Source organism: Dasypus novemcinctus, chromosome 10 (assembly GCF_030445035.2).
Source record: "Dasypus novemcinctus isolate mDasNov1 chromosome 10, mDasNov1.1.hap2, whole genome shotgun sequence".
In the NCBI taxonomy this organism is placed as follows: Eukaryota; Metazoa; Chordata; class Mammalia; order Cingulata; family Dasypodidae; genus Dasypus; species Dasypus novemcinctus.
This window is the reverse complement of record NC_080682.1, coordinates 1967281-2034191: the sequence shown is the minus strand read 5'-3', so window position 1 is coordinate 2034191 and position 66911 is coordinate 1967281. Positions and strand designations below refer to the sequence as shown.

General features: G+C 67.3%; 3 protein-coding genes across 8 annotated transcripts; all 3 read left to right on the top strand.

Moving 5' to 3' along the window:
* Window positions 1-12924: 12924 nt before the first annotated feature.
* On the top strand, window positions 12925-19591 carry TH (tyrosine hydroxylase). Its single transcript, XM_058304953.2, is given in 15 exon segments — window positions 12925-12987; window positions 12989-13039; window positions 15009-15081; window positions 15084-15217; window positions 16155-16329; window positions 16512-16600; window positions 16731-16809; window positions 17104-17143; window positions 17258-17403; window positions 17476-17611; window positions 17799-17868; window positions 18271-18327; window positions 18432-18527; window positions 18704-18837; window positions 19303-19591. Coding segments are annotated over 15 exon segments (1488 nt in total). The 5' UTR covers window positions 12925-12939; the 3' UTR covers window positions 19463-19591.
* A 1786-nt stretch (window positions 19592-21377) lies between these two features.
* INS (insulin) lies at window positions 21378-22162 on the top strand. The gene is made up of 3 exons (XM_071217896.1): window positions 21378-21669; window positions 21880-21902; window positions 22040-22162. The coding sequence occupies exons 1-3, from the start codon at window positions 21483-21485 to the stop codon at window positions 22160-22162; spliced, it is 333 nt and encodes a 110-aa protein (XP_071073997.1). The 5' UTR covers window positions 21378-21482.
* A 7922-nt stretch (window positions 22163-30084) lies between these two features.
* IGF2 (insulin like growth factor 2) lies at window positions 30085-48153 on the top strand. 6 transcript variants are annotated; one of them, XM_058304950.1, is made up of 5 exons: window positions 41731-41839; window positions 43338-43500; window positions 44334-44485; window positions 44774-44829; window positions 44946-48153. In XM_058304950.1, exons 2-5 carry the CDS (start codon window positions 43356-43358, stop codon window positions 45112-45114), a joined length of 522 nt encoding a protein of 173 aa, XP_058160933.1. In that variant the 5' UTR covers window positions 41731-41839; window positions 43338-43355; the 3' UTR covers window positions 45115-48153. The 6 variants fall into 6 exon arrangements, with proteins under 6 accessions (XP_071073995.1, XP_058160931.1, XP_071073996.1 ...); XM_058304948.2 differs by lacking the exons at window positions 41731-41839; window positions 44774-44829 and adding an exon at window positions 30588-30728; XM_071217895.1 differs by lacking the exons at window positions 41731-41839; window positions 44774-44829 and adding an exon at window positions 31974-32113.
* The last annotated feature ends 18758 nt before the right edge of the window (window positions 48154-66911 follow it).

Sequence of the window (66911 nt, the reverse complement as noted above, 5' to 3'; positions counted from 1 at the left end):
CCCCACTCAGCTGACATGGAGGTGAAGAAGGTCAACCACCACACCAGGGAGCCAAGAGTGCCTACAACTGAAAGCAGGAGGATTGCATCCAGCATCCATGTGGAATCTGAGCCCCTCTTGACATAGATGTGGAGTGGACACAACCAATTCAAGGTCCACAGGATGGAGGAATAGAGTATGGATTAGAGTGGACTTACTGATATTCTATTCATGAACTCTTGTTATTAGCAATCAAAGAAAACGTAGCATTGGTGTGGAGAAAGTAGCCATGGTGGCTGCTGGGGGCAGGGAATGGGAGGAAGAGATGTGATGTGGGGGCATTTTCAGGACTTGGAGTTGTCCTGGGTGGTGCTGCAGGGACAATTACCAGACGTTGTATGTCCTCCCATGGCCCACTGGGTGGACTGTGGGAGAGTGTGGGCTATGATGTGGGCCATTGACCATGAGGTGCAGCAGTGCTCAGAGATGTATTTACCAAATGCAACGAATGTCTCATGATGATGGAGGAGGTTGTTGTTATGGGGGGAGGAGTGGGGTGAGGGGGGTGGGGGTATATGGGGACCTCATATTTTTTGAACGTAATATTTAAAAAATGAATAAAGACAAAAAATTAAAAAATTAAAAAATAAAAATAAATAAAACGTGGCAGCCACCGTCCGGCTCTTCCTTAGCCAGGGGACACGTGGACGTGGGACCGCTGGGTCTGTGGGGCGGGGCGTCTATAACCCGGATAAATATTGCCAACTGGCTCTGGCCGCACGGTCGGTTCTCCTCCCAGCCGCATCCGCGGGGGCTGTCCGGCTGGAATCTTGTCCACGCTCGTGTCCCTGCTGCATTCGAGGCAGGTTGGAGCCAACGTGCAAACCCGATGAGGGACAAAAACGTTTGGCAGTTTGCAGCTGAGGCCGGTCCCCCTGGGGCCCCCCGGTCGGGGTGGAGGAGCGAGGGCAGGGGGCGGGGCCAGTGTGGGGAAGGGGACACTGGGCCGGCCTGGAGCTGCCACATCGGCAGGCGGTGGGAGCCACGGAGAATTCTTGAGTCAGGGAGTGACTGAGGACAGACATTTGGAGAAACTGCTGAAGCACTGGTATCGGAAGGTGCCGGCCGGGGCGGCTGGGGGGAGCCCGAGGGACCCCGTGGGGGCTGTGCCTGCCGTCCGGGTCTTGGGGAGCTACTGTGTGTGCTCCGGCCCCTGGGGTTCGCCCTGGCCCCTAAGCCGTGGGCACGTGGAGAAGGAGGGGCCCGTGGGAGATCCTGGCCCCTGGAATCAGGCGGTGATGCGGAGGTCAGAGGGGCATGGGTGGGCCCGAGCCCACCCCGCAGGGGTCCCAGTGGTGGGGGACAGAGGAGGAGAGACCAGGATGTGGCTGGGCCCAGGCGGACAGCGGGAGGGTGGGGGTGCCTGCACTCGGGGGCCGGGGGGGCCCCGCAGCCTGAGCCTGCACCCCCCCGCGTGCCGTGCCCCGCCCCCGCTCCAGGCCCTAAGCCCCCGGCCTCCTCTGGCGACTGCAGGGGGGCCGAGTCTCTGCAGCTCCTTCCCCGGAGCCGGAGCCAGCGGGTGCTGCCCTCGCCGGCAGGGCGGTCATCGCGGCGGCCTCGAGTCCCGGGCCCCCGCCCCGCGACGGGACACCCCGCTGCCCGGGACGGGAAGCCGCGCGGGGAGACGCGGCGTGAGGCTCGGGGGGCCTGGCAGGGGCGGGCGGCCCTCGTTCCCCGCCCGCCCGGGAGGGCCGCCCGCGCCCCAGGAGGGCGAGCAGGCCCCGCCTCCGCGCCACCCGGACAGGGCCTCCGCGTCTCAGCTCTGGGCGCCCGACTGCGGCCCCGTCTCCTCTAACTCTTGACCCTCTCGATGAGCATCGAGACCCCCCACAGACCCACTTGCGTGCACCCACCCCCCACCCTTCCACCCTCTGAAAAAGAAAAACGGCGGCTTTGGCCTGTGCAGCCAAGCGCAGCACGGCTTCCCGGGAGGAAGCGGCTTTTCGGGGCACACGCGGCCCCCAGGTGAGCGCGGGGTGGGGGGACTGGCGGGGCGGCTCTGTTTGGGGAGGGGTTTCCTGGGCGGGACCCCGACTGCAGAGCCAGAGGTGGGCGGCCTGGCTCCTTGAGGTCACCTCCCAGCTGGCCGCCGTGGCCACAAGGGCTCCGTGGAAATGGGTGGTGGGGCCGGGGCTGGTGGGAGGCTCGTGTCTGGAACACGTGGGGAGCTCTCCCAGCTCACTGACACCCCAAAGTGGGACCCCGCTGCTCGCCCACTACGACGACAACAGCACGAAAGTCTGAAGCTTTCAAATGTTGGCGGAGATGGAGCGCGGCCACGCCAGGGTGAGCAGTGGGCGAGCGGCGCGGGGCGGCCCGTGGGGGCCGGCCTGTCCCTAACGAAAGCCCCAGCTGACCCCCGAGGCGCCCACCTTCCAGACTGAGGCTGCGGGGGCCGGGAGCACGGGCACCCCTGGCTTTGTGTGCGAGTGCGAGTGTGTGCTTGTGTGAGTGCACACCGTGTGCAAGTGTACACGTGTGCGCATGTGTCGTTTGTGTACATGTGAGTGTCTATGTGTGTTTGTGTCTCTGGGTGTGGATGTGTCTATATGTGTGTGCGTGTGGGCACAGGTGTGCACGTGTATGAATCTGTGACTGTGTGCGCACGTGTCATTTGTGTGCATGTGTCTGTGTGCACATGTGTGTGAATCTGTGACTGCATGTGCGTGTGTGTGCACCTGTTGTTTGTGTACATGTGTCTATGTGTAGATGTGTCTATATGTGTGCGTGCACGGGCAAAGGTGTGCGTATCGGTGTGAGTGAGTCTGTGAATGTGTGTGCATGTGTGTGCTCACGTGTGTCTGCATGTGTGTGTGGTTGTGTCTGTACACGTGTGCATATGTGCATGAGTGTGCCAGTTTGAGTCTTTTTTAAGCAGTTTTATTGAGATATATGCAGATACCACACATTCTACCTAAGGTGTATACTCAATGGCCTTTGGTATAATCACAATGTTGTGCACACATCACCCCAAAAACTTCCAGTACAAGTTCATCACTCCCAAAAGAACGCCTCTGCACCCCTGGGCGGTCGCGCCTCAATCCCGCTATCCTTCCCCAGCCTGCCTAACCGCGGCTCTAATTCCATCTTTATTAACTGACTTTCATCATCTACATTTTACATACGTAGAGTCACACAGTCAGTAGCGCTTTGCGTCTGGTTTATTTTACTTAGCATAACGTGGTGGAGGTGTTTTCTTGCCCATCATCCCATCCTGTCACATTAACGTGCATCCGCTCAGTTTCAGATAAATCGGTCTTAGATTAGTGCGTGTCATGCTCCCTGCACTCAGTTTCCCACGAGGTGTCACTAAACCGTGTGACGCGGTCCCGTGTGACTTTGTGGACCCAGGAGAGTGTTCTGAAGCCGACTGTAGCTGCCCCGGAAGCGGAGTGCGCGGGCCTTCGGGTCGGGGCCAGGCGAGGGCCTCGGGTCCCGGCGCCTGTGGCTGGTCCCTTCCGTCTGGGGCTTTGATGAGAAGGAGGGCCCGGGGCGGGTCTCGAGCCCCTGCTGGAGCAGACACGGGAGAAGCAGACCCGAAGCTCGTCCCTCCACGTGCGGGAGGGTGCCAGGGTGGCCCGCAGCCGCGGGGAGACGGAGAAACCCCCAGAGGCCGAGAGAGAGGCGGGAGGCTGGATGGCGGAGCAGCGGACGCTGAAGGCCCGAGGCAGGGGAGAGGCGAGCCGGAGGGGGAGCGGGGCCGCTGCAGTCGAGCCTGGCCACGGGGGCAGTCGCGGTGGCCAGTGGCCGGCCTTCGGGGACTCGCCACCTTGGATGTGCCTGGGTGTGGGCGTTTTCACAGCCTCCACCCTGACGACGGCCTTTTAGGAAAGCCGCCCCGTTTCTGGTGTTTTGCTTCGAGCAGCTTTAGCAAACTAAGACAATGCACAAGTGCGCCTGCCCGTGTGTGCCCTTGTGGGCAAGTGTGTACGTGCGCAGGCATGCGCGTGCATTTAAAGGAAAAGCTGTTGTTCACACAGTTAAAATAAAAAGCGATTCTTCATAGCGCCAGCTGGCAGGCGTGAGTGGGGGTGGCACCCGGGAGGAGGTGGGTAGTGGAGATTTTGGGGGGGGCCACTTCAGACGTGGTGGGGGATCGTCGGAGCCTCCTGCCCAGGAGGAGTGGGTGGTGGGAAGGGGTCTGAAGCTGGGGGCAGGGCCAGAGGGCAGCTGCCCTGACTTCGGACCCCAGGGCCAAGTGTGGGCAATGAAGGCTGCAGAGCTCTGCCAGCCCGTAGAGGGCATCCTGGCTTGGCCGCTGGGAGAAGAGCTGGACTGGGTGGTGTTGCCCTGTGGGGACCCCCACCCCAGCCTGCCACCTCCGAGCCCACCTGCCCCTTGAACTTTAGCAGGGACAGAGGCCCCTGTACAGGGGCTGGGAGCCGAGGGGAGCAGCAGGCAGGAGCCTCTGGCCCATCACAAAGGGGCAGCTGCAGGGTGGGGTGAGAGCCGGGCGCTTGGGGGCATTTGGCAGAAGGGGCCCCCTGGTCAGGCCACTGGGACAGCCAGGCCGAGGGGACCGCCTGGGCCACCCACCGTCCCCCCCCTCCTGGTGGCGTCGCCCAGGTCTCTGCACAGGGCCTGCCCCACCGGGGGTCCCCCCGCCCCCTCCGGCCCCATCCGCAGACCCCGGTGGCTACCCATCCTGGCTCTCATCTCCCCAGCTGGAAAGGCAGCTGGATGGGGGCCCCCTCCCCAGCACGGGACCCGGGCCCAGCCCAGGCGCCACCCCCGTCACACGTGGAGAGAAGGCTGGGGGCGAGGAGGGGCCTGGACGGCTGGGCACGTGCAGACCCCGGTCCCAGCCGCCCGCGCACGCCCCGCTGCCACCCCCTCGGGGGCCGTGTCCCCGAGGTCCCCGAGGACCCTAGCCTAACATCCTGGAGACGGCTGCCCCCCAGGAGGCCACCCTGGCTGGACCCTGCCTCCCCGAGGCCCCACCCGAGACCAGCCTGTGGCCTCCAAGGTGTGGAAACCCAGGGAACCTTCCAGAAGGCAAAGGCTCTCCAGGAGCCCTGGGACTGGGGGAGGCGGGCCCCGGCCCGGCCCTTCTCCCTCTGGCCTCCCTGAGCCCTGGCCGCTCCCTGCCTGGGTCCCCAAGGGCGATGTTGGGCTGGGGGCAGGGTGGGTGGGGGTCTCCTCCGGCTCCCCTCCAGTGGCTCTAGCGACCTTCCCAGGCTCTCTCCTGTACTGTAAGCACCTGTTTGGGTCTGCGCCCCTCCAAGCCCCGAGTACCTGTGCCCAAGAGGTGCCTGGTGGGCGGGCGAGCAGCAAAAGGCACGTGCAGGCGGGGGCAGCGGGCTCCCTGGGGGGCCGGCCGGACTCCCGGAACCCCGGCCGCGGGACCAGCGGAAGGAAGTGGAGGCGCCGTTCCTCTCCAGGAGAGCCCGGGCTTCCTTCCTGCCCAGCCGGGTGGGCCCAGCCCTAGGCAGGGGGGCCCCCGAGCCCTCGGCAGGGGCGCTGGCTTAGCGGGCGACGAGTTTATTAAAAACGAGGCGCGGATCAGCCTGAGCCGCGGTGTCCGGGAGCCTTAGCGCGGGCGCGCAGGTAATCCCGCGGCAGATAAGCCTTGTCTAAATGTCACGGCACCGCTGGGTCAGCTGGCGGGGGCTGGAAATGTCAGCTGGGGGCGGGGGGGCTCCCCTGAGCCGCCCCGGAACTCGCCTCCGCCCCCGACAAGACGGTGCCCACGTCGGCCCCCTGCCCAAGCTGGGGCCGGTGAGCATGAGGCTCGGGGACCGCGGGCCGGGGGCTCCGCTTCCCGCGGGAGGCGCACAGGTGCAGGGTTGGGGGCAGGTGCAGGGGCGGGGGCGAGCTGCCTCCCCAGACTCCACCCGGGCTGCCCCCCACTTCGCCGCGTGACCGTGCCCCCTCGGTTTTCTCTCCAAGCCTCAGTTTTCCCACATGCGCCTGCCTCGCTCAGCCTGTGGTGCTTTGGGTCGACCCTGGGCAGGCGGCCGCTGCAGGCTCCTGGGCGAGGCACGTCCAGGGCCCCGGGCTCCACGGCACCCACCACGACTGCCAGGCAGGTTGCCCCCCGGTGCCCCCACAGCTCCAGCAGGAGGCCTGCTCTGGCTCCCAGGGGCGGGACCAGAACGACTGAGGCGGCCAGGGCGCTGTGGGGCGTCCCGGAAACGCCCACGGCGGGGCCGCTCACCTGGCCGGGGGTGGGCATCGGCCCCTGTCCCAGAAGCCAGGAGGGGCCAAGGCGGGTTCTGAGGCTGCTTCCTGCCCCTCCCTCTCCCCCTGGTGGAAAGACAGAGGAGGGGGAGGGGAGCGCCCTGGGCGCCCCGACGGCAGGGCCGGGAGGGGCCAGGACTTGGGTGGCCTGGGCTGCCCTCGCACCCGGAGGCTCCAGCCGGTCCCTGGGATTGCTGGAAAAAATTACTTCCCAAACAGTCTGGCTGGTGTGGGCATGGTGGGGGCAGGATGCCAGGGGCAGGGGTGCTGGGGGCAGGGGTGCTGGGGGCAGGGTGCTGGGGGCAGGGGTGCTGGGGGCAGGGGTGCCGGGGGGCAGAGCTGGGGCGAGGGTGCCTGGAGCCCGGCGGGACCCCAGGCTGGCTGCCGGGGGTGCCCAGGGTAGATGCCACGTCCCCTCTGCTCTCCCCAGCGACCACCACACCCTGCCGCGCCAGCCCCCGTCCCCAGCTCCCTGGGGCCTCCTCCGCCAGACTCCAGGGCGGGCAGCTCCTTCCTCCCTCTGACACCTGCTGGACGGCACCGCCTGCGCCCACCCCGCCCCCACCGAGGCATCGCGCCTCCGGGCAGACGCCCCCCCGGCTTTTGCCAGCCCCTGGCCCACGGGCCTGGGAGAGGGGTCCGCAGACACGGCCGGTCCACTCAGCACTGCCAGCGCTATCCTCGTCAGGCAGCCGAGGGCCGCTTGGTCCCAAGGCGAGGGGGCGGGGTGGGCGGCTCTGCGGGGGGGGGGCACCTCAGCCTTCCCCGGAGACGCGAAGGAGCCCGGGCTCTGCGCTGAGGGCAGCGGGCGGGACAAGGCCAGGGACAGGCAGCCCCCGGCTGCCACGCGCTCTGAGCACGGCTCTTGCCCCTGCAGGGGGGCCACGTCTGCGCCCCGCCGCGTGCTGGGGAAACGGGGTGGGAGGGCCGTGGTCCTGCAATTAGCCGTGATTGCTGTCACAGCGCAGCTGCTGTCACCTGCCCGGGGTGACTAACGAGAGTGAGCGCTTATTGCCTTTCGCCTGGTCAATTTGACAAGAGACCTGTCGGGAGCCACAGGGAGGGGGCGGCGGGTGGGGGCAAGTCAGAGTGAATCACCGGCGGGGGCGCTGGGGCCTGGGGAGGGACTGCAGAGGGACCGAGAGCAGCCTGGCAGGTACCTGGACCGGCTGGGACCTCGGCCGTGACCTTGGGTAAAGGTGGAGGGGTGCAGGAGCCAGGGGTTCCCTCTTCCTCCCGGATCCAAAGCGGGTCAGGCTGCGAAGCCCCTGCACAAGTGTGCACACTGCGTGTGCATAAGACACGCACACCTGTGCAAGCGTGCAGCTCAGGCACGCGTGCAAGCACACATGTGCCAGCGTGCACACCCATGTATGTGTGCAGACACACCTAAACATGTTGCACACATGCACACACGTGTCGGCGTGCACATCCATACATGCGTGCAGACACACACGAAACGCATTGCACACGTGCTGGCATGCACATCCATGTATGTGTGCAGTCACACCTAAACATGATGCACGCATGCACACACGTGCCAGCATGCACATCCACGTATGCAGGCATGCTAAACGTGTGCACACACATGCACACACGTGTGCCAGCATGCACATTCATGTGTGCGTGCCGGCATATGTGTGCACGCAGATGCACCAGTGTGCACACCCGTGCATGCCTGCCTGCTCACGTTCCTGTGCACACTCACACTTGCACAAGCATGCACAAAAGTGTGGGTGCACACGAGTGCACTCGGGGTGTTTCTGGCAGTTCCAGGCCCTGGCTCCCCGTGGCAGGTGGGCTGCCCGGTCATGCTGGGTGAGCCAGGTACAGGAGCACCTGCAGAGGCCGGCCTGGTGCTCCCAAAGGCGTGGGGGTGACGGAGACCCGGCACAGGGGCCAGCGCCGGGGGGGACCCGTGATCGAGACCCTCTGCTGCGCCCCCGTGCCTCTACCCCGCAGGTGGATGGCGCGGGATGTCGGGGTGACGGGGCCGCTCACCGGCCCTCCAGCCCCTCTCTGCCCTCCCTGCCTGCGTCCACCAGGGCCCTCTGGCCCCCTGCCTGCCCTCGCCGGGAAGGAAAGGCCCAGCACCGCCTTCGGCCTTGTGAATCCCACAAGGGCCTGGGCCCCCTCCTCTGAGAAGCCCCCATGCCCCGGCCCCACTCCATGGGGCTGTGCCCCTGCGGCCCGCCCCACTCTCCCCTGCGTCTGAAGCACAGCAGCCCCTGGCCTGGGCCACCGGTCCAGCTCCCGCAGACGCCAAAGACGCTCGGGACGGGGCGCCCAGGGCCGGACCGGGAGCTGTGACCGGGGCCTGTTTTGTGGAATTGGCTGGACGAGCCTCCACCTGCCGGGGAGGGGGTGAGAGCCCGGCGGCAGCTGGACGGGGCTTCTGGGGGTGCAGTGGGGGCCTCCGGGCAGCCCCCGCTCGCCCTGACCACGGCCCTCCCCCGCCGGGGCCGTGGCCTGCAGCCCCAGCCTGGGGACTCCCGTGTTCTCAGAAGGAGCGGGGACAGAGAAGGGGTGTCCCCCGTCGATGCCCCCGGGGCGCAGGGGAGCCCCTGGCCGGGGCTTTCAGCAAGGTGCCCTGACGGGGCCCGCCTCCTATGAAGGGTGAGACCCCATAGCTGTCAGCCCCGGGGGGCCGGAGCACAGGGAGAGCAGTGGGGAGCACTGCCTGGAGGAGGCGGCAGCAGCTGGAGGCCTGGTGGGGTTTGTCGGGGGAGGGAGCAGGAGTGGGGGCGGGAGGCGGGGGCGGAGGCGTGGGGGGCGGGGGGTGCCCGCAGGGCGGAGGAGCTGAGCGCAGGCCCCCAGGCAGGCCCATCCGCGCCCGCCCGCCGTCCCCACCTCTCGCCGGCTTCCAGATGCCCAATTATGTCTAAGTGCATCCGATCGACCCGGCGGGGGCGGCCCGCTCAGCGCGCCCGGGCCCGCGTCCTCGCCGGCCGCTCCGCTCCATCCGATGGCCTCGTTAGGGCTAATTGTCCTGACATTTCAGCCGTGACAGGGACGGGCTCGTCCTGCTGTTTGCCACCGTGTGTGTGGGTTTTCCTTCCAGCTCGCGGGGAAGGGAGGCTGGCGGCCCCCCCCACTGCCCGTTCCCTGGTGTGGGGGCCGCCTCCGGGGGCACTTGGGCCTGTGGGTGAAGCCGGGGGCAGCCGGGCCGTGCCCCTGGTCCCCGCTTGCCACCGTCCCCCAAGTCTGCTGGTGTGTGCTCTGCAGAGGGTCCCTGGTGGCTGCTCCAGACCACCCGGCAGGGTGGGTGGGGGCGTGGGCTCCCCGCCTGGGGCTTCCACGGAGGCCCCCCAGGGCCCACAGCCGGCAGCACCCAGAGGGGTGGGGTCAGTGGCCACGCAGGCCCCTCCTGGGAGGGGTCCCTGGCCCCCTGCTGGACCCTGAGAGGCTCAGCGGAGCGCCTTGGGGGCAGTCGGGCGCAGGGTGCACGGGCACGCGTGAGGGCGCCCCAGCAGCACCATGCCCCGCCCGGCCCCACCAGGGCTCCCCTGCCGTTTACAGACAGTTTTCAAAGGTGGTGCCTGGTGCCCAGGACTGGGCCAGTCGGCGGGAGGCTGGGAAGAGGGGGCTGCCCGTTGCCCGGCAGCCAGGGCTGGGGGAAGGGGGCAGCCTGGGATGGCGCCCGCCGGGCGAGGGGCCCAGGTGCCAAAGGTGCGTCCCCGCCCAGGGCCCCTCGCCCTCCTCCGACTCCCCACCTCTTCATCTAGCCTCGGGGACCCCGGGGGAGCTGGAGGTGGGGGCGAGGTTCCTGGAGCTGGCGAGGCGGGGAGTCTGGGCGTCGCGGCTGCCGAGGGCCGTGGACCCTTCGGGGGCTCCGGCACTGGGGGGTCATGGATGGAGCCGTCAGCAGGCGTCTGCTGTCGCCCCGTGTGATGATGAGGGCAAGGGGTGGGGGATGGGGGGAGGGGAGCAGGCACAGCGGGCAGGGGGCGTGAACCAGAGGTGGGGCCCCATCTGCACCTGGAGGAGGCGAGGTGGTGGCGGGGGCTCCTTGGGCAGCGCGACCCTGGTCCTGTTACCCCCCCGGCCCCTCTGAAGCCCCCTGGCGTGCGGCCCCTCCTCTGCTGCCTGCAGCCTCTGCGCCGGCCTGGGGGCTCCCTTGTGGCCTGGTAGCCCCTCCTCACTCGGCACCTGCCCCTGGCCTCCTGATGCCCCCTGAGGCCTGGGCACTGGGTTCACATGGGTGGCCCACCGTGTACCCCAGGGGGGCTGCCTCTGACCTTGCCCTCTATGGGGGAGGGGTCGCCCCAGAGCATGCTGGGAGTCCTGGTGGGGCAGAGACACGGCCATCGGGGGGGGGGGTGTGCCCGAGGCCAGAGGCAGCAATGGGGAGATGCTGGGCAGGGTGGGTGTGGGGGTCCTGCCGCCCCCCTCACCAGCAGGTGGAGGAGGGGCCCCAGCACCCAGTGTGGGGGGGGCGGGGGTGCCAAGGGCCCCTGGTCAGAAGTGAGATCGGGGCTGGAGCCGGCCCAGCACCCGGGGTGGCACCCGCAGAGGGGGTCCAGCGGCGACCTGCCCTGGTCCCTGGACCAGGGACCCTGCCTGGGGGGCCGACTCCCCAGGAATTAGGAAGAACTGGAGGGCGCAGCTGCCCCCGCAGGCTCCGCCGGCCGGCGCGGCTCAGGAAGGAGAGCGAATTAAAGAGCAGCGCTGTAGCCGCCGCAGGCGTTTCCCGAAAGGTTAAGTCCACAGGCGCGGGGCCGCCGCGTGGCATTTAGCAGGCAGTGCGCCCTCCCGCCCCTGGCTCCCTGAGCAGACGGCGGCGCATGGGCGGGCCTGGCTGCCGCCACCAAGAACCCCCCACAGCCCACCCTGGAGGCGGACATCGGGGTCCTCCAGGAGCCCTGGAGTGGGGGCAGGAGGGCCAGGGCGTCCACAGCCTCGGCAGGTCTGCACACCCCGGGCCGGCGGGGCTGGGCGGGACCCTGCAGGCTGGGCGGTGGGAGCCCCCGGCCCCCAGGGTCTGCAGATGGGGCTCGTGCCAGGTCCCCTCGAGGCCGCTCCGGGCACCCATCCTTGCTGAAGGCCTGCTCTGGGCCAGTCCTACCCCAGGCCTGGACGTTGAGGCCACGCGCCCAGAAGGGCTCAGGGAGGCCCGGGGTCCAGGGGGGGGAGGCAGTGGGCACAGGAGGTGGCGAGTTTCCTGGCCCAGGCGAGAGAAGTCATGGGCAAGGGAGGGTGGGTGCCTGGAGCGGAAGTGAGTGAGCTATAGGGTTTTGTGGGATGCACAGGAGCTCTCCAGGAGAAGAGGGTGGGGCTTGAATCCTCCTGGAGCAGCAGGAGGGACCGTGGGGGGGGGGGGGCGAACGAGGAGCCCTGCTGGGCTGTGGGACTCCCCTGGCACCGACCAAGCAGCCAGCTGCTGAGGGCAGGGAGCCGGGGAGCAGTGGGGCGGCGGTGTGCTTGGGACCCCAAAGAGGGATGCCAGGGCCAGTGCTGGGAGTCAGGGTGCAGCTCTGGGGTCGGAGAGATGCCGGGGGTGGGGGCGGGGCAATGCGGTGACCGGCGGGTGGCAGCCGGGGGACTGGCCCCGCTGTGCCCGGCATGTCACCATGGACTTCCGGACCCCAGAGAGCCCAGTCCCCAAGGCCCACAGGTCAGGGCCACAGGTCAGGGCAAGTCAGAGCCACAGGTTGGGGTCGCAGGTCTCCCCGCTGGCAGGTGCCACCGGGGCAGGTCAGCTCTGGGGCACCGAGCCCAGTGCCCTTGGCCTTGATGCCGGCCACCATCGTCGGTGGAGAGCTGGGGCCCTGGGCTGGCCCTACTGACCCCGCGGCACTTGGAGGGTGGAGGGCAGCCCCCTGCGCCCTCCCCGGCCCTGACCGGCCGCCGGCGCCTGGCAAGCCCTGCGCTGCCTAGCGGGGCGCTCACCGTCCGTCTCCCCGGGGCTGGCGGGACCCCAGCCCAAAGTCGGGGAGGGGCCGCTGGGGGGCGGGCCACACCTCCAAGGGCCAGGGTGTGGCCAAAAGGTTAAGTATACACGGGGCGCGGGGGCCCCCCCGAGGGTTCTGGGAGGTCCTGGGTGGCCCGAGGCCCCCGGAGCGTGTCCAGGAGAGGGGCGAGGCCGCCGTGGGGGGCCCTCGAGCTGGGGCCGGCCGTGGTCCCCGGAGGAGCCGCCGGGGCCTTGGGGGACGCCCAGGCCTCCCGGAGCGGCTGCGGCGGGACGCACGGGGACGTGCTGGAGACCTGTCCCCGGGCGTCCTGGCGGCACCGATCCCTTCGGCCTCCTGCCCCAGGCCACGCCGCGGCCGCGCCGGCAGGGGAATCCTGGGGCCGGGCACACGGCGGCTCGGGCCGTCGTCGGGGCTGGGTCTCTCCCCCGGGCTCCGTGCCCCGTGGCCCGTCTGCCGCCACCCGGTGGTGCTGGCAGCACCCGGGGCGGGGTCCCGGAACGGCGTGTCCCGCGCACCCACCATCGCCGCCCCACCTGGGCGTGCTCAGGGGACCCCAGTGCCCCAGCCCCCTTCCCCGCCGCGCCCGCGGCGCTGAGGATGAATCAGGGGACAGGGCCGTGCCTGGCATCTGCGACGAGGAGGAAATTGGATTTAATGGGCTCGGGCCGCCACCCCCAGCCCCGGCGGGCCGCAGGCAGGGGAGGCTGCAGAGGGTCGGCGGGAGGGGGCGTGGGGCCGGCTGACGTCACCCGGCCTATAAGAGGCCGCCCAGCCGAGGGCTGCGAGACTGAGCCGCGCCGGCGCCGCCATGCCCACCTCCGGCGCCGCGGCCCCGCAGGCCAAGGGCTTCCGCAGGGGCCGTCTCGGAGCTGGACGCCAAGCAGGCCGAGGCCATCATGGGTGAGCGGGCGGGCGGGAGCGGGGGGACAGGAGGGCGTCGGTCCCGTCCCTGCTCCTCCTGCGCCTCCTTCACGGGGGCTTCTGGGGGGGGGTCTCGGGCTGATCTCCGGGGTTCAGGTTCATTCTGAGTCACGAAGACGGGAGCAAATGGCGCCCCGTTGGGGGCGGCCCGTCCCCACCCGTCACCGTCACCCCCCTGGGCAGCGGCCGGGAGGAGTCCGACCCGCTGGTACACCTCATTCGCCCATTCATTCATTCGCTCACTCATTCATTCCTCCTCCGTGTACCTGGGCTCCCACCGCGGAGGCCCCAGGAGGTAAGGGCTCTCCCTCCGCTTGAGCTCCCCCACCCGGGCCAGCGCCCCAAGTCTCGCTGACCCCCAGGGGAAGGCCCCCGTGTCCAGGACCTGAGCTCTGCAGACGAGAGAGCGGGGGCCTTCTCGGCCTGGCAGGGCCAGCGTGTCCTCAGGGCCTTGGGCCGGCAGGTGTCCAAAGGGCGCGGGGCTTCGGGGCCTTGGAGGAAATCGTCGTCACCTGTCTCAGCAGCCCGGCTGGGGGCAGAGCAAATCTCCCCGTGGCTCCCCCCTGCCCCGGGGTTCCCAGAGGGACGCTCCTGCCAGCCTGGCCTCTGCCCCACCCGCAGGCTGCTCCCCAGCCTGGGGTGGGGCCTCACTGGGTCCTCGACACCCCCAGACTTGGGGGGGGCTCCAGGAGGGGCCGGCAAGCCAGCCCGTTCAGCCCCCTCCCCACGGGACCCAGAGCCTTCCTGGAAAATCAGCGCCAAGCCGGGACCCCAGGTGCACCCCAAGCAGACACCCGGCCTGGGGGGTCGGGGTTGGACGCCCTGGCTTGAGGACCCTCGGCCCCTGGAGACGCGGCCCCCCCAGCAATGGCTGCCCGTCCCTGCCAGGAGACTGATGGGAGCTCTGAAGGGGAAGCAGAGGGGTGACACGCACCCAGGCGTGTGGGGGCGGGCAGGACGACTTTGAGGGGGGGCAGAGAAGGAGAACAGGGCCCCGATGGGGTGCAGCACCCCCAAGGTGGCCTGGAGTCCCCAGGCCGCGTCCAGAGGTGGTGGTGGGGAAGTGGGGGGGTTGGGGGGGGTGGGAGGGGGAGCTCGTCCTCCTCTCTCCTGCCCCCTCGCAGTAAGGTCCCCGCCCCCGTCTTGGCTGAGGAAGGGCAGGGCAGGGGCAGCAGAAAGGGGGTCAAAGTGCGAGCACCGGCCACCAGGCACCCTGCCAGCCGACCCCCACCAGGGCTCTGGCCGCGCGCCGCCTTGGAGGCTGGAGGGGCAGGAGAATCAGCCCCCGAGTGTCCCTCCCCCCTGCACCTAATCCAGCGAGGGCCAGGGCTGGGGACGGAGAGACCCCCGCTACTCACAGGAACCCAGAGCAACTCCCACCCCACCCCCCGCGCCAGGGGCCGTCCAGCACCTTCCGGCCCCGCCCCCACCGCTTCCAGCACCGTCCTGGCCCCGCCCCCTCGAGGCCGCGCCCCCACGGCCTTGGCCTCCAGCGCCTTCCCGGCCCCGCCCCCGCAGCTTACAGCACCGTCCTGGCCCCGCCCCTGTGCCCTCCCAGCCCCGCCCCTATGGCCCTCCCGGCCCCCGCCTCCACGGCTTCCAGGCGCCGCCTGGCCCCGCCCCCACGGCCTCGCGGCCCCGCCCACCACAACGTCCAGCGCCGCCTGGCCCCGCCCCCACGGGCCTCGCGCGGCCCCGCCCCCGCAGCTTCCAGCACCTTCCAGCTCCCTGTCTCCCCCCCCGGTCGGGTGGGGTGCGCAAGGCCGGGAGACCCTGATGGTGGACCCTGCCCCAGCGGGCGAGGCCTGGCCGGCCCTCTGACCACACAGTAGGCGCTCAGCAGCGCGAGAGCCGGGAGCGCTCGGCCCGGGCAGGCCCACCTCCGGGCCCCCGAGGCGGCGGGGCGGGGGGAGCGGGGGGCAGGTGGGCAGGCCGCTGCGCCCCTCTCCCCCGCAGTCCCCCCGCTTCATCGGGCGGCGGCAGAGCCTCATCGAGGACGCGCGGAAGGAGCGCGAGGCGGCGGCGGGCGGCGGGCGGCGGCGGAGCCGGGGGACCCCCTGGAGGCGGCGGCCGGGGCGCAGGACGGGCGGGCCGCGCTCAGCCTGCTCTTCGGCCTGGGGGGCGCCAGGCCCGCCGCGCTCTCCCGCGCCGTGAAGGTCTTCGAGGTGAGGCCGCGCGGGCCCGGGCTCCGCGTGCGCCTCCGTGCCACGTGCGCGGGCACGCGTGGGGAGGGGGCTTGTGGCGCGCGTGGGAGGAGCCCCAGCGCCCCCCGGCAGGCCTCGGGACCCCCTCCCGCCGGCCCCCGGCTTCCAGCGCAGCCTGGAAGGGCCCCCACCTGCCCGGGGCACTTGGCGTCCCCAGGAGGGGCGTTAGCCGCTGGGGCCAGCGGGGCCAGGTGTGCTGCGGGGGGCGGGGGGCGTGAGGGCGGGGGTCCCTGCGGGCTCCACCTGTGTGCCCGACTCGCCTGGTGCTGGGGTACCCCGGGGGCACCATCAGGAAAGAGGGTCAAGGACACTGGGACAGCCAGACAAACCAGACAAGACCCTTCCCCTGCCGCAAAGCGGGCCCCCCGCCCCCGCTCTGCCTCTAAGAGGCCTCCCTGCCCCCCTGATTTTCCCTTTGTCCCCCTTTTCTCTCTCTTTTCCTTTCTTTCTCTCTCTCTTTTCTTTCTCCTTCCCTCTCCCCTTCCCTTTTCCTCTTCTCTCCCTCCCTTTCCCCATCTCTTCCTTTTTCCCATCGCTCTTTCTTCTTCTCTTTTTTTCTTTCTTTCCCTCTTTATTTCTCTTTCTCTCATTCCTTTCTCTTCCCCATTTCTCTCCTTTTCCTTTCTCCCTTCCTCCCCCTCCCTCTTTTTCCACTCCCTATCCTCTCTTCCTCCTCCTGCCTCTTCTGCTATTCTCCTCCTTCTCTTCCTCCTTCTCTCTCTCTTTTCTCTCTATCTCTCTTCTTTTCCTTCCCTTCTCTTCTCCTTGTTTCTCTCCTCTTTTCTCCTTTTCTCTTTCCCCCTCCCCCTCTCTCTCTCCCTCCCTCCTCCTGCTCTCTCCTTCCTCCCCACTCTATCTCTCCCCCTTCCCTCCCCCCCACCTCCCCTTCCCCCCCAAGACCTTCGAGGCCCGCATCCAGCACCTGGAGACGCGGCCTGCCCAGCGGCAGCCGGCCGGGAGCACCCACCTGGAGTACCTTGTCCGCTGCGAGGTGCCGGCACCGGCCCGGGCTGCGCTGCTCAGCGCCCTGCGCCGCGTGACCGAGGACCTGCGCTGCGCCAGGGAGGACAAGGGTGAGGCCGGGCCTTGCGCCCTCGGGACAGGGGAGCCCCTCGCGGCGGGCCCAGTGCACCCTCCCTGCCGGCCCCCGGCCCCGCCCTGCTGCCTCCCCCAAAGCCCGGGGGGGGGGGCGTCCTTCCGGGGACGAGGGGGCCCGCTCTCTGACGCCCACTGGGGCTCCTTCCGTCCTCCAAAGTGCCCTGGTTCCCGAGGAAGGTGTCTGAGCTGGACAAGTGCCACCACCTGGTCACCAAGTTCGACCCTGACCTCGACCTGGAGCACCCGGTGAGCCGGCACTGCCCCTGCCTGGGGGGGGCGTGTCCCCCGAGTTCCCGCACACCCTCTCGCGGGCGGTGGGGCCAGGTGGGACAGGGGCAGGACGGCCTCGAGCTGGCAGTGGTGGCCCTCCCTGCAGGGCTACGCGGACCCAGCCTACCGCCAGCGGAGGAAGCAGATTGCCGAGATCGCCTTCCAGTACAAGCAGTAAGACCCCGCCGCCCCGTAGGGGCCCAGCTCGCAGCACCCACACGCTGCCGGCCTGGGGGGGAGAGCTGGCAGGCGGGGAGGGCGCATGGGGGTGCTCGTCTCCTTCGCCAGCGCCGTCACCTTCGGCGTCCCTTGGCCGCTGCCGGCCCTGCTCGAGCCAGGCGCGGTGGCTGGAGAGGCGGTGACTGGCCAGACGCGGCTCATAGAGGGGCGCCGACGTTGCCCACGGTGCCGCTGGGGAAACTGAGGCAGAGAGAGGTCCAGGAACGCCACCGGGGCAGGGTGTGCCGCGCGCGCCGCCCTCCCCCGCGTGGAATACACGGCCGAAGAGATCGCCACCTGGTGAGGCCGGTGCCCGCCCAGCCCGGGGACCCCCTCCCAGGGAGCGGGGCTGCAGGGCTCGGGGGGCAGGGGTCTGAGCGGGAGGGGCGAGGAGGGCCCTGACCCGTCCTGCAGGCAGGAGGTGTACCGGACGCTCAAGAGCCTGTACGCCACGCACGCCTGCCGGGAGCACCTGGACGGGCTGGAGCAGCTGGAGCGCGGCAGCGGCTACGCGGAGGACAGCATCCCGCAGCTGGAGGACGTGTCCCGCTTCCTCAAGGGTGTGCGGCGCGGCGGGCGGCGGGCGGCCGGGACCCCCGCCCCCGGCCGCCGCTGACCCCCGCCCCCCGCAGAGCGCACGGGCTTCCAGCTGCGCCCGGTGGCCGGGCTGCTGTCCGCCCGCGACTTCCTGGCCAGCCTCGCCTTCCGCGTGTTCCAGTGCACGCAGTACATCCGCCACCCGTCCTCGCCCATGCACTCCCCCGAGCCGTGAGTGATGGGCCCGCTGGGTTGTGGGGTGCCGCCGCCGCAGTGAGAGCGGGACCAGGCGCCCAGGCGCCCGAGCCGCCTCCCTCTGCCGGCCTCACCCCTGAGCGGCCTCGTGGGGGGGGGGGGTGGAGGGCGGGTGTGGATCGGGGCGGCCCCGGCCCCCAGCCTCGCCCCCTGCCCCCCGCAGGGACTGCTGCCACGAGCTGCTGGGCCATGTGCCCATGCTGGCCGACCGCACCTTTGCCCAGTTCTCCCAGGTGAGCCCCCCGACTCGGGCCAGAGCAGGGGGTCAGCCCAGGGGTGCTTGGACGCACCAACGGGGCAAGCCGCCTGCCTCCCCAAGCACCTCTGGGCCTGAGCCCTTTGGAGCTGGAGACCCCAGGATGAGCCCCGGGTATTTAAGGGGGGGCCACAGCCTGCAGCAGAGGCCCACATGGGTCAAAGGGTGAGGAGTCACCGTTTTTGCGGAGTTTTGCTGTGGACGGACCCGGTCACCTAGGCTGGGATCCCGCTGCCGGAGCTGCCGCCTGCTGGAGGCCCGGGGAGCTCCCGAGACCCCTGGGCAGGCTGCGAGCGCCCCCAGCACCGCCCCCTGCCCTGGCCCCGGGCGACAGCGACCGAGCCCCCCCACCCGTGTCAGCCCTGTCCTCCCTCCTCAGGACATCGGCCTGGCGTCCCTGGGGGCTTCGGATGAGGAAATCGAGAAGCTTTCCACGGTGGGTGCCCCCCCCTCCGTGACACCCGCTGACCCTGGGGATGGGGCCCGGGCCCCCCGCGCCTGTCCTGGGTACTGACCCTGGCCTGGGGCCTGTGTCCCCAGCTGTACTGGTTCACGGTGGAGTTCGGGCTGTGCAAACAGAACGGCGAGCTCAAGGCCTACGGCGCGGGGCTGCTGTCCTCCTACGGGGAGCTGCTGGTGCGCCCAGGCCAGGGGGCGGGGGTGGGCGGGGGCACCCGGGAGGAGCCCTGGCCGCGGACGGGCCCCTGCGTTGCAGGGGTTTGGGGGAGCGAGGAGTGCCCATGCCGGAGCCCGGGGTCCCCATCGCTCCAAGCGAGCGCCCCGGGGTCCCTGGTGACTGTAGCCCCCACCAGCACGCGCTGTCGTCGGAGCCGGAGGTCCGGCCGTTCGACCCCGACGTGGCGGCCGTGCAGCCGTACCAGGACCAGACCTACCAGCCCGTGTACTTCGTGTCCGACAGCTTCAGCGAGGCCAAAGACAAGCTCAGGTGGGGGCGCCCGCGGGCAGGGCCGGGGAGGGGGCTACGGGGGCCGGGGAGGGGCCACAGGGGCGGGGGCCGGGAAGGGGGCCACAGGGGCTGGGGCCCGAGGGCGGCCAGGCTGGCCGGGCTGGGGGTGGGGGGGCATGATGTGGAACGGGAGGCGGGGCAGCTCCCCGGGCGGGGAGCAGGGGGTCGTGAGCAGTGGGTCTGGGGGAGCAGAGCTGCCCTGCCCCAGGGAGGGCCCTGTCCTCGTGGCCCCGTGTGCGGCCCGGGGGCTGTGAGCCCTGTGCGGGGGTCCCACTCCCACGTGGGGGTCCCGGCCTGGGACGTCGGGGCAGCCGGCGACCCGTCTGCCAGCCGCCGGGCCGGAGCGCGTCCGTGGGTGCCGGGCGCTGGGTTCCAGGGACCCGAGAGCGGCGGGACGCCCGGCTTGGCTGCCCCCACCGGACGCCCCGCCCTCGCCCGCCCCAGGAGCTACGCCGCGCGCATCCAGCGCCCCTTCTCCGTGAAGTTCGACCCGTACACGCTGGCCGTGGAGACGCTGGACAGCCCCCGGGCCGTCCGCCGCTCGCTGGAGGCGCTGCAGGACGAGCTGCAGGGCCTGGCGCATGCGCTGAGCGCCCTCGGCTAGGACCCCCGGCCCTGCGCCCATGCCCTCCGCACCCTGCCCGCCTCTCAGCTCTGCCCCCGGGTGTGCGTCACCCGGGACACCGCCCGCGCAGCGGCCGCGTTCACTCAATAAAAGCAAGACGTGCTCTGAGCGCCCCGGCCTCCGCGTGTCTGTGTGTCTGTCCGCTGCTCGGGGCCCCTCCCGCGCCCGTCCCCTGCCTGCCCGCTGGCCGCCACCAGGCCTCCTGGAGGGGCCCCCACCCCAGCCGGCCCGGCCCGAGATCGTGGCCTGCCCCAGGCCTCCAGCAGCCCCTGGCTGAGCCGCCTGTCCTTGTCCTCCGACCGGCCGGAGGGAGGCGGTGGGGACGGGGTCCAGCTCGCCGGCCCCTCGGGGAGCAGGTGGAGGCACAGCCGCCCCGACCTCCACACCAGCCCCCCAGGACTTGGAGGCCAAGAGGGGCCCGCGTGTGCTCTCCGAGATGCGCCTGAAGGGGGATGTTCTGGGGGCCCTGGCGAGGCAGTGGGGACCGGCCAGCGGGCTGGGCCAGCAGCCCCTCAGCTCACCAGGCAGGCCCCGCCCTAACCCTGGCCTCCTCTGGGCCCCTGTCCTGGGGGAGCAGCTTCCTGCTGCGGAGGCGCCCAGTCCCCCTTTGCCTGCAGGGGTGCATGCACCCGCGTCAAGGCCCTGCCCTAAGCCCTTGGGTGGCTGTCTCGGCACACTCCTACACACGCGTCAAAATCCCGTTCTCACAAGCATTCCCTGGCAGTCTGTCTTTCCAACCACTGTCCCCCTATCAGTGCCCTGTTTTCCAAGGCCCATGTTCTCTCAGGCTCCACGAACTGAGCCGGGGCCTCTTCTGAAGAGCTGTAAGCCCCCGTCGAGACCCCGGGGACGGCCCCCAGTGCTCTGGCCTGTCGCCGTCCTGCCCCACGTGCCCCCTGGCTCCTGCCGTCCCTCCTGGGGGTCCCCGTGCCCACCTGGCTCCGGAAGGCACTGAATCCAGGGGGCAGGGGCGCCCACCACCGGCTGGGGAGGGCATCAGGGGAGGCGCCTGCTGCCCCCAAAGCCCCTCTGGCCCCGGGGTCCCGGGTGAGAGCAGGGGCGCTGGACGCAGCCCCCCTCAGCCAGGGCTCCCGAGGCTCGGGCCGGCCACGACCTGCGGGTCCCGACTGCCGCGCAAGCCCAGCGGCCCTCGCCGGGGCAGCTCACCTGCGCATGCTGGGGGCGGGGGCGCGAGGCTCAGCCCGTCACCCCGGAGGGGACCGGCTCGGGGGGGCAGGGGCGGGGGTGACCTGCTGGGGTCGGCCACGCAGAGGGGTGAGGAGCTGGGGTTCACCCGCCTGGAGCCCGGGAGGGCTTGGCCCCCAGAGCTGCCCCCCACCTCCCAGCGGGGCAGGGACCAGAAGCGGGGAGGAAGGGAGCACCCCAAGTCTCCGCGCCCCGGTGTGTGGGGCCTTGAAGGCAGAGTGGGGCCTGAGGGGGTCCCGGGGCAGGGGAGCGCCCCAGCTGCCCCGGCTCCCCACCTCCTGCCCGCTCTTCGGGGACTAATGTGGAAAACGGCTCGGGCGGGGCCGGGCAGGGGCTTGGCTCTCGTGGCAACGGGGACCCCCAGCTGGGCGCGGGGGCATCTCCCCCCCGTCACCCGGCCCCGCGTTAGGGCCTAATGACCCCGCTGTGGCCTGAGAGGTGCTGACCACCAGGGAGACGCGGGAAATGGTCCAGAAACTGCAGCCTCAGCGCCCGGCCATCTGCCCACCCCCGCAGGCCCCCACGAGCGGCCGCGGGCGGGGGCCCGGGCCAGGGCGCTATAAAGCCGGCGGGGTCCGGTGGCTCCCAGCCATCAGGACCAGCTGCCTCCGAGGTGGTCAGCAAGCAGGTGGGTCCTCCGCCGGGGCGGGGGGGGGGGGCGGGCGCCCGTCCCGGGACAGGTGGGTCCTCCGCCGGGGCGGGGGGGGGCGGGCGCCCGTCCCGGGGCCCTGGGGGGCGGGGGCTCCCGGGCAGGCCGCCTCAGCCCCGCCGTCCGTCCCCAGGCCCCTCCGCCATGGCCCTGTGGACGCGCCTCCTGCCCCTGCTGGGGCTGCTGGCCCTCGTGGCGCCCGGGCCCGCCGGCGCCTTCGTCAACCAGCACCTGTGCGGCTCGCACCTGGTGGAGGCCCTGTACCTGGTGTGCGGCGAGCGCGGCTTCTTCTACACCCCGAAGGCCCGCCGGGGAGCCGAGGACGCGCCCGGTGAGCGGGAGCGGGGCCCCCAGCCCCCCCCTCCCCCGGAGCCCGCTCCCGCCTGCCCGGCCTCGTCCTGCTCGAAGCCCACCCCCCACGAGAACGGAAGGGGTGTGTCGAGGAAACCGAGCCCCAGGTGGGCTGCCGGTCTCAGGGAGACGCGGGGGGTGACGGGGCGCCCCAGCCCCCCCCACACAGACACCCTGGCTCGCCCCGGAGGGCAAACGGAAGCCGGGGGGCCGGTGGGGGCCGGGGCCCCTGGGCCGGAGGGCGCCCGCGGGCTCTGACTCTGGGGGCGGCGGGTGCGGGCGGGTTTGGGGGTCCAGCCCGGGCGGGCCCCTGACCGCCGCCGCCTGCGTGGCCATCGGCAGGGCCCGAGGCGGCGGGCGCGGGCAGCCTGCAGGCCCTGCTGCGGGAGGCGCCGGCGCAGAAGCGTGGCATCGTGGACCAGTGCTGCACCAGCATCTGCTCCCTCTACCAGCTGGAGAACTACTGCAACTAGCGGCTGCGCCCCCAATAAAGCCCCGAACGAGCCCCCCCGTGTCGTCTGTGTGTCCTGCGCGCCCGGCAGCCGGGGCGGGGGGGCCCGGCCCGAGACCCCTCCGAGCGGCCCCCGCCCGTCGAGCCCACCCACAGCGTTCGCTGCCTGGGCACAGGGTCCGCCGGGGTGTCTGGGCGGCCGGGGTGGGGGCTCGGCTGGCGGCGGGCACTGGCGTCTCTGCTGAGGGTCCGGACACCCCAGAGCTTTACAAGGAAAGAGAAATGAGGACGTTCCAGAACTTTCCCCCACCCCCAGCCTTGCCAGGCTGTTTTGAGAGCTGTTTGGGAGGGTCGAGGGCTGGGGGAGGGTGGGCCCGTGCTGGGGGGTGGAGAAGGGGCTGCCCGGTGCCTAATGAGACCCTGGTCCCTGGAGGACACAGGAGAGGCCAGTGGCCCCCTGAGGGGGGCAAGCTGACCCTCATCACACCCCTGAGCAGGGGCCGTCCCGGCTGAGAGAACCCAGAGAGTCGGGTTAGAGTTAGGGTCACCCAGGGCCCCGAGCTGGGCACCTCTGTCTGTCCAGCCAGGGGACGCAGCAGGTGGACTGTGGTCAGGCTTCCTTTGCTGCAGGCCGAGGCCGTGCTGGGCCCATCCTCGGGGGTCCCCACCAGGGTGGCGTCCCTGCACAGGGGCAGCGTGCCCCAGAGCCCACTCCTCAGGGCCCCCGGGCGGCCAGGAACCCGAGCCGCCTGGACTGACCAGAGCCCGGGAGGCTCGTGGGTGACTCTGGCTGCGCCAGCCGGGCCAGCTCACCAGCTGCCCCGGCCAAGTGACCCCCGGCCCCGGCCAAAAGCCCACCCGGCCGGGCCCTGGGCCCCCGCGGCTGCCTCACAGACCCCCCCCCCCGCAGCGGCACCCCCACCACGCGGGAGGTCCCGTGGGCCCCAAGCCAGCCCCGCCCCTGGAGTGGGGGCCAGAGATGGGCAGGCAGGTGGCCACTGGACACTGGACCCGGAAGAGGAGGGACGAGGCGGCTGCACCCGCCGCGAAGCGGCCGTGGGCACTGGCAGACGGTCCCGTTTGCAGGCAGGAGGCTGGGAGTCCCCCGGGAGGCGAGGTACGTGGGCGCCGGGCCGCAGCGTGGCGCCGAGCAGCGGGGAGCGGTCAGCGCCTCTCCAGGGAGACCCGGGCGGGCCGGTCCCCCCAGGGGAGACGGGCAGGTGGCTTCTGTGCTGGGGGGCCACATTCACTCAGTGCTGGGGATGCGAGGGGCAGGCGCGAGGGCCGGGGTCTCTGCGGCCTCGCCACACCCCCTCCCCCTGCTGGGGCGCCCACGGAGGTCTGGGGAGGGCGGACCCCTGAGCCCCGGCCAGGCTGCTCGCCCGTCCCCGGGGTGCTGCCCCCTGCCCACCCCCTGCCCACCCCTCGGCCCCTGTCACCATGTGCCTGAGGAGCCTCCTGGGGGGCAGGTTGGGGACTTGGAGGGCGGGGGGCGCCGTCCCTCCAACCCCCTTTACAGAGGAGGTCCCCGAGGTGGGGAGAAGGGGCTGCCGAGGTCCCTGGGGGGCAGGTGGCCGAGGCAGGGTTAGCTCCAAGGCCCCGCTGGCACCCCTGACGCTGGCCCATGGGAGCCCACCAGGGCCAGGACCTTGCTTCTGTGGGCGGGGGGAGCCCCCAGCACCCCCCCCCCAGCCAGGCCACGGACCTTGGCTTCCGCCCCCACCGCGCAGTGCCCTGCTCCGCCCCTTCTGGGAACTGAGAGGACAGACCTGTGGCCTCAGACCTGGCCTGCCCCTTGGCACCCGGCATTGCTGGCACTCGGCTGGCACTGGCCCGGGCCCTGGGGAGGGTCCGGGGGTCCAGCCTGGGGGCAGTGGGCATGGAGGGGCACCCTCTCTCCTGGCTCCGCCCTGCTGGGCCTGCACACGTGGAGGGGGTGACACAGCCCCTGGCCCGTGTCTGGAGGGCCACCGGCTCCTGGGTGTCTGCTGAGCACACTCACCCTCGGGTCCTTTTCCTCGTCCCACCTGTTGTCTTCCTGGGGGACACTGAGGCCCAGACCCAGGCTGTCTGTCTGTCCTTGGACGGCTCTCCTGATGCCTCGCACATGCCCCACCCAGGCCTGGGAAGTTCTGTCGGGGTGGTTGCCTCCAGGCAGACCTTGCGGATTGCACCTGCTGTCTGCCCTGAGCCTGGGCGGGGGTGGTCACGTCCTCCCGGCGCTATTTGCTTTCTCGTGTCAGCAGTGACTACGTCAGCGGTAAATATTTACCGTCCTCACTCTTCTCCAGGCCTGAGTGGACACGGAGGGGCAGGCAAGGCATGTGCGGGATGCCAAGGGGGCCCCGCCCTCCGGGCTGCCCACGCCGCCCGTGCTCGGTAGGGTACACGTGCGGCGCACAGAGTCCCTGGAGGGGGAGGCCCCCGGCAGAGGCAGGTGGTCTCCACCCGGCCGCGGGGGTACCTGCGGCCCCAGAAGGCTTTGCCGGCGGCAGTTGCGGCCATGGGGGCGCTGCCCGCAGCGGCCATTCCCACATGCCGCCAGCAGATGGCACCAAAGGTCCACTTTTGAGGGCAGCGTCCTTTCCACACCAACTCCGGCGGGGTCGGCTCTGCGGGGGTCTGCGGTCCAGGGCGGGCCTGGGTCCCTGCTAAAGGCCCACTCCCACCTGCCGGCACCCTGAGGGGCCGTGGGGGTCCCCGGGTGGGCGGCCGCCCTGGGTTCTGGAGGGCGTGAGGCTGAACCGCAGGGAAGGCGTCTGAGCCCCTCATCGCGCCTGCGCCTCGTCCCCCCACCCCGGCCCCCCGGTCCCGGACACCCTTAGGGGTCCCTCCGCCTAGGCCCCTGCTGTCGAGGGAGACCCAGGCCCTTCGCAGCAGCTGGCACGAGGCTCTGGGGCCCTGGGGGGTCGTGAGGCTGGGCAGGGCTGGGGTCTCTGTGGCCCCTCGTGGCCCTGGACCCCAAGGCCCTCTCGCCAGGGGGCTGGGGGTCTCCAGGCAGGGGCCGCAGCCCCGGGCGGCGTCTGGCGCGGTCGGGTCAACACTTCCCACGACCACCCTCTCCGCAGCCCTGCGCCGGGTGGAGAGGGCGTCGCCTCCAGGAAGAGCGTCTGGGGCGGGGGGCGGGTAGGGAACGGCGCAGCGACTGTGGGGGGTCCCCCGTGCCCGCCGCGCCGGCGCTGCCGCTCCTGGCCCCCCCGCAGGCAGAGTCCTTGGAAAGCGGGGACCCGGGGGCGCCTCCCCAGCCCCCACCCCGGGGACGAGCTGTCCCCCCCCCCGGGGCTCGTCACTCTCCTGCTCCCGAGTGGCCACCAGCTCCCACCTCACCTCTGCTCGGACCCCCGTGCCCGCCCCTGTGCCGCAGTGGGGCGGCCCCGCGCTGGCCCCAGGGGCCCCTGGGGCGCGCCCAGAGCTGCCCGTGGAGGCCGGCCCAGATCCCGGGCTTGGGGCTCACCCCACTCTGCAAGGCAGGGGTGTTGGGGGACAAGGCTGGGGTCCCCGGCCTGAAGGCCCCCCTCGCCCAGAGGTGCCCCAGCAGCTGACCCCCGGGCTCCCGCCGGGCTCCGAGGTGGGGTCTCCCAGCGCACCCCTTGCCCTCTGCGGGCACGAGGGCAGCCCAGCCTGGGGTCTGTGGGCCCTCGAGCCTCCGGCCAGCCCCTCCTGTGCCCTCCAGATCAAGCTGCCGGGTCAGCAGCCCCCCCGGCCGGGACACCCGCTCACCCCGCCCGGCCGCCCCTGACCCCCTGCCCGGCCCATCTGGGTGTTTGGAAAACGCAGCCGGTGCCCGGGCCCCTCACGTGGCGACGCGTCTCTTCTTCCAAGTCTCGCTCCAGCAGGGGGTCTACTCCAGCCCCCCGGCCCCCCGCCCCGCTGTGAGGCCCTGCCGCGGCCCCCACCCTCTCTGGGCCTCGGGCTCCATATCTGAGAAATGGGGTGAAGGGCCGGGGACGGTTCCGGGGCCGGGCTGGACGGGAGGTTCTAGAACCCGCAACCCTGGCTGGGCCTCGGGACCGCCTCTGCGGCGGCTTCCGGAAGTCCGAGGGGCTTGTCCAGGGCAATGGAGGCTCTCCAGGTGGGGGGGGGAGCGGTGGGAGCAGGCTTCCTGGGGGGTGCCCTCTGGGGTGCTCGTCCCAGCCCTGGTGTGAGGAAGGAGGGGGAGGGCGGCTGGAGGAGCTGGCAGGAAACAGGGGAAGGGGTGCTGCTGGCCGCGCATCTCCAGCCGAGGGCCTGGCAGGTGGACGCTGGGCTGCCCGCTCAGAGCAAGCAGCGGGCGGGGACGGGCAGGCGGGGAGGCTTCCTGGAGGAGGTGTCCGTGGCTCTGCGCGGCGCTGCTTCCGCTGGGGCTGGTGCCAAGGGCAGTCCTGTGCTGCCCAGGGCTCCCAGAGGGCCTGGGGTTCGGAGGGTTTCGCCCCCTGCCCCTCCCTCAGGGCCAGCAGGTGTCCACTCGGGGCCAGTGCCGGGCTGAAGGGCGTGAGCTCAGAGCCAGGCGGGCCCCGACTGACCCCGGCTGGGCTGCCGGAGGCTGTGTGCCCTGGGGAAGTTTGCTCCATGTCTCTGGGCCTCCGTTTCCATCCGAAGGGGGCCAGAGGAGACCCCACCTGCCTCGCCTGCTGGGAGGGCTCAGCGCAATGCCGTGGGCAGGGGGTGCCCCCGCGGGCCTGGGGCCGCTTCCCCGTGTCTCTTTCTCTGGCAGGCCGAGCGCCTGCCTTACCCTTGGGTGCCATGTCAGGGGATGTGGGTGCTTCCCACACAGCCGGGGACAGGGAGGATTAGGGCTGCCACCTAGAAGTGGGCCTGGGTCCCGGGAGCCTGCACCGCTGCCCACCCCCATGTGCCCACCCAGACCAGCTCCCCTGCCCTCCTGGGCCCACGGCAGCCCACGGCCACGACCTACCCAGGGCAGCGTGGCCAGAGCTGCCAGACCCTGAGGCCCAGGAGACCACGGTGGGGGGGGGGGGGGCGCTGCCGGGGTCGAGGGAGGCCACCCCCAGGAGTTCCCACCAGCTGCCCCCCGCGCGGCTCTCGGGGGCACTGCCTCTCCTCCGGGCCTAGGACTCGCGGGCCCGGCGGTCCTCCCAGCGCCCTGGGCCATCTTTTGTGGCAGGTAACAGGCCCTGGCCAGGGAGGGTGAGCTCTCCACGGCGCTCCCCCAGGATGAACGGGAAGGAGCAAGGGCGGGGGCCCGGACTCGGGGGTCCCCACACGCTCATGGGGGTGGGGTCTTGGGAGCTCTTTGGATCCCCAGCCATCAGGCAAGGAAGCCGGGGGCAAGGGCGACTTCCAGTGCCCCGGACCCCCGGGGCCTGCCGCGGAGCTACCGGCCATCCAGACTGCGCCTGCTTGTGGTCCCAGAAAAGAAAGCTCCAGTGGACGCCGGGGGCCCAGGGCACGTCTCGCCCACGGTGACGGGCGTTTGTGAGCTGTCGTCTGCCACGTTTCCCTGCCCGGGGCATGGTTGCCCCGGGTCCTGCGCTCAGCGAGGACCCCCGGCTGGGCCGGAAGCAGCTTGCCTGGGTGGGGCGGATCCAGGGCTTGAACCGGCGCCCACCCCCCAGCGGCCCTCCTTGCCGCGCCCCTCAGCCTGAGCGTGCACTGGCCGAGAGCTGCAGACCAGCCCCTCTGGCCCCACGGCGCGTTCCCCGGGACCCCGGGCTCAGGCCTGGCAGCCTTCGGGCCGGGTTTTGGGCCGCGGTGATAGCGCCGGCGTTCTGGGGCGAGCCGCCTTGGACAGGTACTGACTGACTTTGGAGGAGAGAGAGGCTTTCCCCGCGGCTGCTGTTCTTCTCATCGGCCACAGGATGTCAGGCTGGGCCAGGTTTGGAAAGCCCTGCATCCCAGGCAGGACGGGGCAGGGGGGCTGGCCCCGAGGACCGGGCCGGGGGCCACCCATGGGCACCCCCCATGGGGTCTCCAATGCTCTGGCCAGGAATGCATCTGATTTTATTTTAATGCAAAAGAAGACAGTTCACTCTAATTCTCCAAGCAAAACGGTGCTTCAGCAACGTGCTCCAGGCTTTCTCTTGGCACTGGGGACCCCCCCCACCACGCCCGCCACCCCCCCCCCTGCCGCCACCTCCGCGGGGGGAGGAACTCCTTCAGCCCCCTGCTTGGCTGGAGCACCATCAGGGAGGCAGAGGGAGAACCCAGAAACCCAGATCCAAGCGCAAACGTGTAGAGCCCATCTGAACCCCAACACCTCAGAAGGGGGCCCTCATTCCCTGTCGGGGCAAATACCCCAGCTCTGCCCCCACCCCCAGGCTCCTGAGATATGCCCCGAATGGCAAGGCGTAAAATCTTTGGGTGGTGCTCCTGTAACTCTAGAAATGGCCAGCAGGTGTCAGCATCAGGCCACTTACGCAGTCAAGAGCAGGAATCCCAGCTCCGGAGACTTCTGGGGTGCTGTAATTTTTTTCCTGCACAAATGGGGAACCGACCTTAACCCCGGGAGAGGCCGACCCTCTCCCAGGCCTTTAAGAGTCAGTGGGGTGAGGAGAGTTTTGCTGTGAGGTGCCCTGTATCCCTGCACCCCAACTTGTATCTTTTTTTGTCCCCTTCTCCTTCAGGTGTTTGAAGGCAGTGCTGGGAGCACAGCTCTCACACCCCAACTCACTGATCCCCAATGTCCCCACCCCTGCCTCGGTGGCACCATGGGTTAGCTCTGCCCTCCCCACCTTTTCCCCCTTCCCTGCTCCCCACCTTTGCTTAAACACCCTGGACTCGGATATCTGGGATGAAAGAAAATAGCCCTGGGCTGGAGTGAGCTCCTGCTGGGCCAGATCAAAGGCACCCTGTTTTGGGGGGTGAGGGTTTCCACATCTTCAGGATTCTGCATCACTTTCAGACTCTCAGCTGCTCACTTCCTCAATCTGGGGGTGCCACCCTTGGGGGGACTTGAGTGGACACCCCCTCATGTGGCTGGCCGGCCCCTGATGCCCCTAGCACTGCCTCTGGTGTGGGCAGTCCCCACTGAGACGCAGTTTCTTGCAACACCAGTCCAGGGAGGGGTGGGGGGGAAGCTGTGGAGCCTCCAAGCCACAGAACCCCTCAAAGCTCTGAGGCTACTTTGTGGGAGATTTGCACCCAAACCCCAACTCCCCTCTCTATGTGCCAGACCTGACTCTGGGCCATTGGCCTCCCTGGGTCCCTCCCACAGGACGGTGTGGCCCTGGGGCATTTGGGGTGCTGTTTGGGACCTGCCTACCCCCAAGCTGACTCTCTTCCCTGATGAGAGCCCAGCTCTCCCTGCTGGGCACCCTATCCCCCCAGCCAATGGAGAGGGGAGAAATAAATCCCAGCACGAGCTGGTGAGTGGGCTGGGGGGGGGGGGGAGCGGTGGGATGGACAGGCCAGAGCAGCACACACAGAGGGTGGGCTCTGAGATGGGGGGCTGCAGGGCGGGGGGGTGACAGCTGGTCTGGGTGGCTCATTTTCCTTTGGCTCTTAGGCTCTGCTCTGCTGGCTGCTCTCCCTGCAGGGGTGCACAAGGCTCAACTACCCAGGGACACGTAGTCCACCCGGGGAAGTCTTCTGTCTGAGCCTCCCTGAGTTTGTGTCTTTATTGGCTTTTCAGCCAGACTCAGAAAGCTGTGAATCTGGCCGACTGTCCTGCCCTGGAGGCCTGAGGGCAGCACAGCAGCTGCTCGCTGCCCACTGCCCGCCACCTACCGTTGGACATCCTTAGTGCCTAGTGCCGCCCACAAGTTGTCAGGGGTCGGGTCAGACGTGACTGAGAAGACTCCCAGTGAGTCCCCCGCCCTGAGAGAAGGGAGGGCGTGACCGGGCTGGCGGCAGCTGCGCTCGGGAGCATCTAAAGAGATTTTCCTGCCTATGTTTGGATGCTGCTTCCTCCCCCTCGCCCCCCCTCCTCCCCCCTCCCCCCTCCCCGCCCCCCCCACGCGGCCCCGCCCCCAATATACCCGTGCCACACCCACCGACATTCCAGGGAGGCTCGTAACTGTCATGTGTCACTCCAGTGAGGCCCCCCCGTGGTCGCCCCCACAAGGCTGCCTCCTAGCTAACGAGGACTACTTCCTCCGGCCGCTATGCCCACGCCCACATACGCCTCTCCGCTGGGTCAGGGGCAGGTCAAGCCTCCGCCCCCCAAGGCGCCGTGCCCAGGCATGGGAAAGTGCCACGGCCAGCAGCCCCCTGCAGCCCCAGTGGTGCCGAGCTGGCGCAGAATTCCCGGAACTCGGGGGGACCCGAGGGGTCCCAAGAGAGAGGAGAACTATTAGAGGAAGAGGAGGTGGGGGCAGCCCAGAATCTCAGTGGACACTTGAGCAGGTGTTCTGCCCGAAGGCGGGCAGCTCTCCCGCTCCGAGGGGCTCGGGTATGCATTCTCTAAAAGCGCCCTTTGTCTCCACAGCCTCCGACCCCTTCTCCTCCTCCTCGCCGCCCTCCAGCCGGCTGGAGAGTCTGGCCTCCACGGCCCGAGCACCCCCTGCTTTGGCAGCGACTGAGGATACTGACCCAACCGGCAGACCACCGGCCGGGCAGTCTCGGCAGAGAGTCTTCGGCACCAGTGAGTCCCCGGTCCTCTTCATCCGCTGTCCGGGAGTTCCCGGGACTACGCGGCAACTGAAGTACAGGTAGGTGGGCTTCCCTCCCTCCAGTGGGGGGAAAGCTGCTGTCCCAGCGTGCATGTGCGGGGGACTGGGGGAAGCTGCGGGGTCCCTGTTGCCGTAGGAGGGCCTGTGCCGGCACTGCAGAGCGCTCAGGCAAACTTCCTAAGAGCAGCCTCGGCTCTGCAGGGGGCAGGGAAAGCAGGTGGGGAACGGGCTGTTCCAACAAACAGGCCCAAACAGGCTGCGGCAAGGAAAAGCGGTTTTCCCTCACCAACTGTCCAGGCACAACGGGGGAGGGGAGGGACGGGGGGGGGGGGACAGGGGGCCAGGCCCCTCTTCCCAGCAGGGCTGTGCAGCTCTTTTGGCAAATGGAAAAGGTGGGGTTTTTCTGTGGGGGAAGCTTCTCTTGCCATGTCCCTCCCACCCTCTCCCATCACCTCCAGCCACCCCAGCCAAAGACAAACAGGAGACGGTGCAGCAGGGCCAGGGCCCCGAGTTTGGAGCAGTTTTTTTTTTTTTTTTTCTTTTTACACCTTTTAAAAGGCTTCCCTCTCCCCAGGCTCCACCACGAGGGTCGCACCAACAAATTGGCGAGGAGAGGGAGGGGACCTGCTTGACCTAAAATAAAGCTGCTTTCCTCCTGAATGGGGGCCCAGGTCACCCTCGCCCCCCTCCCAGCCCCCTCCACCCCCCAGAATGTGGGAGGGGGTCGGGGGCAGGTTCCCGGGAGCACACGACGTTTCCCTCGCCTTCCCGGGTGACCCCAGACTCCTCTCTCCACAGAGGAGCCCCACGGCCCCCCCACCCAGCTGTCTCAAGGCAGGGTCCTGTGCTCGGGGCCCCTGCTGACTCCCAGGGGTCTCTGGTTTGGTGCTGGGCAGGCCATCTGCATGCAGCCCCTGACCCCCAATGCACCCCAGACTCAACTCTGCTGCCAGCCAGGAAGGGGACAACCCCCGCCCAGAGGGGCTTCCAGGCACCTGCATGCCCCCGCCCCCTCCACTGCCCCTTGAGAAGGGGAACGGGGCAGCAGAGGCACTTGAGGTGTGGTGACCCCATAGGGGTCCCGATAGGGTGACCCCAGGTCTCTCCACCGCACGGCCGGGGAGAGGCCTGGTTCCAGCTAGGGCATTCTATCTAGAAGAGCCCATCTCAGGGGCGCCCTTCTGCTTTCCCCAAGTGGTGGAAGAATCACTGTCTGCCCCCTGGAGGAGGTGGCCTCCGGTTCCCAGCACCAGGGACCCCCGCCCCAACCCGCTCCAGCGCTGGCCCAGCCCGAGCCCCAGTCGCAGCCCCAGCTGACCAGGGCAGCCTGTGAGCCCAGCCCCGAGCTGAGCTGCTGTGGCCTGCGGTCCAGGCGAACCCCACGCGTGCAGCACTGAGGCAGCGCCGGTGCCAGGTCGAGAAGGGTGAGTGGTGTCTGGGGGCATGGCAGCGCCGGTCCTCTCTTGCCTGCTCTCCAGCTCTCCGAGCGCCGGCCTCGGGGGCAGGGGCCAGCCGCTCCAGGCTGACTCGGAGCTCCCTGCGCCACGGCGCCGCGGCACGGGGCTGGGGCTGCTCCCAGTCGCAGCTGCTCTCTGCAATTCGGGGGGGGGGGGCCCGGGAGGGGGGCAAAGCAGGCCGCTGCAACTTGGGGGTTCCTTGTGGAAGAACGGGTCACGGGAGGGAGCCTGGAGAGAGAAGGAAGGGGTCACCGTGAGGCTGAATTGAGGAAGGGGGAGAGAGAGGAGGAGGAGGGAGGGAAAGATCCCCGGTCTGGGAGCAATGCAGAGACGGCCCGACGGGGGTCCCCAGTCCCAGGGACGCTGCCCTGTGCTGCTGGGCCGTGGTGCTGGCTCTGTCCGTGTCCCCTGTGCTGGTGGAAGAGATGGGGGACAGCGCGGCTCGGCCAGCCCTCCCGGCTGCGGGGAATTGAGCGGGGAGCGGCGGGCAGCTGGGGCAGTGCTCAGGGCTCTCCGGGGCTGCTGTCGTCAGCCCATTGTGTTTTGGCTTCCTGTGGGGGGTGGGCGGCTGGGAAGGCCCCCAGGCCAGTGCCCCCACGACCCTCGACTCACCGGGAGCCAGCTCGGTGCGGTGGTCCCGCTGGTTGACTGGGTCAGGGTCGAGGAGCAAGTGGGTCTGCCCTTGAAGCTGACCCCTCAGAGGCTCAGGCAGAGGCCCCGCAGCGGGGTACCCCAGGGGCCCCCTCCAGGCTCGGCTGCCCACCCCCAGAGAGGAGCTGAGGACGTCGTCTTTAAAGGTATCTTGAGCTCACAGGTTAGATAAAGTTGGGGGACCACTTGGGTCCAGTCCCTTCCCCTGGCACCCCCAAGCCGGGGTCCATACGTACTTCTGGCCTTTTCTTTCATCTGCGTCGAAATTCACCGGCCGGGCTGGGGGGTGCGGGCTCAGGGCGGTGGTCTCTGGCGTCCCAGGCAGGGCGCAGGAGCGGGGCGCGGGGCTGCACTTCCGGGCGGGCTGGAGCCTGTGGGGAGGGAGGGAGAGGCGCGTGGGGGACCCTCGAGAACGGAGAGGGGCTTACAAAAGCCTGGGCTCCCCTCTGTGCCGGGGTGGGGGGTCGGCCAGCACGGAGCCTCGGGGGGGGGGGGGGGGGGGGGGGATGGGCTGCGGGAAAGGAGAAGGGCCGACGGTGAGGGCCTGGGGAGCGCGCTGGGGGGCGGCCGGCCGGCTGGGGGGCGCCCGGGGACCGGCTCCGCGGCTGGGCGCGCACCTTGAGGGGCGTTTACTGCCCGGAGTTTGGGCAGCAGGGCCCACAGGAGGCCGCGGCGCCGCGTGGCGGGTGGCGGGGGAGGCTGCAGGGCCTGCCTGGGCGAAGCTCAGGGCCGGAGGCCTCAGGCCACGGTGTCCTCGTCGGGCTGCGGGCGGGCCCTCCTGGCCTCCCGGGTCCCTCCTTGCCTCGCGGGCTTGGAAACCGAGGGAAGGAGACGTGGGCGAGTTGTGGCAGGCAGGACTCGGCCGGGGGGGGGCGCGGCCCTCACTTGCGCTCTGAAGGTGACCCGGATCTGCCCCGGCCTCGGGCCTGCCCCTCTGGTCACACTTTTGACTAAATAAGGCCAGGGTGCAGCGGGCAGCGCCGTGGGGGCGGAGGAGCGGGAGTGACCCCCGCAGCCTGCCTGCCCTGGCAGGCCCCACCCCACTCCTGGGGGCGCCCCAAGGTGGCCGCAGCCTTCTTCCTACCTTGTGACGTCTTGGGCTCGCGGCTGGAGCACTGGTTGGGGGCCGACAGCAGGAAAGGGACCCCCAACGAGGGGCACCCCAGGACTCTGAGATAGGGCTCCCAGCCCAGGCCTGGAGGACAGTGGGAGGATCCCGCACTGGCCCTTGTTGGCCACAGTGGGGACCCTCCCCGAGGCTTGGCCTCTTTTTCTGGGCCTGAGGGGACCCGGGCACCCACGGGCATGCATTCTCTTAAGTGTCCCCCACTTCCAAAATGCCCGAGCCGCCTGGCAGTGGGGAAGCTACATAAACACTCCCTTGTCCTGTCGGCTGAGGCTCCCTCTGCGCCCCTCCACAGGCAAACCCGCAGCGCGAGGGCCAGAGAGCGGGGCCTGGGGACTGCAGGAGCCTGGGCGGGGAGGGGGGGCGGCCGTGGGGGGGCAGGCCAGATGTTCCTGGAATGGGACACGGGGGTGATTGATGCGAACTGGAATTCGAAGGGGGGACATTCCCCTCGTGCTTTGGGCTCGGGGGCTGGAAAATGGGCTATTTTTCATGGAGGGGGCAGCCTCCTGGCCTTGCCAATTTAACGCAAAGGAGCGGCCTCGGCCCTGCGGTCCCGCAGCCTCCCAGCGCCTTAACCCCTGCCTGCCGGGAAAGCCAGGCTGCTGGCCGCGGCCTCTCACCCTCCCCCGGGGTGCTGCTGACAGTGGGGGCAGGCAGTGCCCACCAAACTGACCTCGAGATCCCCCCCGTTTCACTGTCCCCAAACAGCGCAGCCCCCTCTGCCAGCGCCCCCACCCCGCAGGCCCCGCAAACGCCGCAGCCCCCCACCCCGACATTGCCCAACACTGAGGAGGTGACCTTGGCCCACCGCGCAGCGCCGTGGGCGCGTGGGCCTGCGTGTTTATTTGTCTTTAAGAAACTGGACTTTACCCAGGCAGGGGAAGGGGTGGGGAGGCTTTGGTGAAAATTCTCTTTTTAAAAGAGGAGAGAAGGCTCCCTGACACCCAGTCGCCACGCGGGCCTGGCCCCCAACTTCCACGCCTAGTCTTCCTCCCGCTCTTGCCCGTGACCTCTGCTCTTCCGCCTTAGCAAAACCCAATGGGTTTCCCCGGCTCCCCGCCGGCCGCCGAAAGTCCGCACGCCGCGCGCGGAGCGCCCGGGCGGCCGGGGGTGGCGGCCGGGGGTGCTCCCGCGCCCCCAAGCCGAGCCGGGGACGAGCCTGCCCGCGGCGGCCGCCCGGCAGCGGCTTCGCCTAGGCTCGCGGCGCGGCAGCGCGTGGGGCGCGGAGGCGACGAGGAGGCCGAGGGCTCGCTCGGCGGCGGCGGGGCGAGCGGCCAGGAGCCCCGGGGCGCCCGGGAGCCGAGCCCCGGGGCGCCCGGGAGCCGCGCTCCGGCCGCCGCCGCCCGCCGCGCCGCCCGCGCCCCGCCGCCGCGCGCCGCCCTCGCGCTCTCCCCTCCAGCCCGGCGCCCGCTCGGCCCCGCGCCGCGCGGGAACTCTCTGGGGGCGCGGGACGCGAGAGGCGAGCGAGAGCCCCCCCGCGTGTGCGCCCCGCGGAGCCCGGCCGCCACCTGCGGGCGCCTCCCTCGCCGCCGCCGCCGCCGCGCAGCCCGCGCTCGTGACCCCCGGCAGGCGCCACGCTCCGCGCCTTCTCCGGACTCTCGGCGCCGGGATCGTCGCCTCTCCAGTCTCCATCCCCCGGGCTCCAGCCCTCAGCGCCACTTCCCTGCTTCAGCCCAACGCGGGCGTCTTTTCCGGGATCCTCCAAATGTAAGCATTGCTTCCCGGGTCCCCCAAATACATTCAGCCTTCCGGGCACGCCAGTTTTCTTGGGCATTAATTCCCGGGGACCTCAAAAGACACCCAGTCTGTCCCTGGCTTCCCTAAATTCAAACTACGTGGCCAAAATCCCTGGACATTTCCCCGGGTTCCTAACAGTTTCATGTAAACAGTTTTATAGAGCACTAAAATCTGGGTCCTCTAAAATTTAAGTGCTAACCGCCAGGCCCTTTGATCATCCTGTCCGATTTGTCTGGACCCCCAGAATGTGAACTGTTTCCCCCGCATTCTGGCATTGTCCCCCAGCTCCCCAAAACAAGAGGAGTTTTCTCGCGTTCCCATAATCTTGGGGCTTAACTCCAGTGCCTCCCAGCTCACCATCTCTGTTGGCCGGCTTCACCACAGTTTGGGACATTATCTTCAGAATTCCACAAATCCAGCCTCCCTAATTTTGAACAGTGTACCCTATTCTAAGCCCCCCCACAATTTAGGCATTTACGCTCAGACCCCCAAAGGACATCAAGCCCTTTTCTGCATTACAAATAATCTCTATATTGACTGCTCCGGGTCCATAAAATTGAGGGAGGATACTTTCTGGTCCTCAAAAGTCCTGAAGCACTTTGGGGGGTGGGGATACAAAGATCTGCATGGCAGTTATTTCCGGGGCTCCCCAAGCTTCCTGTCCACGACTCAGACCAGGTCCTTGGGCCCCGTGGACTTTCACACCCGAGGGTGCTCACGTGTGTACGTGGTTTTCCGAGGTTCTCCCCAAATTAGACGTGGCCCCCCCTCTTGCAGCCTCCTTGTCCACTGGGTCCCACCTTGTGCAAAATAGCCCCTTGGCCAAAGCGTACGGCTTAGGTCTCCGCAGGGTTCCCAGGTGGCCCCGAGCAGCAGGAAACCCCAGCATGGAGTGTTTCCTCTGCATCACACATTGGAGAGTAAAACAAGTCAGTCCCTGGGCCCCGCCAGCTCACTGACCAGAACCCGAATTTTCTCAAATTTAGACACAAATTTAGATCCAAGTCCCTTTGCCTCCCCCCCCCCGCTCCCCACATTTGGAAATTCTGGGTTCCTTTGAATAGTAGGCACTGCCCTCTGGGTGCCCCCAAAACACAGTCAGTATTTTCCTTGGGTCCCCAAAAAAAAGCCTGTCCCGAGCATCCCCTAGGTCACCTGAATGGAGAGACATTTCCTGGGTCTCCCAAAAACATTGCCCGCTCCTTGCGGGTCACAGATACTGGACATTGGTTCTCCAGGAGCCACCGTCCATCCTCCCTAAAACTCCAATACTGCCCCCCCAATTCCCCGAGGATTCTTAGCACTTCCCCTGTACCCCTAGATCCAAAAATTATTTTCCTGGGGCTGCAACATTGAGGTACCCGTTTCCTGCCCTCTAACAGAAATCGGGCTTTCCCCCTCTGCGCAGCACTTGAGGGTTTTTTCGAACACGATTTATGGGTGCTTTATGACCCCGCTCCCAGTGTCCCTAATGGAGATGATGTTCCGTGAGCCCCGAGCACACTGAAAAATGTTCCAGGGCCCCCCAAATCCCAGGCCTGAGCCCCAGTCTTCCTGGCTCCTAACCAGGTCCCCTAAATTTAGCTAGCTATCAACTGGCATTAGCCAAGTTTCTGGATCCCCCAAACTTGAACATTTTTTTTTCACCAGGGGTCTCCAAATGGAGGCATTGTAAAAAACATATATTTTTTTCTAGTTCTCTAAAACTAAACTAGTTTAATTCAATTAAAAATAAAAATAGCACAGTAGTTTTCTGCATTTCCCTAGTCTTCTGAACACACCCTGGGTTCCCCCCAAATTTAGGCAAGGCTTCTTAGTTTTCTAAAGGACATGAAAATTTCCCCTGAAGCCACAACAATTGTGGACGTTACTTTCCTCGGTGCTGCAAACTGCCAGGCCATGAACTTGCATTCCTAAAACGTGGAACTTGTATTTCTAAACTGCCCCCCTCACTACAGGAAGCATTTGCCTGGATCCCCAGATGGTGTCCATTGTTTTCTCCCCCCAGTTAGGCAATATGCCCCTTAGGTACCCCAAATTTCAGGTGGGGAATTTTCATCAAGTCCCCCACAAACGCACCCACCACAAACTGGACCCAGATTGTGTGGCCTCCCCAGAACATGACAGGATGCTGGGCCCCCCATTTTGGACCCAGACCCCTCCTTTCTCCACCACCGCAGCGATTTCCCTGATCTCCTAAGTTTGGACTCTCTTTTTCTGGAGTCTCCTATTTAGTCATTAATCACATTCCGGCACAGCAAAGTCTCCCCTGTGTCCCCTTCTCCCGGACACTCGTTCTCTCGGCCACAAATCAGACTCACTTTCCTGGCCTTTGCACATTGTTCCTGCGCCCCGACCCCGCGCTGGCGGCCCCGGGCCTGTCTGCCGCCTGCGAAACCCACCGCGCTCCTCCGATTCAGGAACTTTCTCTGCGGGTTCCCCAAGCCCACCGGGCCCGACCGCGCGCCCACCAGGACCTGGGCAGCGCTCCTCTCGGGTCCAGGAAAACGACTGGGCAGTGCCCCCAGTTTCCCCCAAATTTGGGCATTGTACCCGGGTCTTCCAACGCACTGGGCGTTGCCCCCGGCCGGTGGGGACTGCCCGGGGTCTCGCTCACCTTCAGCGCCGGCCGCCGCCGCAGAGTGCTCGCCCGCTCGCTGCTACCCCGACTCCTCGTGCGCCCGCGGACGCCAGGCTCCGGCTCCAGCTCCAGCCTCGCGGTGAGCCCCCTGCCGCGCCCGCCTCCTCCGCCACCCGGCGCTGAGACCTTCCGTCCCGGCCCGCACGGCCGCGTGGAGGAGACCGACGCGGGGCTGGCGGCGCCGCGGCCGCGCTCACTCGGGCCAGGGGCCCTGGAACCCTGGCCGCGTTCGCGCTCTCTCTGCAGAACTCACATTCCGGGGAGCGCGCCTTGGCGCCGGGTCGGGGGGCGCCGGGAAAGGCGCTCCCGAGCGGGCGGGGCGGCGCGGCGCCTGCAGCCCGGCGGGACCAGGACTCGGGGAGGCTCGCGACGACGTGATTGATGGCTAGTGCGAGGGGCGAGCGGCGCGGGCTTCCGCCCGGGCCCCTCTCCCTCGGGGAGCGCGGCGGTCAGGGGCGCGCGGGCTGTGCGGGATTTAGAAATCAGTAAAAACCAGTGTCTCTTTACATCGTCCGAACGCCCCAGGAGATGGTTTCCCCAGACCCCCAAATTCTCGGGGTGGCCCCCGGCGCCGAACCCGCGTCCATGCAAGTCCAAAGCGCTGAGGACAGGGGGTGAATCATTCTCCGAGTACTTGGGGTGGGCCCTAAAGGCCAGCTGCTTAGACGCACCCCGGGGAGCGCGGCCATGCAGGTACGCCTTGAGCCACGTCTCCCGCCCCGCTCCTGCCTCCTCCGCCCCGCGCCCACACCTGGCGGCCTCCGCTTGCTGCTCGGCGCCCGCCCGGGGCTCCTGCGCGGCACCGGGGGGCGCTCGGGCTCCGGCAGCAGCGACCGCTGCGCCTGCTCGTGCAGGTGGCGGGCTGCTGGTTCTGCCTACGGCCGGCGACCCCCTCCCCTGCAGCTCCCAGTCGGACGGGCTGCGGGGGGACTCCAGAACCCCGGCACAAGAATCGAGCCACCTGCGCCCAGGTTCCGACGGGGCGTCCAGCCGCGCAGCCCCCGTGCGGGGCGCTGGGATCCCGCCACCGCCCGGGCCTGGGACGCCGCCCGTCCCTGCTCGTCTCGCGACCCCCGCGCCCAAAGGAGCGCGCTCCCGGGCACCCCGGAAACCCAAGAGGGGGGCCCTAACCACTTTGGAAAGGCTAAACTTGATTTCTCATGCGCGCCTCCGCTCCCTGCCCCTCACCCACCGCGCACCCGCGCACCCCCGCCCCCCCCCCGCGGCCGTCCCCCGGGACCCGGAGCGCCCCCGCCCGCGCCGCCCCCTCCCCGCCGGCTCGAGTTGCGGGGGCGGTCCGGGGGCGGGGCGAGGGCCCCGCGGGCGCCCATTGGCGCGGGCGCCCGGCCAGCGGGGCCCCAGCGGGCGCGGAGCCGCGGGGTGGCGCGGCTATAAGAGGCTGGCGTTGGCGCCCGGACTTCGCCTGCTCTCCGGCGGAGCTGCGTGAGGCCAGGACGGCCCTCGGCCCCCCCTTCCGGCCGCCCCCGCCTCCTGGCCCACGCCCGCCCTCGCTCGGCTCGCCAGCGCCTCCACCCGGGCTGGCGGCCCCGCCTCGACGCCGCCCGCACCGCGCTGCTGACCCCGTCCCGGGCGCCGTCGGCGGGGCCGCGCTCCGCCGGCCTGCGGATTCCCCGCCGCCTCCTCCTCCATCTACCTCAACCCCTCGGCCCCGCTTCGCCGGAGGAGGCGGTCCCCCCCGCAGGCAGTCCGGCTCGCAGGCCGCCGGCTTTGTCAGCCCCCCGCGCTCCCCTCCCGGCCCTCCCCTGGCGCGCAGCCGCCGGCCGCTCCCACTCCCCGCTGCAGCCCCGAGCGGCCCCGGCGCTCCGCCACCGCCTTCTCCCCCGAGGCCCGGGCTCGCGACGGCCGAGGGTCCCGTCGGCCCAAACCGAGCTGGGCGCCCGCGGCCCGGGTGACGCCTCCACGCCTCCCCCCTCCGCCCTCCCCCGGACCCCCGACGTGGCCGCCTTCCCTGCGCTTCTCTGTCTCGCCTCGCCCCCTCTCCAGCCTCTGGCCCCGGCCCCCCGCTCTCTCTTCCTCCCCGCCACCTTCCCTCGGCTCCCTCCCGTCCCCCCCAGCGCCCGGCCTCCGACGCCCGCCCCCCTCTCGCCCGCCCTCTCGCCAGGCTCCCCGAGTGGCTTCGTTTCGAGCTTTCTGTTTCCGAGCTGTCCTCTCCCGCTGCGAGCCTGCCCGCCTCTCGCTGTCCCCTCTCCCTCTCGACCCTCCCTTCGGCCCCCCCCCCGTTTCACGTTCTCGCTGTCTCTCACTCTGTCTCTGCCCCCCTCTATCCTTGATACAACAGCTGACCTCATTTCCCGAGACCCTTTCCCCCCCTAAAAGTACAACGTTTGGCCCGCCCCAGCCCCCAGACAGCCCGTCCTCCCCAAGACAATCAGAAGAACTCCCTCCCCCCCAAAAAAGCCAAATCCCCGCTCTGACCCGTCGCCCATTCGGCCCCCTGCGACCGGGCCAGAGCGGTCCTGGTAGAGGAGTGCCCGGCAGGAGGGCCCACGCCCGCTGTTCGGTTTGCCGTACGCAGCAGGGAGGTGGGCGGCAGCCGCGCCGGCTTCCAGGTAAGCAGGCCAGCGGGCTGGGGTCGGGGGGCGGCGGGGACGGTGCGGCTCGAGGCCCGCCGTGGGGCGCGGGGGGCGCGGGGCGAGGAGGGAGGCTGCGGGCACCCCCCCCGCGGGCCGAGCGGGTCTCCCCTGCGCCGGGAGCCGGGGGGAGGGGCGTCGGCCGCGCCGAGGGAGGTGGGAGCTGTCTGCAGAGGCCACTTCCTGGTCGCTTTGGGGGTGCAGCGGGGTGTTGCCCAAAGTTCGAGATCCGTGTCGCCCTCCCACTCCGGGGGGGGGGGGCTCGGGAATGCTGGGCAGTGAGGAGGGGGTGCAGAGACTCGGGAGCCCACCCTGGTATGTTGACTCGGTGCCAACAAGAGCGAGAGAGGAAAACTGGGTGGGCGGGGCCAGGATGGAGCGAGGGGGCCGTCCGCGAAGAAGTCCTGCCAGCCGCCGCGTTCTCGGGGCTCCCCCTCACCCCCTCTGCCCGGTCCCCAACATTTCCAACCCGCAGTCCGGGGCCAGGGGCCAGGTCGCAGCCTCAGGAGGGCCGCGGTGTGCGGCCCACAGAGGAGTGCCCCGCCCCTGCCCAGTGGGCAGTCTGGAAGTTTCCATTCGGGGAGCAGCACCCCCCCCACGATCCCCTCCCCCATGCTCCTTGCTCCGGGGGAGATAGGCTGGGGGTGCGCGCCGAGCCCCCCCACCAGAGCACTTTGCTAAGGGATGGTCCAGGGCGCGCTGCTGGGAGGGGCTCGGGAGGAGGAGACTGGCTGGAATGAGGGGGCGGGCGCAAAGGGGGCGGGGGGAGTGGTCAGCGCCCAGAGGGGTGGGGGCTAGGGTGGAGCCGGGGGCTGGGAGGAGCCCGCTCCCGCATAAAAGCCAGCGGCACTGACCAGCCTGCGAGCTGGACATTAGCTTCTGCCAGGAGAGAGCCTCCCAGCCCCCTCCTCGTGCGCCTCCAGCCCTAGCCAGCCCTGCAGCAGGTAACCCCAGCGGCGGAGCCCACCACCCTGCACCTCGCCGGACCCCAGGCCACCCGGTGCCCTCCTGCCTGGCTGCCCAGGGCGCCCGCCGCCGCCGGCCCTGCCTGCTGCCCGCCGCCGCCGCCCGCCCTGCCTGCGCCCCCTCGCTCGGCCTCTTCCCCCGCCCCCTGGCTCCCCACCGTGGCCTCGACTTCCTCACCTGCCCCCCTTTCCGGCTCCCGGGCTGCCGCCTGCCTCCCCCTGTCCCCTCCTCGGCGCTCCTCACCTGTCCCCGCTCGTCCCTCGGCCTGCGCCCGCTGGGCCCCGGGGGTGGGGGGCGCCATGCCGCTCAGACCGCAGCTGCGTTTCTAGCTGGCAAGGCTCGCCCTTAGAATCGGGGGGCGGGGGGAGGGGGGCGAGTGGCGCCTCGGACCCGTCCGTGGAGCCGGCCGCTGCTCTCCCGAGGTTTGAGTCTGCTTCCTCCTGAACTTCCCCTCCGACTCTTAGACGACTCACAGCAGCCCACCCCTAGCCCGGGCCAGGCCACGGCGCAGCAGCCCCTCCTGCAGTGCTCGGCACCCAGATCTCCTGAGGGGTGAAGTCTGGGGTGGGGGCTCAGGCTGGCCCTGGCCCTCACCTCCTACCCTGATGAGTCGCTTGCCCCCTTGGAGGGGGTGTGTCCTCAGATGGGCTCCTCTTTCCAGATGGGGCCCCAGCGGAGTGGAGTCGAGACCCCCAGAGGTCTCGTCTGCTCCCTCCAGCACCAGGTGGCCTCGGCCCTTGCCCTGGGGGCGGAGTTTGGTCCCCACACTGGGGAGATGGTCGGGTGGTCGCGGAGAGACTTTGCCGTCCCCGGCCCTGGGAAGGGGGCTGCTGGCTTTTTCGTGTGTTTTGGGATCCCAGGGCAGACGCAGTGGGGGACTCGGTGGTCCCGGAGAACAAGAGCCCTAGGAACGTGGACAGCGCCACTTTGCCAGCCGCTGGGTCCCTTGGCCCGAGGGCTGCTCAGCCGGGGAGGGGTGGGCTGGCCCAGGGGACCCTTTGCTGCTTGGGGAGGGTCTTCTGGGAGGATACCCCTGCCTGGGGGGGGGGGGGGGAGCGGTCCTCCTGGACCCTCCTGCTCAGCCGGGGAGTGGGGGTGAGGGAGCTGGACCTCCGGGTGCTCCGACTTGGCTGGTGCCCGGAGCCCGAGAAACGGCCCTGCACCCTGCAGCGTGGCCCCGCCCCATGATGTCACAGGAGGGAGGTGAGGGCCCACGGAGACCGTGGGTGTGGCCGGGTGCGGGGATGGCGCGGGCGCCACGCAGAGTCCCGCGCTCCTCCCGCAAGCCCAGCTGTCGCCTGCCACGTGCTTTACGAGCGTCCCTCCTCCTCGAAGCCCGGACTCTTACCGCGATGAAAATAACAACACTTGTCGGAAAACCCCGTTTTCGTGTTGCAGGCGGATCTTAAGCCGCGGGGCGCCGGGGGCGTCCCCCGCCGGCCCCGCTCACGGCGCCCCCTCTCTCCCGCCCCCCAGCCTTCAGCGGGTGTGAACATGGGGAAGCTGGCGCTGGTGCTCCTCGCCTTCTTGGCTCTTGCCTCGTGCTGCTATGCTGCTTACCACCCCAGGGAGACCCTGTGTGGCGGGGAGCTGGTCGACACCCTCCAGTTCGTCTGCGGGGACCGCGGCTTCTACTTCAGTGAGTAGCCGGGGGGAGGGCCGAGGGGGCGCCCTGGGCGCGTGGGGAATGCGGGCACCTTCTCGCGGCTCCCCCCCCCCAGCCCAGCCTGAGACCCCCTGGGCACGCCCTCGAGGGGGGCTGGGGTCTCGCCCCCCACCGACGCCTCCTCGTAGGCTCGTCCTGATCTGGACAAAGCCCCTCGGGGCCCCTGGCCTCCTCCTTTGCGGGCATCTGCCGCTTTAAAGATGGGTGCAGACGCGGCTTCTGTGAAGTGGACACAGACCACGTCAGGGGTCCCTGGTAGGGGGCAGGGCTGAGGATGACAGTGGGGGGGTGTCCAGTAGGACACCCAGCCCCTGCCATCGGGGGCCCTTCAGGACCACCCCTCTGGGCTCTGCCCTCCACCTGCCTGCCCCTCTCGTTGGCCTGGGTGTCCCCTAAAGGGCAGAGCCCCCATGACCCACACCTCGGGGCTGCCTCCCCCGCAGCCCCCCAGGGGGCAGCTCACCCAGGACCTGCAGCTCTGCACTGGGGGAGAGGGAGAGGACGGAAGGGAGAAGGGCGTGGTTTCCAGCATCCCCCACTCCTCTCCTCCCGTCTTCTATCTCTCCTTCCTGTCCTGCCTGGCTCGGCGCCTCTTGGGATGTGTGGGTGCCTGCCATGGAGTGGAGGGTGCTTGCGTCCCATTCAAACATTAGGGGGCGCTCCATCCAGGCCCCCCTGCTCACCCCCCCCCCCCGCCGGTCCTAAGAGGCTGTCGCTCCCCACAACCCCACCTGAGGGGGCCAGCCGGGGACCCCCGCTGGCTGCAGGGGTGCTGACGGCCGCCCCCTCCCCTGCCCGGCTTGCAGGCAGACCCGGACTCCGCAGGAACCGCCGCAGCAACCGTGGCATCGTGGAGGAGTGCTGCTTCCGCAGCTGTGACCTGGCCCTCCTGGAGACCTACTGTGCCACCCCCGCCAAGTCCGAGCGCGCCGTGTCGACCCCTCCGACCGCACTCCCGGTGAGCAGCGCCCCAGGAGGGGGCGGGGGGCCTGCGAGGGCTCGGGGTGGGGGGAGAGCGCCGGGAGGGGCAGCAGAGGACTGGGGGCGGGGGGGGCACACAGCGGTGGAGAGAGCAGAGGCCCAGGCACCCCGTTTCCTTTCCCAGCTGGGGTTCCTTGGGGCTGCCCCCCAGGAGCGGGGACCTCCGGGCGAAGGGGCCGAGGCGCAGCCAGCTTCTTAGCTGGAAGTGTGGCTAGAGAGTAACCGCACGCTTCGCTGCTTGCTCCCCGCCCTCTGGACGATTTAGCCAGAAGATCTGCGGGCCACTGATGTCACATTTCAGCGGGCCCCGCTAATGCTTAGGTAAGAGCTTCGCTCTCGGGCCACTGGCGTAGGACGCCCTGTGGCTCGTCCCCGAGGAGGCCCGAGGTCCGCAGCGGGCCCCGAGCACCCCCTGACCGCCCCCCTCCTCCCCCCAGGACGACTCCCCCAGATACCCCGTGGGCAGGTTATTTCAACATGACACCTGGAAACACTCCACTCAACGACTGCGCCGGGGTCTGCCCGCTGCCCTACGCGCCGGCCAGGGACGTGTGCTGGCCAAGGAGCTTGCGGCCTTCCGAAAGGCCTTGCGTCGCCGCCCCCTGACCGCCCTGCCCACCCGGGACCCCGTCCACCAGCTAGTCACTTTTGAGATCCTCGGCATTCGGAAGTGAACCAAATTGTGGTAATTCTGCGAGCAGTGTCACCATCCACGCCCCCTCCTGACCGGGTCTTTCCACCAGGACCCCGCCTCCAAATCTCTCCTGTGCCTTCCCCCCCTTGGGCTCCTCTCACCCCCCCCCAAGGCCCCAGCCTCCCCCAAGTCAGGCTGCCCTCCCTCGGCCCCCTCCATCCGGCTGAGGGAGTCCCAGAAACAGCTTCCAAAACGCACAAACCTGATTGGCTTCAAACACCCCCAATGCCCCCCAATGTCACCCCAAATTACACTTGCCTCCAAAAATGAAAAACTTTAAAAGCCCAAACCACCCACACGAGCCCCCTAACACCGATTGGCTTGTGGAATCTAACCAGCTTGAAAAAAAAATCTAAAAAAAAAACAATTGGCAAAAAAAAAAAAAAAAAAATTGGCTTGAAAACAATTGGCAAAATTAAGGAATCTGGCCCCCCCCCTTCTCCTTCTCTTTGGACCTTGAGTCAAATTGGCCATAGACTTAGGAGTCCCTGAACCACCGAAGAGAAAGGAAGGGGCTGAAAATTTGCACCCGACATGCCTTGCTTTCTCGCCACCTCCACTTGCACATCCTCCGATTGGCCGATTCGGTGGTGATGACAGCTCCCACCCGGCTTGTTCCTGGGCCCATTGTCCATCTCTAAAGTCATCACGGGCTGCTTAGAGGGGCCCGATGACACCAGGGAGGGGTCCGCGGGACGTGAAGACTGAAATTAGCAGAAATCAAGTTCAATTGGCACTGCCCCCCACTCTAAAATCTATACCCCCAAACTCACGTCCCTCCTAGATCTTCCATCTCAAACTTCACTCCCAAAATGAGCACACAAAACCCCACACTAACACACACAAAGACATACACACTCACACACACGCACACTCACCCTCACACATGCACCCCCCCACACCCACCCCCCCCCCCACAAATTTGGATTAAGATGAAGAAAAGAATAACTAACCCCTGAAATCTATGGAGGCAGCACTGGGCAGAGAGTCCTAGACCACCCCGATTCTCAGCTTTCCCCCGAGAGGTCTTCACGTCCCCCGCTCCCCTCCCGCCTGCCCCTCACATCCCGCACGCAACTCCACCTGCCCTGTGCGGGCGGCAGAGAGCGCGGAACGAGCTTGGTGCAACTGGAGGTGGCGAGAGCAAGCAAGGCATGTCCCCAGCGCAGCCTGACCCCCTAGGTGTGTGGTTGGGAGAAAGATGGGGGACCCCCCCCGGCTTACACACCTAGTGGCCATCCTTGCCAGACTCTTGGGGTGCCTCTGCCACAAACGGGGACCCCCCAGGAGGCTCGCAACGATGGCGGGGAGAGCGGGAAGTATGGCGGTTGGAGGGGCGGGTGGGGGGCAGTGGGGGCTGGGTGGGGGGAACCCTTGGGTAGGAAGTGGACCGGGGAGATTTTGGATCGAGAAGTCAGGAAGAGAGGGTACAAGGAATGCTCGCAGAATTACAGATAGAAATTAGGCACCCAAATTCAAGTCAATTTATCTATCTCCCCCCTTTAATTGGCTCTCTGGGGCGTTTTTCCTTTTTTTTTTTTTTGTTTTTTGTTTTTATCCCCCTTGGCTTTAAACGCGCTCTTATACCAAATTAAACACCCCATCCCTAAAGTAACAGGAGAGCAGTGTCCAAAAGTTATGAAAAGCCAAGCCAACAGTTGTACCATCACGGGCCTGCCCTCCGCCATTTATCGCCCTCCCATTTGATGAGTCTGTCCCTGTCGCTTGGGTTAGGTTGGGAGTGGAGTCCCAGGGGGTGGAGAGGGCTGCTCCCCGACCTGGCTTCCGGGGTGCTGGCTGGTCCCCGGAGGTCCTGGGGGGGCGGAGAGGGAGCCGGGGGTGGCGACTCCCCAGCGTCGGAAGGTGCTCGGAGGCCACTCAGACGGGGCTCCCGGGGCCTCTGGCCGCCGGGAGGGAAGGGGCTGCTGCGAGCAGAAGGGCTCCACCGGGCGGGAGCAGTGGCCGCCTTCCGCGCGCTGGGGAGCCGTCCCCCTCTCCCTCGGAGACATCTTGGCCGCCTTCTCAGCACCCCGTCCTGTCCCCGGGAGGCCCCCAGCTCTGAGGGGCCTCCGCGGGGCCAGGCGGGGCGAGGCCGGGCAGTAGGGTGGTCAGGGAGGGACCCCGCAGAGCACGGGGAGCTGCCGTCCGACCACCGACCGGGCTTGCCTGGGCCCAGAGACCCGAGGGCCTGGCTGAACCGGAACCAGCCACCACGGAGCCTAGGGCTGCGGCAGGGACTTAGGGCGGCTGGGGGCTTACCTCACCCCCACTCCTGCCCCCAGCGCAGCCCCCCTGCACGGCAGCCTGACTAGCCGCCTAGGGGTCCAAGGCTCCTGGGCCCAGGTAACTGGACTGGCGTGACCCTGGGGGCGGTCCACGCCAGCCCGCCCACGGCACGGGGGTCCCCGGTGCGCACTTGGAGAATGGGCCATTCGGACCAGGGCCTTGGAAGCCCAAAGAGCTAAATTTGTCGCAATTGGACAACCGAGCAGATTGGCATGAGATCCAAAAGACCGCGAGGCACCCCAAATTGCCTGCCCATTCCCCCGGACGCCAGCCCGCCCAGTGTTATTTTCCGCCTCGCTTGGGCCAGCGTTCGGCGCGCCTGCCGGGGCCCTCGTGCCCCCGAGCGCAGCTCCCCCCAGGTCCCTGTCACCGACCGGGCCCCTGCCTCACTGCCCACGCCCCGCAATGACAGACCACCTGGGTTTGTCCCCGCGTTCCCACCACCGTCTTCAGCTGGGCCCCCTCTTGGGCCCCCTGTGCCAACGACTGAAGACCCTCCACGCGCCGAACACCCCGTGTCACCTGTGCCCGCTGTCTCATCCCACCTTGCAGCGGCCCGTGTTCGCCTCAACTTAACCCCCTAACACGCTGTTTCCGGCAAAATTCATTGCTTGGTTTTGCCTTTAACCTTTTTGCTCGCAATCCCAATAAAGCATTTAAAATTATTTTTTCTGCCTCTGTTTTCACTTGGACCTGGGAAGGAGGAGGTTGGGGGCTGATCCCCTGGCGGGGTGGGGGGCAAGGGGAGGCTTTAGGGGGACATCTCCCCGCGGCCACACGGGACACAAGGGGCGCATGGAGAGCCCCAGCACTGAGCACTGGGCCCGGGGCTCCCAGGGTGGGAGGGGGAAGTGCGGGGGTCTTTTCCATGGGGAGCCCAGATCTGGGGAGCTGGGGGGCTGAGCAGTTCTGAAAAGTCCAGAAACTGTGGCCATTGCTTGAGATGGGGCCTCTGGGAGGCGCACACCCGGGAACCCCCCCCCATGGACATCACCCTCACCCACCCGTGCCTGACGTGGCGCAAGCCCTTCCCCCCACCCCCCCAGCTCCAACCGCTCTACTTCTGGGGTCTTCGAGCCCCTCCAAGCCCTGTCGGCAGCCCATCAGCCCTTGGTCAGCCTGGTCCTGCCTCATGAGGAGAGGGTCTGGGGACGGGGGACACAGGCAGAGCTCAGGGGCTGCGACTCGGGGACCAGGCAGCCCTCCGAGGGGTCTCGGCTGTGGAAAGAGAGAAGCTTTGCCACTGTGGGCCTGGAGAGGGGCGGGGGGCGTCAGCTCTGCACCGGGGGTGGGAGTGGGGGGGCTTGTGGATTCAGGGGAGACCGGCCATCCACGTGGCCCTCGTCTACCCACCATTCAGGAGTCGCCTGCGCCCCTCTCGGGACAGCCAGGGTCCCAGACAGGCTGGAGGGGGGCTGAGCACCCAAGGCCCCTAGGCAAAGTCTGAGACACTTGAGGGGAGGGCGGAGGCATGACTCGGGGACCCTCTGCACACCCTGCCCAGACCTTTGGAGCCCCTCTTTCCCCAGCCCCCAGGCAAGCACCCTCGGACTTCAAGCCTCCGCCCACACTCAGCTCCAGTTGGAGTCTCCCGTCCCCCGGACCTCCAGGCTTCCCTTCCAATGGTCTCCCCCCTGCCTGGCCCCCACGGCCACCCCTGCCAGCTCCCATCCCTCACTCTTCCTGCACCCCCACCCGGACCCCAAGGCCGCCAGCAAGGCTGGACACAGCGGCCCTCCCCGCCTCTGGAATTGCCCCTCCCCCGGCTACCACAGCACCCCCCCTTCACCCCACGCTCTCGGCAGCCCCCTCCGTGCGGCCCCCGGCTCTGCTCGGAGACATGGGACACCCCCCCTCCCCTGCCCTGCAAACTCGCTTCCCGCATTCCCTCGCAGGCTCGCTCACCCCGTGTGCTGGGAAGGGGGCGGGGGCACCCCAGAACCCCGCGTGGAGAAGGCGACGCTGGAGTGGTGAACTGGGGGCGCTGAGGGCCGCGTGGGGGTGTCTGGGGAGGACACATGAGCTCGGGGGCCATAACAGGGGACCGTGGTCATGTATTCAGCCAGTGGTTATGTGGTGGGTGGGATGGCGGCCCCCCCAAAGTGGGTCTGCAGGCAGGGCCCTAAAACTAGTTACTGCGGCCAGACAGACAGACATGGGGGAGCCGGCCATGGGAAGGCAGAGACCAGGGGGCGCGTTTGCAAGCCAAGGCACCCCAAGGGCGGCCGGCGACCCCCTGAGCCGGGAGAGGCAGGCGGCACCCACCCCTCGCCTTACAGGCTCCAGCCCCGGGCAGGAGGCATTTCCCGGCCCAGAGGCCCTCGCGCTGGGGCTCCGCTCCGCCTGCGCCGGTCAGCCAGCGGGGCTGAGGGCCCTGGGGGAGCGGGCACATGCCTGCCCGGGCAGCGCTCCTGCCTGGGGGGTTCTCGCTCCATTTTAGCCTCAAACCCCACCCGGGGCTGGGGCTCTATTTTTTTCCTATGTTATTTTTTTTTTAAATTAAAGTTAATACATTACAAGGAACATTACAATTAAAAATAAAAAACCCTAAAAAAAACACATAGGAGGTTCTCATATAAGCCACTTTCCACCCCCCCACCTCATCATTTTGTCAATTGTGTTTTTTTGAAGATATATACATCACAAAAAAAATGTTACATTAAAAAATATGAGGTTCCCATATACCCCACTGCCCACTCCCCACCTCATCATTTTTGTAAATTGTATTTTTTGAAGATACATACATCACAAAAAAAGTTACATTAAAAAATATAAGAGTTTCCCATATACCCCACTCCCCATGCCCACCACATCATTTTTGTAAATTGTATTTTTTGAAGATACATACATCACAAAAAATGTTACATTAAAAAACATAAGAGGTTCCCATATACCCCCACTCCCCCAACCCCCTCCTCCCACACCAACAACCTCCCCCATCATCGTGGCGCACTCATCACTCTCGGCGAACACATTTTGGGGCCCTGCTGCACCACGGGGATAATAGTTCACCCTGGAGTTGCTCTGTCCCCCAGTCCATGCAGTGGTTATGACAGGATATGTGGAGTCCTGGGGCTCTGAGGGCAGCAGGTCATGTCTAGTCTCTGTCCAGGACCCTGGAGCGGGTCCTGACTCCCTGGAGATGAGCCCCAGAGGCCCCCCGCCAGCCATGCGCACTCTGCGCACAGGGGGTGGGGGTGGGGGGGGGTGGGGGACAGCCCCCACCCCAGGGCCTTTGCACGGGCGACCACCCCCCGGGGTCCCTCTCCTTGCAGGTTGTGCCCTCCGGGTCCTTCCTTAACCGCAGCCTCCTCCGTGAGCGGGCCCCGAGCACCGCTGGGAGGTGGCAGCTGTGCCCACACGGTCCACAACGGCCACTGGGAGGGCAGAGCGCCCACGGGGGGTGGGCCTGAGAGCCGTGGGAGGCGAGGTGCGCGCCAGGCTGAGGTCTCCCACCCCGAGTTTGCTCCTGCGCTTCCAGATGGCACCCCCGTGGCTCCCCTTGGATGTGCCCACACCCCTGCACCAGGCGCCCCCCCTCCCTTGCTGCTGCCCTCCGCATTTCCCATCTCCGGGGGCGGCTCCCTGGTGGGGAAAGCAGGCCCCTCTGCCGCCCCCAGCTGCCCCTGCCCACCAGAGCCCCCCACTCCAGCTCCTCAGTTATGCCATGCCCCTCCCCACCCCCACCCCACACCCCGGGACCCCTCTCCCTTATGCCCCCCATCTCACGCCCTTCCCTCCTGCCCCCTTTTCATCCCCGCATGCCCCTCCCACTCCTTCAAGCCCCCCCCCCAAGCCCCCTCCCTCGGTTGTCGGCTTTCTTCCCCTGCTCTGAGCAGTCCTGACTCCCCCAGCCCCGTCCCTGACCTCTGGTCCCACCAGCGTCCCCTCCCACTGGACAGTGGCCAGCGTCTGCCCCTCCCGCACCCCTGGAGATGCTCAGGGACAGGGAGGCAGAGTGCTCCGGTGCTGCCAGCCCTCTCCTGCTCCTGCAGCCCCCAGCAGAGGCGGTCTGGGAGGGGTCTCGGGGGGGAGCACAGAGGACCCCAGCCCCCAGCCCCGTCGCTGGCCCGCTGCCCCAGCTGCACACAAGCTCTCCCGGCCCTGGTGCCCAGGCCTGGTCTCCCGCTACGGGGGTCACCTGCCCCAGTGCCCGCTGCCCCCAGCACAGGTGCAGCCCGGCCCAGGGGTGCTGCGTCTGGGGGGTGAAGACCCCCGGCCCCGCCTGCCTGCTCTCCCAGCTCTGGGCGGCCTGCGGCCCAGCTCAGGCCCTGCTCCCCGCCGGCAGCCCCTTCTCGGCCCTCCCAGCCGGGCCAGCCCAGGCCCTAGCCAGCCAGAAACCGAAGAGAAAATGCCTGTTTATGCCAGTTATGCAGAAAGCAAAACAGTTTGTGGTTTGTGACCCAAATTTTTGGCCTTTTTTTTCAGAACATAACAAAGCCTAAGACAACTCCCTCCCCGCCCCCACCCCGCCCCCAGGCAGGCTGCTAGGATCTGTTTACACTGGCCACAAAGCATTCCGGGCCGCGCAGCCCTCCCCAGCGCTGTGCCCTAGGCACGGGCGGGCCGCGGGGTGCCGGCCTGGGGGGGACAGCTCGCACCCCGAGGGAGAGGTCCCCAGTTGCTGCCCTCCAAGGAGTGCCACCCCCGGCCTGCCCTCGGCCACGCAGCGCCCACCCCTGTGCCCGCAGACCCGAGCCACCGGGGACCACGTAAAGGCAGGGCTGGGGGGCTGTCGGCCAGCCCCAACTGTCTGCCGCCCCCTCTGGGCAGCCGTGCGCCCCCGCTCAGCTGAGCCAAGGGCACCCATGGGAGACGGCCACAGACCGTGCCCGCGGGAGCTGGCCACCCCAGAGTGGACGGCAGCAGTGGACGTTGCCACGAGAGCTCCAGGTCGGGCTGGTGGGGTGCTCTGTGACTGGAGCTCAGTGAGGGGGAGGTCGGGCCGTGAGGCGCCCCGGGGCGCAGTGGGGCGGCTGCACCTTTCGGCCGCCCCCCGGGCTCCTTCCTCTCCACCTTCCCTGGGCCTCCGCCTGCTCTGCAGTTTGCAAATGGCCCCATGCCTCGGCCAGTGGCCCTCCGAGGAGCCGGGCAGCCCGGTGCATTCCGAATGGGTGGGCACGAAGCACCTGCAGGGCAAGAAGTGGACAAGCCAAGGGCCTCGGGCCAGGGGGCAGCGCCCCTGTCCCCAGCCCTCTCCCCGCTTCACCTGCTCAGGGCTGCTGCCTTTTGGGGACCACTGCCCCCACTGCTGCTCCTGGGTCTCCTGGTGCAAGGAGCTCAGGGGCCCAAAGCCCCAGAAGGGATTCCGCGGCCAGACCCACAAGCCCCCCAGGGACCCTCGGACAGGGGCCGCTTGTGCACAGTTTGAGGGGTGCCTAGGGACAAGCCAGGGAGCAGGTGCAGGTTTGGGGAGCGGCCTGCCACTCACGTGGGCGAAGCAGAGGGGCAAACCTCGGAGGGGGCTGCGGCGCCGGAGCGCCACGGGGCCAGAGGCTGAGTCCGACCTCGGCCCTGACTTTGGAGGCCGGGGCGGCAGGGAAGGATGCTCGAGAGGCCAGAGGGCTGCCGGGATATGAGTTCTAGAAAGTTCACCTGGGTGTGGGAGGGGCTGGATCGGAGAGGCTGAGGAGGGGTGAGGGGAGGGGGTTGGAGAGACCAGGCTGGGAAGCAAGGCCCAGCACCCCTGCGCTGCCCCGGGGAGGGGCTGGTCCTGCCTGCCCCAGGCCCACCCCGGCAGGTCCCAGCAGCGGAGGAGAGGCTGGTGGGGTCACCTCCAGGCCCCGGAAGGCCTCCCCCCGCTGCTGCCAGGCTGGCAGGCCCTGCCTGGCCGGGGGGCATGGCTTTGGGAAGGTCTGGCCCCCACCTCTGCTTCGTCCTCCCCTGCCTTGTCCCCCCGCCTCCCCTCCATCAGCAACAGATGTGCCTGAGCGGGAATTCTAGCTATTCGGTTAACCAGTCACTTTCGGGAGTTTCTGATAAGGTGAAGGGGTTCTCTGCAGGGCGGGGGCAGGGGCGGGAGCAGGGACAAGCCGTGTGCTGCCCCCCACCATGCCCGAGGGCCCAGGAGCAACCCCGCAAAGTCCCTCTCCTGGCCGCCTCTCCTGCTGTCTGGCGATGTTGGGCCCAGCTGGTCCCCGGCAGGTGGGGGTGGCCTGTGGCTGCGGGGCCTGTTGGGGAATTGCGGTGGGAGGCTTGGGAAGCTGGTGGGTCTGGGAAACCCAGAAACCGAGGTCGGAGCCCTCTGGGCAATGAGGCGGCCGGTCCCAGGGCGCCTCCCCTGCTGCTGCCTGGGCCCTGGCTGAACGTTCGGGGGCTCCAAATCCTCCCGGTGACGCTCCCAGCATCCCGGGGACAGGGTGCTCTCTGCAGCCCAGATGCCGGCCAGGCTCTGCACGAGGCCCCCAGGCCATGGAAACCAACAGGTCCCATTTCTGTCCCCAGGACATCGTCATGACACAGGGACTGAGAGGGGCCAGTGACGCCCACAGGGTCCTGCCCGACCTGGGTGGGGGAGGTGCGCTCTTGGTGCTTCCTGCCTGGGGCCCTGGTCCTCTCCTCCCCGAGCAGCAGCTGAGCTCTCCCCCAGCCTGGGTGGGCCCAGTGGTGGCCAGCCCTGCTCTGCGCTGGGGGCAGCGAGCTCGGGGAAGACTCGCTCAGTCTGCTGCTCCGGATCCCTGCTAGTCCAGAGTCCAGCATAGCACACTATCTTGCTCTATTCAGTCTATGGCTTTTGTCCACTGAGGCCATTTTGAATCTCACTTTGGCCTTCCAGTTCTTGGCCTACGTCACTCAGTCATGATCACTCAACAGCTAGACCGGTGCCTGGCTGAACAGGCATCTGATGTGTGCTCCTAGAATGCATGTATGTATGTATGTGTGGATGGATGGATGAGTGCATGGAAGGATGGGTGGATGAATGGATGGATGAGTGGATGGATGGATGAGTGGATGGGTGCACAGATGGATGGGTAAATGTATGATGGATGGATGTTTGGATATATATGTGTGTGCAAATATGTCTGATTCTATGTATGGGAAGATGTATGTATGCATGTAGGATGGGTGGGAGAATGGATGGGTGGATGGATGGATGGATGATGGATGAGTGCATGGATGGATGGATGGATGAGTGGATGGATGGATGAGTGGAGGTGCACAGATGGATGGGTAAATGTATGATGGATGGATGTTTGGATATATATGTGTGTGCAAATATGTCTGATTCTATGTATGGGAAGATGTATGTATGCATGTAGGATGGGTGGGTGAATGGATGGATGATGGATGGATGGATGGATGGATGGATGATGGACGGGTGCACAGATGGCTGGCTGGATGTGTATATGTGTGCATGTATGTCTGATTCTTCATATGGGAAGATACATGTATGTATGTTGGATGGGTGGGTGGGTGGATGCGTGGATGGAGGGGTGGATGGATGAGTGGATGGAGGGGTGGCTGAGCAAATGGCTGACCGGATGCACATCCCAATGTCCCTCCAACCTAAGGTGACCTTAGTAGGGGATAAGAGTGGAGAGCCAAGGGACTGAATTTACTGAATTCCCATTCTCATAGAAATTCTATGTGCTGATTCAGGTTGTAAAATAATCCTCTTTTTAGCAACTGGTACGTAATAGGTGTTCAAAGGTATTTGTTGATTAAATGGAATTTAAGTCTTGTTCGAGTGAGCAAATTTCCCAGAATTGTCTCACTGGGACCTAGAAAATCTGAACATGTTGATAAGCAGGTTACCAACCGAAAAGTTATAAAATCCTACCCCAGACTAGGGTACAGAGCTCAGAGGGTTTTATGTGCAAGCTGTTTTGTTTTCTAAGCTTTCACCATCTTATGTCATACAAAGTGCTTCAGGCATAGAAGATGGACAAGATTCTAATTCATTTTTTGTGCTAACATAACCCAATACCAAAGTCTGATCACGGTAGCGCAAAAGAGGAAAAACCACAGGCCAGGCTCACATGTGAAGATAGATGCAAAAATTGTAAATAGAAAAATTAGGAAATTAAATCCAGCAGTGTACTGAATTAAAATAATAATACAGCATGACCAAGCACGGTTTATTTCCAGGAATGCGAGGATGACTCAACGTTAAGAAATCCATTAATATCATCAAGTTAATAGGCCAAAGGAGAAAAGCCGTATGATAACATTGATAGGTGCCAGAAAGATATTTAATGAGCTTTAACACTCACTCACGATGGCAAACACGTTAGGCGCAGGAGAGAAACTTCCTTGACAGAGGAGAGGCCGTTTACTCTTCAGCCTCCTATGAGCTCCCTGCTCACGGAGGTGACTTCGGCATCAGCCTTCTCAGAGCCACAGTTTTACTCTATCAGACTTGATTTCTTGGCAGCCTTTGCTGGCACTGACCCTCCTGCCTGCTCCCTCACCCCCGTTCTAAGACTCCAGCAAACCAGCCCTCCTGCAGAGAATAACAGGAAACCCCAGGCAACAAACAAAAAAACTCTCCAAGGGCTCTAGCGTTAACAAAAGCAGATACATTTTGGAAAAAGGGTCAAACCTTGGAGGAAGGAACAGACTCTGAGGGCAGCATAGGCAGGGCACGGTGTGGGCATCTAAAAATGCCGGTGGGAATCCGCCCTCCTTCTGGCTGCAGGAACCAAGGCTGCAAGAGAGTGAGAGAAGGGGTCCCGAAAATAGCCAGAGAAGGAGCATCCTGTGCCCTGTATGTAAACTCTGCCCAAGGTTCTGGCAAGAGGGAACCTGAGAGCAATTCCAACTGAGAGTTGAGCCACCTCTTGCCTCAGGTGCAATTGCGTTTGCAGTTGGAATCTAAGTGAGTTAATTTCCTGCTGAACCAAATGTAGCAATGCTCTTCAGAGAAATACAACACATTCCAGAGCCCCCGCAGCACAACATTCACAGAGTCTAGGATGCAATGCAAAATTACATGATACACGTAAGGGCCGAGAATGCGTGTTTTATTCTCAGGGGAAAAGACGGTTTTCTGAGGCCCACCTTTAGATGACTTCTATATTGGACTTATCAGATAAGAGCTTTGACCTAGCTATGAAGACTACGAGGATGAAGATAAGCATACATTCGTTTGCTATATCTGTAATCAGTGAAAGTAAAGGAAGTTCTAGCAGACAAATAGACAAGGCAAAAAAAATCCAAATGGATGTGCAGAGCTGAAGCATACAATCTCTGAAGTTTAAAAAAAACAAAACCAGAATGGGATTCACAGCAGCATGAAGATGACAGAAGAATCAGTGAACTTGAAGATAGATCAATAGTTGTCATCCAATAGGGTGAGAAGAGAGGAAAATGTTTTTAAAAACGAAGGACACGTGAAGAGCACTAAAAGGTTTAGCATATGCTGATGGAAGTCTCAGAAGGCGAGGAGACAGGGAATGGGATAGAAAACCTCTCTGAGGACATAATGGATGACTGCAACTTGCCTGAATGGTTCCAAACACAAATAGACAGATTGACGAAGTTCAGCGAACCCCAAATGGGATCCATTCAAAGAAAAACAGGGCTCCCTCATCATGGTGAAACTGATGAAAATTGAAGTTAAAAAACAGAAACTCCTGAAAGAAGCAAACAGCTCATGACCGTTGTTCCCGTCAGAAACCCCAGGGCAGGAGCCATCGGGACACTTTCAGGGCCTGGCCACGTGCCCCCGCGGCCCCCGGGGCCCCGCGTGCCTCTCCCTGCCCTCCCTGTGCCCCGTGGCTCCTCCGACCCCACTCGCCCAAGCTGGGCCCACAGACCCAGCTCCTGCCCGGGACTCGCCCCCCAGGGGCCTCCGCTGCCCGAGCTGGAACTCTGGGCACCCCCGCCTCTTCCCTCGCACACAGGGAGCCTGACCGGTGGGCCCAGCACCGCCACGCCCGTCTTCACTGCAGCGGTGCCTGCGGGCCGGGGCCCCGCCTGGCTGCCTCTGCACAGCCCCTCTTCCACGTAACGCGCCACGGTGTGGTTGAGAGTCCCCATCGGTTAGGTGGTCACCAAGCGGGCAGAGGCTCGCGGCCAGGCCCGGCGCTGGGCACCGGCCACGCTGCCGGGAACAGCCAGGCCGGCAGCCTGACGCCGGAGGGAGAGACGGAGCAGCAAGGCGCATAAGGAGGACCGGCTGGGCCTGGGGGCTGCTGGCTCCGAAGCCCCCGTCCTCCCAGGTCGGGGGGTGGGCGCTAGTCCTCAAGGCTCCGGAGGCATTTGTGGGTCCACCTCTTCCAGGAAGCCCTCAGGCGGCGGGGAGCAGGTCTGTTCTCTCCTGAGAATGTGCTCCGAGAGGCAGCTCCCGGGATGGGCGAGGGTCTCCCTCACGGACCGGGCCTGGGTCTCTCTCCACCCCAGAGGAGGGCTAGGGTGGTGCGTGGTGAGGGGAGTGGAGCCCAACGGCGCGATGGCTGCAGACGTGAGCTGGGGCTGCGGCCCCCGGCCCTCCTGGGCCCCCGTGTTGGGGGCGCTTACGGGGGCAGCGCTGTCCCAGGAGGCAGGCCCTGGGAGCACGTGCGCCCTGCCCAGGTGGGACGATGGAGACTCCCCTAGCGCCTGGGGCGGGGAGGGGGCAGGCCCAGGTCCTCTGTCCAGGCCCTTCTCCCATCGTGGACAAGCCCACCAGGCCAGCTGCTTGGGCAGAGGGTGGACGAAAGCAGAGAGAAGGGGAGGCCACTTTGCCCCGCAGGGCGCGCCTCGGCCCGTCCGGGGCTGGCAGATGCTGGCAGCACCCAGCATCTTCTGTCTGTGGGACCGAGGCCCTCCAGCCCACGTGCCAGGGTGGGGGTCCACGCAGCCCCCTACAGCTCGGTGACGAGCGTCAGGCACCTGAGTGTTCTCCCCGAGGTGGGGGCCAGAGAGGGGGCCGGGCGGGCACTGGCCGGGCAGGTGGGTCTCTGCCAGGCACCTCCAGGAGCTGACACAGGCAGAGGAGAAGGGGCGGGGGGTGCCTAGGGGCACGCAGCTCCCTCCCCAGCCTCGAGGGTGCCCCCACAGAAAGGACCGTCCTGGGGCCACTGGGGAAAGCAAGCCCGAGGGGGCTCGGGCCCCTTAATCCTGGTGCTTCTCGCCCACTGCGAGTTCCATGGAAACGCAGCGCCGGATTTCGAGTCTAATTCCCTGTGACATTCTAGGAAGTTCATTACCGAGTGTTGCGCATGAAAACAGACTTGGGGCAGGGCCCACTGCCCGCTCTGACCACACTCTGCTTATAATTAGCAGAGGGTCTAGTGCTTGGCTCTCAGAGGCTCACCAGGGGGCCAAAAGGATTCCCAGAACCGAAGGAGCCCCGCGCCGCCAGGGCCGTGGTGGAGCGGCTCGAGGCGCAGCAGCGGGCCTGCGGGCTAGACGGCAGGAGGCACTTCCAGGCCGGACGATGGAGAGATAAACAACTGCCAAATGGAGAGCACAGCGGGGGGCCTGGGGGTCTCTGCCCCTGAGAGGGATGTCACTGTGAAGTTCACGGCTGGGGAGCCGCCGGGTGGCAAAGGAGGAGCACAGAGCTCGAGGAGGCGGGATCCTCCAGGCTGGACGGCTCAGGGAGGCTCCCTGGAGGAGGAGACGCATGTGATGCACCTCGAAGGCCCAGGAAAATGTATCTAGGGGGAGCGGGGGTGAGGGTGGGGGGCCGAGAAGACGGCAGGGCTGCCAGGGGGGGCAGGACAGCCCCTCCCCGGGGGCCTCCGCGAGACGAGAGCCGGGCCGGGCCCGGCGGGGGGCTGGCCCGGGAGCCACCCCCACCTGTGGGTTTCGCTCTGAGAAGCACCCAAGGGCGCGGGACATCGGCCAGCGGCCAGCGGCCCCTAAGAAGGCCCTAGACGAAGCGGCGAGCGGTGCTAACTCCGTCAGGCCCCGACCCTGCGTGCGTCTTAGTAGCACCCGGGGCTCACCGACGCGCTCCCCAGCCGGAGGGCCCGCGGGGCCTCTGGGAAAAGCGCTGCGGGGCGCTGTGAGATCCCCGCTAAACTGGCCGCTGGCGCCGTTTGCCCTCGAACGACTGCACGGCTACACCACCACGGTTTCCCCAAGCAGGTAAGAGGAGGCCTCTGCTTCAAGGAAGAGCCCTGTGGTGCTCGCTGCCAGGGGTCAGATTTGAGTGAAAAACGGAATTGTGGAGCACTTGCACCTGCTACCTTGAGCCCGCGGGCTTTCAATCTCTAGAGGCCTTTCTGAGGAGCTCGGTGATACTGAAGAAAGGCCGGCCCTTGATACTGATACTGAAACGTGTCAACATCAGAAGAGCCACAGACTTGGCGCGTGGGGACCCGGCGAACGGCCTGTGAATATGCTCCTGAGTCACATCTGGGTAAAAGACCCTTTGAAAGCGCAATGAGACCATTAGGTTTCGGGGTTTTTTTTCAATAAACTTGAATTTTGGAATAATTTTAGATTTACCAAAAAGCAGCCAAGCTGGTACATCACCCAGCCTCCCCTCGTGCCACCGCCTCCCACCACCGTCGCACGCTCGTCAGAACGAAGACGCCGACGCGAGCACGTCACCGGGACTCGATGCCAGGCGTGGTTTGCTTTCGCCAGTTCTTCCGTTAATGTCCACTTCCGGCTCCGGATCGAATCCAGGGATGGCTGTGGATTTGTCAGTCTCCTCAGAATCCTCCTGGACCAATTTTTCTTAGTAGGTTTTGGGGAATGAACCCCGGACCTCGGACACGGGGAGCAGGCGCCCGACGGCCAAGCTACATTCAGCCCCCAGCGAGAGCCGCTTTTTCCTTTGTTTTTAGGAGGCATCAGGGGTCAAACCCGAGGCGGCGCCCACGGGGAGGTGCTGAGATACACCTGCTCCCCTCCACGAAGTGGCTTTAATTTCACAGAGTTTGAAAAGCTCCGCGATGTGGTTCCAGATGCCCCACTGCCGCTGGCTCGCAAGGAGCTGCCGCTTGCCGGGTTTCGGTGCATCAACAAGGAAGTCCACGAGACGTGGGAAGACTCCTGAAACCATCCCCCCCTCTGTGGACAGACAGACGTCTGCTCAACCAGCACATCGCGACACGGGGACCAAGGAGAGCAGCACGGAAGGGCGCTCTCTCTCTGAGATCTTTCGTTTCCGAATGCCTAGTGATTTTTCGTAGAAATTCCCGTGTTAGTATTTAGCGAGTTTATTCTTACTGCTTAAATTAATGTGCTTAGCACATCGTTTGCTTTTTAAAAATTGCAATATTTTAAAAAAATCAAAAGATGTCTGCTCTAATTTCTGGCGCGGCAAATATCAGTAGGTGTGAGGGTCGTGGGGACCCCCAATAAGTTTTAGGAAGGGGTCCTGAGGCTGGAGCGTCTGAGAGCGGAGGTCACGGAGCTGCCAGGTCTGGATCCTGACATGTCGTGCCTCGGTTTCCCCCTGTGCGAGCGCCCCGGCCAGCGCCTGGGAAGGGAAAGCCGGGCAGTGGCGACTGAGACCGCGTGGCATTGCTCAGACCCGCAGAGAAACTTCCCCTCGTCGTTCTAACCCCACTTTCATTCAAGCTGTGGTGGAGGAGGCTCTCGCTGAATTTCACTTCAAATTACTCGTGCGTTGCAGCGCGGCGACTTTCAAAGTAATTCTCTTCATTTCTCTGCAGAGCGACTTGGCGCCTCCAGCGTCTTTTAGACGTTTGGAGCGATGTGAGCTCTCACGTCCTTTCCACGGGCGGGGGGTATTTCTGGACTCCGCTCCCCTCCATCGGTCTGTGTTTTCATCCGTGGGTCAGCACCACGTGGCTTTAACCATCACTGCCCTCGACCTGCCCTCCCTCCGAGTAGCTTGCTTGCCCTTCCATCTAGAACATTCCTTTAAAAACGTGCCTTTCTCATCTCCGGGGCTTACGGACACTGTCTTCTGGGGGCCGGGGAGGGCCCGGCCTGACCCGGAGTGGCCACGGGCCCCTGGCCACCAGCCCACCTTGCTGCCCGGGCCTGCAGGCCGAAGCTCTTCGGCGCTTGGAGAAAGGACGAGGGACGTGCCGACACGGCCTCCTGAGTGCCCAGGGGACGTGCTCACTCTCGTGTAGCAGGCCCTGGACCAGACACGGGGCATCCCTGGAGGGGCTTCCGGGCTCCTGGGCCAGCTCCTGCTCGGGGCTGAGTTAGGACGTGGCGCCGTCGGCCTGCCAGGCTCCGTCACCGCGTCTCTCCTTCGGTCCCTGCTCGGGCAGAAACCCCCCCCCCCCGCCGTGTGTCTGACAGGGATTTGAGAGCTGCTGCGGGGGCTGCCCAAGGCGGGCTGTGCACAGCCAGGCCCAGCCTGCCCTGTCCCCTCTGCTGGGACCGTTCTCCATGAGCCTCACCTTGCACACTCCCACTGACGGGGAGATCACTACTGCTGAGGCCAAAAAGTGCCGTCAGCCGCTGGTTCTAGCTCTTTCCCAACTAGTCTTGCCTTCGGATTGAGTTGGGGACTCCCTGGAGGGGACACCCTGCTGGACGGACTGAGCTGGAGGGTCCTGACCACCCGCATTTGGAGTCACCCACCGGTCTTCCCTTTGCCCGTTCCCAAGCCTTCATCTCAGCATCATCCCAGGGAGGGGCCCCAGAAGGCAGCCCCGGCCCCTCCAGGTGTGGGGGGGTGACCTCTCGCAGCCTAGAAGGCATGCGGGGGGCCTGTGGTGAGGGGTCTGCCTCTCGGCCTCCTGCCGACCCTGCCTGGCCCTTCCGAGCGCCCTCGCCTCTTTCGGCCCGTGCAGGGCCGCAGCTAAAACCCTTGGACTGGTCGTGGCTTCCCGCCTGAGAAACAGAACACACCGGCGTTGGGTGGGCTGCGGACGTGGAGCCCCCTCCTCCTCAGATGCGCCAGACCGGCACCCCGGGGGGCTCCAAGGGGCCCTCCGTTGCTGCCTGTCTCGGGGAGTGCGCGCCCTGGGGAGGGAGAAGCAGCTGCTTCCTGTGTGTGCCCGCAGTCCCGGGGTCCCCCGTGGCGGCCGAGGGTCCAGCGGGGAGCGGCCTCTCGCGCCGTGCCGGGCCTGCTGCAGGAGAAACTTAATCACTTTGTTTTCTCAGTTAAGGTTCTTTTCAATAAAAAAAAAAAAATGACCCTGCTGCAGCCCCAGGGCCTGTGACGTCCGGCCAGGCTCGGCGTCACTTTCCAACGCGCGGCTCGGCGGGAAGACGTGGGGCCCCGTGGAGGGCGACGGGGTGCCCGGGGCGGTGGGGCGGTGGGGGGCCGAGGCGGTGGAGCGGGCCGGGGCCTGGAGGGAGGCGGCCCCGGGGGCCTGGAAAGGTGGGACCGGCCCGCTGACGCTCGGCGGGGGGGTGGAGCTGGCCGCAGTCTCCTCCCCCGGCCTGGGCGGTGGTGACAGGCCATGTGCCAGCTGCCAGGGCCACCCACAGGATGGGCAGGGGTCCCCGAGCCCCTTCCCGCTCTGAACAGGCCCATTGGGGACGGGCACGGCCGGGCGCGGGAGAGGGGAGAGGCTGCTCCTTCCTCTTCTCGCCCGGGGCTCGCCCTCGGGGAAGGTGGTCGCCACGTTGGGGGCTGCGCCAGCCGCGCCGCGGGGAGGCCCTTGTGGCGAGGAAACGGGGCCCCGCCCGCAGCTGGCACCAGCTCGGGCCCCGGAAGCGAGGGCCCCCCACGCCACCGAGCCTTCGGAGGATGTGGCCCACCGAGACCTCGAGGCCCTGAGCCAGAGCCCCCCGGGGGCTGTCCCCAGGCCCTGGCCCACCAAGCGCGATGCGTTTTATGCCACCGAGTTTTGGGGTGACACGTTGTGCAGCGTTAGGGGACGCAGGCCCCTGGTGGGGGTGGGATGGGCACGATGGGCTGGAGGGGGGCAGACCTGTGCGGAGGGGCTGGGGCGGGGGGCAGGGGCGGGCGCGAGCCCCTCGGGAGCCGGCCTCGGGGTGGGCCGGGCTGGGCCTAGCTCCCGAGTCGGCGCAGGGGCTGGGAGCGGGACGGGGTGGCCGTAGGCGTGACAGACCCAGAGCCCGCGCAGGGAGGGAGCCCGGCCTTGGCCCCTGGCGGGTGCTGAGCTGGCAGGGAGCTCCGCACGGCAGCCTGGGTTTCCCTGCCCAGCGCCGAATCGCCCTGGGGGCCGGAGGCCAGCGCTGGGCACAAGCATGTGGCCGAGGCCCTGTGCCCTGCCCACCAGACGGCTCGGACAGGGGCCCCCACCGCGCCGTCCTCCCGGCCCCACCTGCGCCGCGCAGGCTCTCCCTGACAGGTCCACGGAGCCCAGGCTGGCCCCGCGGGGCCCTGCTGCATGCGTGCCAGGGGGCGCAGGACGCGGGCAGGGGTTCGCCCTGGGACCCCTGCTTCCCGGGTTGTGGCTCTGGGGAGGTTTGAGGGGCTCGGTGGCGGGTGCCTGGGGTCTGCTCAGCCCAGTGGACACTCGGAGGGCCCCCAGCTCCCTCGCCTGCCCCATCAGGACGAGCGCCCGGGTCTCTGCGTGTACGAGGGTCCCACGGCATGCAGCGAGAGCCGCCAGGAAGTGGACAAGGAGCCCTGCCCTCAGGAGGACTCCATTCTGGCGGGAAGATGGGCAACAAACGGGGCTGGAAACGCATGCGTCCGGCAGCGCCGCATACGAGGGAGCAGAGGCAGGCGGGGGCAAGCGCCCTGAGGGAGGGTCAGCCTTCAGGTGGACTGGTCAGGAAAGGCCCCGCCAGGGAGGGCCAAGTGTGCAGGAGCACGGGGGGGGGGGGTGAACCGCACGCCCACGCTGCCCCCCTCCCCGTGCCACGTGGATGTGCAGGACGAGCGCCCAGCAGCATCTCTGGGCAGCGGAAAAGGGCAGGGCGTGCAGCGGCCGCAGGCGGGAGGGTCCGGGGCGCTTCTCTGGGCGAGACGGGAGCTTGCAGCGCGCCCCGCCGTGCCGCGGGGTGGAGAGCAGGTGACGGGGGCAGACGGGGCCCAGGCCGGGGCCCCTTGGGGTGGGTGAGGCGCAGGGTGCCCGGGGCCCGGTGGTGCTGGCCGTGGGGCCGAGGGCGTTTGCGAGGGGTCAGATGGAGAGCACGGGGGCTGGTGGCATGGGGGGGTGCAGGCACGATGGGCATCGGAGCCCGGGTCTGGCCCGCCGGGCCGGGCGGTGCAGCTTGGCGGCCCCGGGCGGTGGCGCGGGCCAGGCCTGGAAGCGGGTCCTGGCAGCGGTTCCTGCCCCGCCCCGGGCAGCCTGTGGGTGTTCACCAGGACCCTGCTTTCCTGTCTGTGTCCCTTGGCAGCCCTGCCCCCGGCCAGGGCCCCTCCCGGGCTGGCCGAGGGCCCCGGGCTTGCAGAGAGGCGGGCGGGGCATGTGGGGCAGCGCGGGCAGGTGCGGGCGGGAGAGCAGGGTTTTGCGGGGCAGCGCCCAGTGGGGGGGCGAGGCGCTGGCCGTGGTGGGTTTTCTGCCTCCACTCTTCTGCTTTAGGCCCCAACAATTCCGTCCATTTTCACTCCAGTATCTGGAAAACAGCTGATCCTGGAACCCAGAACCTTCTCTGCACCCAAGCCTCTGTGAAAGGGGTGCCCTGCAAAGCTGGGGGCAGTGGGAGCACGTGTCCTGGGCCCGGAAGACCCCAGCTCCGAGGAGCAGCCCCCTGCCCTGCCTCCAGCGCTCCTGGTTTCTATAGCACCCGCAGCCTGGGCACGTGGGGCTGGGGACTCGCGGCTAATCTGGGCGCTAATCCTAGCAACGGGCTGGCTCTGCGGTCCCCGCGGTGTCGAGACGGCCCTGGAGCGAGGCCACTCTCGGCCACCTCCTGGGCCGCCCCGTCCCCGTGGCCAGCCTTGCTGGAGGAGGTGAGGGTCAGAGGAGATTAGCAGGTGCAGCGGGGCGCAGGCCTGCGGGGGGCCAGGGGGAACCCAGCACGGATCCCCCACTCTGGGCCCTGGGCCGGGGTGGGGGGGCCGGGGTCTCCCCACCACCGAGGCCCAGAACCTGAGCAGCAGGCGAGGCTCAGTCCCGGGGGCAGGAGTTCAGGCCCTTGCCCAGGAGGCCCAGCACACGCGTGTGTGTGCATAAACACATGCGTGTGCACAAGTGTGCCCCAGTGTGTCGTGAGTGTGCATGTGCACGCCTGCGTGTGCCTGCATGTGCATGCACATACTTACATGCATGTGTGCATGTGGGTACCTGGCTGTGCATGTGTGCGTGCATGTGCCTAAGCATGTCTTGTGTGTGTGCATGCGCCTGGGCTGCATGTGTGTGCTGTATGTGCCTGTGGGTTGCGTGTGTGCAAGTGCGTGCATCACCTGTGCACGTGCTTATATGTGTCGCATATTTGCATGTGCGTGCATGTGCCTATGTGTGTGCTGTGTGTGTATGTGCATGCACCTGTATGTGTGCTCTGTGTACACGTGGGCGTGTACCTGTGTGCGGGGGTGCGTGCACGTGCATTTGCATACATGCGTGTGCCCACAGCCTGCTGCATGTTTGCATGTGTGCGCTGCATGTGCATGTGTGCGTGTCCTTATACGTGTGTTGCGTGTGCGTGCGCATGGGAGGAGGGTGGAGGGAGCCGTCTGTGCCCCTGCCTCTCGCCAGCTCTGCCTGTCGGCATGCACACGCGCTTTCCGTTTGCTCGTCCACGCGACTCCGCGTGTGCACGAGCCCCAGGGAGCCCCCGCCTCGGGCCCGCCCTGCCCAGGGCATCTGGGTGTGTCGGGCAGCGGCGCAGGCTTGAGAGATTCCCCACTGGGCTCGTCCCCCCAAGGCCTGATCCAGCTGCCTGCGAGGCTCTGACTCAGTTTCCCCTCCCCTGGTACCTGGGCAGGCTGCCTGCTCTCCACCTGACCCTGGTCTCCTCTGTCAACCTGTGGTCTCTGGGAGGAAACTGCAGCCCACAGCGAGCAGGCAGGGTGGGGGGGGGGCGGGGGGGTGTAGGGGGGAATGGGGAGGGGCTGGGGTCTTCCCAGCCGTGGGAGGACAGCACCACTCTCCACCTGCACTGCAGGGCAGTCCCTGCTCTCCAGCCAGCCTGGGGTCAGCCCTGAGCCCCTGGGCCAGGCTGGGGCCCTCACCCCCAGGAAAGGCCCCCTCCCCGCCGCGGGGCCCTTCGCCGGCCGGGCAGGCCCCTGAGTCCTTTCTACCGCCCTGTCCCCCTTCCCGGCTCCGAGGGCCCCAGCACCCCGTCAGAGGTGGAGGGCGCTTGGGTGGAGCCGGCGGGAGGAGGGTCAGCCGGGCCCATTGTTTAGAGAAGGAGGAACTGACCTCAGCTCCGGGAGCCGAGCCTCCCGCCCCGCCCGGGCTTCCTGCCCCTCGGCCAGGGTGGACTTTGTCCACCTTATTTGGGGATTGAGAAGCCACAGCTGCCTGCGTGTCCCTGGGGGTCACAGCTCAGAACCAGACTTCCAGAGCGGGGAGTCCCCTGTGGCCACGAGCTGGCCTGAGACTCAGTAAAAGAAAGTACTGTTCAAGGGTCCAGCCGGTCCTCCTTCCATCTGTCCATCCACCCGTCCATTTGTCAGTCCACCCATTCATCTGTCTATTCACCCATTCATCTGTCCATCCACCCATCCATCTGTCCATCTACCCAT

Coding starts and splice junctions, on each gene's coding strand:
- INS (XM_071217896.1), top strand. CDS start 21,483: ATGGCCCTGTGGACGCGCCTCCTGCCCCTGCTGGGGCTGCTGGCCCTC. Junction 21,670..21,879: donor GGGAGCCGAGGACGCGCCCG/GTGAGCGGGAGC, acceptor CTCGCCCCGGAG/GGCAAACGGAAGCCGGGGGG. Junction 21,903..22,039: donor AAACGGAAGCCGGGGGGCCG/GTGGGGGCCGGG, acceptor GCAGGGCCCGAG/GCGGCGGGCGCGGGCAGCCT.
- IGF2 (XM_058304948.2), top strand. CDS start 43,356: ATGGGGAAGCTGGCGCTGGTGCTCCTCGCCTTCTTGGCTCTTGCCTCG. Junction 43,501..44,333: donor GGACCGCGGCTTCTACTTCA/GTGAGTAGCCGG, acceptor CCCGGCTTGCAG/GCAGACCCGGACTCCGCAGG. Junction 44,486..44,945: donor CCCCTCCGACCGCACTCCCG/GTGAGCAGCGCC, acceptor TCCTCCCCCCAG/GACGACTCCCCCAGATACCC.